This window comes from Symphalangus syndactylus, chromosome X, assembly GCF_028878055.3.
Source record: "Symphalangus syndactylus isolate Jambi chromosome X, NHGRI_mSymSyn1-v2.1_pri, whole genome shotgun sequence".
Classification (NCBI taxonomy): Eukaryota; Metazoa; Chordata; class Mammalia; order Primates; family Hylobatidae; genus Symphalangus; species Symphalangus syndactylus.
Genome location: NC_072447.2, coordinates 77187045 through 77258757, shown reverse-complemented (window position 1 = coordinate 77258757; position 71713 = coordinate 77187045). Strand labels below are relative to the sequence as shown.

The 71713-nt window shown below is 46.7% G+C and overlaps 1 protein-coding gene and 1 pseudogene across 1 annotated transcript; one reads left to right on the top strand and one right to left on the bottom strand.

Moving 5' to 3' along the window:
* Positions 1-14347: 14347 nt before the first annotated feature.
* On the bottom strand, positions 14348-41906 carry NALF2 (NALCN channel auxiliary factor 2). The gene is made up of 3 exons (XM_055267221.2): positions 40080-41906; positions 17693-17864; positions 14348-17286 (listed from the first exon to the last, which is right to left on the bottom strand). Exons 1-3 carry the CDS (start codon positions 40938-40940, stop codon positions 16901-16903), a joined length of 1419 nt encoding a protein of 472 aa, XP_055123196.1. The 5' UTR covers positions 40941-41906; the 3' UTR covers positions 14348-16900.
* A 10447-nt stretch (positions 41907-52353) lies between these two features.
* LOC129475334 (cytochrome c-like) lies at positions 52354-66481 on the top strand (annotated as a pseudogene).
* Positions 66482-71713: the final 5232 nt, after the last annotated feature.

Below are 71713 nucleotides of genomic sequence, written 5' to 3'. Positions count from 1 at the left end.
TGGTACCCAGGCTGTTTTTGCCGAGGGGTGCCTGCAGGCCTGTACTAAGCCACCCTTAGTCCTCCCTCAGCCTCCCTCCTGTGCTCATTGATGCCCAAAGTTCAGAGGGGGCTGAGGTGGCAGGGGGTTGGCATGTCAGCACTTTCCTGAGTGCATGGACACCTGGCCAGGTTGCTACAGTGCCTGGGCTTGGCCACAACTTTGCTCTGAAATCAGAGCAGGTGTTGGGAGTGAGGAAAAGCCAGGCAGTGGGAGCAGGCACTTCCTAGCCCGTCGGCGGGGGAAGATTTCCTGGGCCCTCGAGAGTGAAGACATGCCCAGGTCCACAGTGGCTGCAGCTGCTCCAGGGAGGGCGGGGCTCCCACCCCTCCAAGTTGGAAGTAGGCGGGGCTTCTGCCTGTTCCCAGCTCCTGCCAGCTTCATGGAGCATGCAGCCCTGACCATGCCTCCTCCACGGCAGCTGGTGTCATGGCAGCAACCACTCCAGATGGGCAGCTGCTGAAATGTATGGCAGCCATCACCACTACAAATGTATGATTTCTAACTTTAGTTAATTTCCAATACTATTGTTTTTTTCACTTCTATTCAGCTCTCCCTCCCATTTCCTTTAGCCACAATTCTGAAACTTTTCCACCACTTAGAAAGAAGCCATAGTTTATGAGCCCCTCTTCCACGACCATAAGTTTGTTTGCACCTCCTATTCTCCTTTTCTATTTTCCTTTTTCTCTGAGAAGAGTGTTCCTTTTCCTGTACAAGGCACATTATTCTTTCTGTGTTCTGAATCCTATCATCACGTCTCCTTTATTGAATCTTCAACCTCTGTCAGCTTCTTCCCCTGAGTATACACACACACACACACACACACACACACACACACAGTCTCTCCCATCTTCTGAAAATTCTCTCTTGAGCTTGTGTTTTCCTTCCACTACCATCATCTGTTTGACCTCAGCCAAGGTTCTTGAAAGAGTGGTCTAATTTATTGTCTCCCTTTCCTTGCCTCCCAATTACTCCTCAACCCACAGCTACTAGGCTCCCATCATTCCACTAACCACATGGCAAATAGTTAGCGCAGAATTCACACAGACATTCCAGATTTTTCTTTTACTGAAATTCTTCTCTACATCATCTGTGCTAACCACTTCTGCCTTTTTGAAACCTACCTTGGCTCTCCTGATGTTTCCCTACTATGGATCACCTTCTCCCTTTCTGACTGAATGCTTCTTTTAAATCTTCATTGCTGCATTATACATTATCTTTTATGTGCATTTTTAAAGTTGGCATATTCAAAAGTACTTTCCCCAGCCCTCATCTTTTCTTTCTATATACCTTCTCCCTAGATAGCCTTATATTGAGGACTCCCAATACTCTCAGTCAAGTCCAAGCCTTTTATCTAAGTTCTAGACCTATACATTCACTGTCTATTGGATCTCTCCTCTCCTCCATTTCCTCAAATTTTACATGTCCCAAACCAAGCTCATAACCTTCTAGAATCTTCTTCCATCAAATATAAAACCAGATCCCTGTGTTTCTTATCTTTATTTGTGATGTCACTATCTATTCAGCGTATCACAACAGAAACCTGGGTTTAATTATAATGTCTAGTGATACTACCTCCTAACTTGTCTCCCTGTCTGCAGTTTTGCTCTTCTATGATGCTTCCACCCAGCAGCCACAGTGATAGAAAACCCCTAGAATAGTACCTGGCACGTAGCAGGTATTCAGTGGAGTTTTGTTGGATGAATGGATGTCCAAATGCTCTGTGGAGGAACACATATATCCTGTTCCTAGTTCTGGCCTCATTTCCTCCATTGCAATTTGGATTCTAGCTAATGAGTGCAAGAGCAGGTCTCATAACAGGACTTCTGATTCCAAGTTTGAGTGTTCTTTTGACTACAGCCCAGCTGCTTCCATTTCAGTCTCCTTTAATGGGAGTCTTAAAAACCTTCTGCTTGGGAGTATTTGCATACAGTCCCAACTGGAGGCAAGAGGATAGACAATATGACTTCCCCCTTCACTTCCCACTACTAAATTCTATGATGTTAAACCCACCAGAGAAGGAAGGAGATAGATTCTGTAGAGGTCGAAAGCATGGAAAAATTCAGACCGTAATTACTGCACTCACTAATTCATTCGTTTACTCAACAGACATTTACTTTGTGCCAAGTTCCATGGCAGGCCCTGAGTATGATGGTGGGCTCCACTACCTTCTGGAGATTTGATGGACAGTGATGGGAACTTTTGATACAATGGGAAACAGAAGGGAATGAATCTGTGCAGCATGACCTTGGTGGTGTGGTGGCCAGGGGGAGGAGAACATCTCCCATATCCTCTGGACCAGGATCTACTTCTGCCAGGCTGTGGGTCTTTGGGCAAGTCCTTTCTTTTCTCTGAGTCTGTTTTCTCCTCTATTGAACAATGGGAGTTTTAAATAAAGTCTGGGAAGGTTTAAAAAAAAACCAATAGCCAAAAAATAGCCAAAGAACTGCTCCAGGGTGTGTCCTGGGTCCCTGCAGTGCCAGGGCAATGGGAAATCATGGGATAGTGGGCAGAGAGGGAGTTCTGGGTCTGAGCAAAACATTATTGCCTTGGCCCTTCACTTTTTGCTCTAACTACCCCTTGAAGTAATAATTATCCCACTCCCTGGATACCTAGGATGTGGCCAAGTCAACCTTCCTGGCAGTGCCCAATATGGCTGGCAGCATAAACTTCCCTGGGAAGATGTTATTATGTGGAATTGAGCATGCCCACTGAGGGGCAAGTTGCCCAGGACTGTCTTCAGCCTGAGTTTTTACCCATATGCCCTTAGCTCTTTACTGGTGACTCACTCAGGTGCCCCCCAAAGGAAAGTCTTTTACCCAGAATCCTAGAACTTCTTTGACAATATTTTTAAAACCACTTTGTATACCAGACAATTTCTGCCAGCATTGTTGGTGGAGAAGCGTTGGTGCCTCACACAGTTGCCGACCTATGAGGACTAGGGCAGGCAACAGGGATCAAGGCTGCAAAGCTTAGCAGTGGAGAAATGTCTGTGCTGTGACTCTGTGTTTTCTCCCCAGGGGTCTGAGCCAGACCCCAGGGTTGGCCTCCTCTGTGCCCCACCCCTTGCCCCCCTCCCTTTCTGGGCAGGGCTGTACCAGACCAAGAAGACACTGCCCCAGGGGCTCGTAATCTGAGTGAGACAGTCCAATTATCTACAATTTATGGAGCTCAACTGGAGTGAGTTCAGAAAGGAGCAACCTGAACAATTAAGGGACCAGAGGGCTCGGCTTCTGGGGCAAGATAAAAGGCAGGAGGTCTGAGGCAGCAGTAGTGGTTTCAGGGGGAGTGGTGACTAAGGGGGAGGGCCGGCATGGATGTCTGCCAGCAAGGGAGTGTTAAAGGGGGCAGACACCTGTGAGGGAGGGGGCAGAATGAGCGGGAACAAGGCAAGGGATATCAGCCCCCAGGTAGGGTAGGCAAGAGGCTTAGAGCTCAGACCCAGCCTCTGGGAGTCAAGCCATGTTGAGCAAGTAGTAAATTTTGGATTTCCCGGCCCAGGCCCTGGCTTGAGGGAATCCCAGGAAGCCCCAGACAGCAAAGCAAGCAGCAGGGTTGTATCTCTGACAGAAAGAAGCCTAGACCTGGGGCCTGTGGGAAGCACAGGCCCCATAAGAAGGCCATGAGATGAAGAAAATGGTGGTTTGCTGGGCCGGTTGAGCTCCAAAGTATCCTGAAATATCCATTCCAGCCCTGCAGAGATCCCACAGAAAAAGAAGTCCCTAACCCAATTCAATTCTTAACTCAGACTGTATCTTAAATCTAGAGGTGTATTAGTTGAGAAGAAGCCCTGCTTCTGGACCAGGTTCTACTGCCAGGCCGTGTGACCTTGGGCAAGTCCTTTCTTTTGTCTGGGTCTGTTTTCTCCTCTATTGAACAATGGGAGTTTGAAATGAAGTATGGGATGGTTTTAAAAAACACAACAACAACCAAGGGGGACCTTTTAAACTAGCTGAACCCTTCCCCTTTTAATGAAAACTTACACAGAATCCTATCATGTGAAACAGATAAAAGCAGTACTTTATTAATAGAAATGTGTTCATTGGGATCAAATTTATGCCATTTACCTTATTATAAAGTGAATCAATCAGAATTATGGGGCTATTTAGATCAAATCAATGGTTTGAAATTAAAGGTTGCAGCTCTCGGTTGCTATCTGAATCTGCCAACACATCTGACCTTTGCAGAACTCTCGAAGCTCTTCTGTAAAGCCCGAGGGCACCACAGAATTCTGGGTGAAAACCATCACCTCAGTTATCCCCCTACATTTCTCCCAACTCAGACTTTTTCCGAATCTAGACTATGTCTCTCTAGAGGACAGGCACTCTGTCTCCTTTTCCTGGTGTCCCCAGCACCCCAGGATCTTTACACCTGGCCTGGAGCTTTGCACAGCGTAGGGTTTATTTTTAAAGCTGTTGAATTGAATAAGGGGTCTTTGGTCAGGTAATGGAGGTAGGCCTTGGTTGGCAGGGTGCCATACACAGATGCAAGGGCTCTGCCCACTTCAGAGATCCCTCCCCAGATAACTGGGAGAAGCACTTTCGGAGAAGGAGGGTTTAAGACCTGGTCTTTGGGTGCACTGTTGTTGCCAAACTTCTTTTCACTTTAGCCACATCCCCAGAAGGCTGAACTTCTGGGTGCCAAGAAGGAAGCCCAAACGAGGAATTTTTAGAGCTTGAATGTAGCCAACCTGAGCAGAATAGAGGAGATGGCCCAGGCAAGAAGCAGCAGAGTAAACGTGATTTATGTACACTTGGACATAGAATGACGACTGTGTAAATGACTGCAAATGAAAGGCTGGGGGACTGCAGACTCCAGGTTGTTCCCTGTGCAGCCTTGATTGTGATTCACCTTGTCTGTGACTTCAGGTTGTCTTAGGAGGGATATTGGAATTAGTTTTTTTGTTCCTTTTGTATCTACTGCAAGATTTATTAAAACAGGATTTTTTTTTCACTTAGATTCATGGTGCAAAATTCAAAAGAAATACAACGGTATATATTGAAAAAAAAAAAAAGCATGTCTTCTTTCTCTCCCAGCTACACAATTCTTTTCCCCAGAGGCAGCACCAGTCACCAATTTCTTGACTTATCCTTCCATAGATATTTTACGTCTACACTATATTCAGACATCCTTCCAGAGATATTCTATACAAATACAAATATAAGCAAGTACATGTGTGGGTGTTTACATTTCCCTTTTCCCTTTCCCACAGAAATGGAAGCATATCGTACACACAACTCTTCGTGTTCTTTTTAATGATCACATAGTATTCCACTGTAGGTATGTGTCAAATTGATGACATTTCAGTTCTTTCTAATAGTTTCTATTATTCATGATGCTGTACATACATCACTTGGCAGAGATGTGAGTGTACCTTACTAGAATTGTTATTACTATTGAGTCCTTGAGCCAAATTTTAAACCCAACTTTGGCGCTGCAGGAGAGGATGCTCTGGAATGCCATGGCCTCATTTTGCCTCCCTTTACCATCTTTGCTGCTTCTCTTGACCTTCAAGTTGGTGTGACTAAGTGCCATTCTGGGACATTAAAGAGAAGGCAGGCAAAGGCTTCTGACTGGCCTGGTAGGGATCTCTTGAGATGTCCCCATTGGCTGACAATTTCTGCTTCATGATGTTCCTTGCCCCTTGAACCATTTAAGCAGTGGTGAGAGATGACAGACTGGTTTTAGAGGCCAGGAAGATAATGAAAACCCATGTAGCTAGCTGCATGTAAGATGACAAATGGCAAGTGACACCTGGCTTCAGTGTCAGGGACCAAATGAGAATTTACAGGACTGAGGCTGACCAGGAAAGAGCACATCCCACCTGAAGAGGGCAGATTCCGTTCTAGGCGGCAGTGGAGATCCAGTGCTGTCAGATCTTCTGAATATTTATGGGGAAGTGAGAAATTTGAGTTTTATGTGCATTCTCTCCAATTTGTATATAATAATAATAATAATAATAATAATAACAAACACATAGCATTTACTATGTGTCAGATACTATTCTAAGAGCTTTAGATATAACTCAATACTCACAGTAACCCTGTGAGGTAGAGTACTATTTTTTAAATCTCCATTTTACAGATGAGCAAGATGAAGCACAGAGAGTTTAAGTAATCTTCCCAGAGTCACAGAGAACAAGTGGCAGAGTCAGGATGCAAACCTAAGCTATGTTGTTAATGACTACACTATACAACCTCTTATAGAGGAAACTCAACTCAAATTTAAATACTGAATAGATCAACACTGCCAAGTTAAACAAAATAGCTCTGCAAGCTCCAGGTGGAGACTTCTACATTAGAAAGGGTTTGGCATGAGGCTGGCTGTTGCTCTGATGGTCCTGCAAACCTCAACATTGACTGAGTTCCCCTGCCATCATTCAGACCCAGGCCACGTGTCAGCATGGCCCAGGAGCCAGGTGAAAGCCCTTCACCTGGCTTCAGTCACACTGCCTGCTTTTTCAATCATTCTTGAGAACAGGGTGAAGGTACAGGGCTGGGGCCAGTTGACCTAGCTTTGGGTCCTCAACAGGTCATGAAACCATGGATGGAAAGGTTCTGGCACTGGTCTTAGAGCTGGAGTTCTTGGCTTCTAGTCCTGGCCTTCTGCTCTGCATTTTGCTTGTTTATTTTGGGTGAGTGGATCTTTTGGCCTCTTCAAGCCTCAGTTTTTTTCATCTGTAAACCTAAACTAATTTTTACTGCACGTGGTTATTGTGAGGATTAGCAAGACACTGTGTGTAGTATACATGCAGTACAAGTGGAAAAGGATATTCTTAGCAGTAGAGCTAATTTGGGGGACAGGAAGCTGTCATTTCCCAGAGAAAGTTACCCCAAGATGGAGCCAGGGAAGAGGAACTGTCTCTTCCTCTCATCCCAGCCTTCTCAGGGCTATGTCTTTCATTCCAAGCTCTTTTGTCCACTAGGCCACAAATGAGCCATATCTGACCCTGGGCATGGATTCCCCGAGTCCAAGGGCATCTTGAAATTAACCATCAGTGTTTGTTTGCCAATAAATCTACCTTTGCAATTTTCCTCTTCACCTGTATGCTTTTCCATATTAATTTTCAGGTTTGTGTTCTGGGTTCAACAAGGCTAAGATCAATACAGGAGTCTCTGACCTTTCCTCAAGAATGGCTACCTACAGTCTTAGTATCTGTGAATAGCAGGTTCCTCAAGAAAAACAAAAACAAAAAACCAACCCAAGTGCTGAAAGTGAAACTCGATATTACAGAGAAGCCTGGTCATGCATGTCATCAAGCACTTTGTGGCAGGATGCTGTGTGTTTGCTGAGAATAAAGCCTCCTGCCTCCTGTACCAGCAGGAGGGTCATGAGGGGACAAGACAGAGGAGAAGAGGGAACAAGGAGATGGCAGGAGAGGACAGATCCTGGGAACAGGGGAAAAAGAGAGGGTCCAAAGGAATAAATACGGATGTGCTCTAGTGTTCCAGGGCAGGCAGGAATTGTGTTCTCTGCGTCTCTCCAGTCTTGTGACAATGTGATCATGAGTTAAGGCTGTTCAAATAGATGCTATGGAGCCCTGTATAGAGTCTGACAGAGCCTCCCACTCTGTTCAGTTCCTGTTCTAATTCCTCTTCTACTCAGGGCAGCCCACCAGGGGTATGCCTTTGAGTCTGGATGTGAGTTGAAGTGAGTTGGCCAAAATGGTCAGAACGTGGAAGGCCTTGAATACCAGCTTTCGATTTTTTCCCAAACAATGGGAAACATTAGAGGGGCAGGATGCCAGGCCGGTGCTCCAGGAGGTTCCTGGCTCTGTGCGAAGGTGTCTGGGCTGCAAGGGCAGGAGGCTAGAGGCAGGGATGCCAGCTGGGAGGTAATGAAGATCTGGGCAGACAACAGCAGTGACGAAGGAGGGATCAGTTTAGGATACAGAATATATATATGGGGTGGTGGCAGATGTAATCTGGGACACATGGCAGGAGGGTGGAAAGGGCCATCAGAGGAGTCCCAGAAGATTGGCTTCTTGCTCCAGGGGCCGGGAGGAAAGGCAGGACTATTAACATAAACGGTGAATTGGCCCTTTAATGGCGCTGGTCCCTCCGCAGGAAAATGCTGCCCTTGCAACCCTGAGCTCCCTTTAGTTCTGGGCCTGGCTGGACGGGACGGGCCGGCTCGGGCTTGCGGTCGCGAGCTTTGTCTTGTCGTTGGGGTCCAGGGAGACTAGAGGCCTGAATGGGCTGAAAAAGAAGGGCGACACTCGGCCCCAACCCCTCCCGTGTCCCGCCCAGGCCCCTGCCTCTGGCCCGGCTGGTCGGAAAGCGAAGGAAGGTCAGAAGCGAAGGAGAGCGGGCTACCGCAGGCCGGGTTAGGGATGGGAACGGGCCTGAACGCGGGAGAAGCGCGCAAGTGGGAGAAAGGAACCGACGAGGAAGAGCCCGCTCGGCAGGCGCCGACGGACCCTAGCGCCAGGCCGGGTTCCAGGGCTGCGCCTCCGCCTCCCTGGTGCCTCCAGCCTGGGTAGGAGGAGCCACAGCGCCACCCAGCGGCCGGTGTCGGGGAACAGCAGTCAGGGCTCTTCCGTGGCCCCAGAAGAGTGGGGGAGTTGGGTGGAACAGGACAGTGGAGGGCCTAGAGCAAAGCGGGTACTAGCGCGGGCACAGAGTGGTTGATAGGCCCTCTGTTTACTTCATCTACCAGTCCATCCGGCACATGGCACCAGTTGAATCTTACTCCAGGTCAGCTCTCAAGCTCAACATCTTCCATGGCTCCCAATGGGTCACCATAAAAAGCCCACACATTCCCTGGCCTGAACTTCACGGCCTTCTGTGTTTTTACCTCAGGCTATCTTTCAAGCTCATCTCTTGCCACCCACTCCACACATCCTGTACCACTCATTCCTGCTCAGATGAACCACCCACCACTTCTGCATCTACATCCATTCACTCAGTGAGCATTGACTAAGGCACTGGGAAGATAATAAATAAGACAGACAAGGTCCTTGTCTGCTCAGAGCTTACATTCAAATGGAGAAACAGGCAATAAACAAGAAAGCCAAAGTATAAACAAGATCGTTCCAAATAGTTACAAGTGCCAGATCATATAAAAAGCAGGGTGGTATGAGAGTGTCTGTGGTGAGAAGGGCACTACTATACCTAGAGTAGCCAGGAAAACCCTTTCTGAGAAAGTGATATCTGAGCTCGGATCTGATCGTGAGGAACATTGCAAAAATCTGGGGGAATGACATTTCAGGCTGAGAAATGGTGTGTACAAAGGTCCTGAGACAGGAACAAGCTTAGCATATCAGAGGAAAATAAATAAGGCAGGGTGGCTGTAGGAAAGTGAAGGGAATATGCTAGGTAAGGTTGGAGAGATAGACAATTGGCAGGTCGTGTAGGGCACTGTGGGCCATGGTAAGGAATCTGAAATTTATTTTGATTTAGATGGGAAACTAGGAGGGGTGTTAGCCGGGGAGAGACATGATCTGGTTTGTATTTTTAAGAGATACTCTGAGTGAACTGGGCATGGGGTGTAAGACTGGAAGCAGGGAGACCAGTTAGGAGGCCATTGCAGTGGTCTATGTGAGAGTTGGTGGCATCCTGGACTAGGTGGTGACAATGGAAGTGAGATAAATGGTCAGATTCTAGAGGTATTTTGACCAATTTCTGTCCATGTGTTTTCTCCCCAACCAACCCAGGAGCTTCCTGAGCTTCTTCATGTCTGAGTGAGTTTTGGATTCCCATCCTACACCTCTAAGCAGTTAGTTTCTGTGCGACCTGCCACAGTGAATGTAACAGGAGGTAATCGCAGTTGGATAGAAACTTGGGCATGGCGCAGAAGTTCTGAGACTTCCTTCTAGTTGCTCTAATGGGCTTCTCCATCTCCCTTTTTCCTCTTCACCCCTTAGTGTCACCTAAAAGAATCTAAGTATGTTTTGGAGGGAAGAAAACGCAGGAGTTATGGAGTTGCTCCTCTGTGCTAGCAACTGGGCTCCATGTCTTCATGTAGATTACTTCATTTGGGTTAACTTACTTCATATTTATAAAAACATCTAATCCTATCCCTTCATTTTAGAGATAAGCAGATTAAGAACCCAAAAGGAAAAGGGACTTTATGAAGTTGGGTAGAAAGGCGAAGTTGTCATAGCATAAAGCAGTCACTATTTTGAGTCCCTCATAGACCCCTCTTCCCATTTAACACCCAAATACTGTTTGTCTACAACCATTTTGCTAAGGTCTTTTTCAGTCTCTTGTTAATTGTTAGCGCTGCATAATCCAAATAAATCTCTGGGTGAAACTGCAGGTCTTGAAAAGGGTTCAAGGTTTCATGAAGTCAGTGAAAGTGATGTTGGAGACCCTCTCTAATGTCATGTAAAGTCTTTGATAAATGGGGATTTGGCAGAGATAGGCCAGTTACCCCTGGCAGAAGAGAAAATTGACCTGGGTAATGACAGGATCAAGGCTTCAAAGAGAATGATTCAACTCTCAGAGGATTACAAGAGGTCCTTGGGATAATTGAAGAAGCTCTCTAATTTTGGAAAAACAAAACAAAATCTCTGCTTATGACTGTGCTGCAAAAGTCAATATTATCCTCTCATGTACTTTGGTCAGGAAAACTACATTATCCCCCAGTGCTTGACTCATTCTTTGTTCATTGTAAGAATTAGTGCATATTTGCAATTATGTATACATTTATACATTTTGTACATTTTAAATGGAAACTAAAATATATTCCATGTTTCCAATTTTATTTCTCAAGATGAAGTCCTAACCAAATCTTTTTCCCCTTTTCTTCTGCTCTACTGTGAAATGTTGGTCCCCATTTCAAGTGGATTCATTGTAAGTGGCCTTTTTCTAGCACCACTTATCCTCAAATAACAAGGACTTCATGTAGCCAAAGCCTTCTCTTCACCCGGTGGTTGTAAAGCCTGGCTGCACACTAGAATCACTTGCAGAGTTTTCTAAACAATGCTAAAGCTGGGACTTCCACCCCGGACTAATTAAATCAGACTCTCTGCTGGTAAGGCCAGAACTAAAACTCTCCAGGTGATTCTGATGTGCTGCCAGGGCTGTGAGCCACTGCCATGCTTCCTCGCCCATGCTGAGGCTGCAAGAGACAGGCTGTCTGAAGTTGGACTGACCTGAAGAGAGAGTGCCAGGGCCTGGGCCTGGGCCTGGCTGAGGGAGGGAGACCTCAGAGAGGCAGCTGCAGGGTGATGGTAGCTTAGTTCAGGAGTGAAATGGTGACATATGGCTTGTAGAGCTACTTCCTTGGCACAGCTATTGTGCCTTTTACTCCCTTAGCACTGTGGGTGTATTGCCTCCTCTGCTTTTGTATGTAGCAGGTTAGTGTGGGACCTGCAATTCCTCATCTCTCTTTCGTATGCTCAAGGCCAAGAGAACCTGGCTCCCTCCTCTCGGGCATGCAGTGAGACAAAAACTCTAATGTTGTAGTGGGTGATATTATGGTTGTCCAATGCATAAAGTCATGTTATCGTGTGGATTTATAATGTCTCTGTTTCCTGCTGTTTGCCAGCACCCAGCGCAGGGTTTGATATATAGTAATTGCTCAGTAGGTATATTTTGAACGAATAAGTTGAACACAGGCAGGATATAATCAGTACCACGATTAAGGGACAAAGTGTTATTGAAGTACAGAGGAGGAAGAGATTTTTTTCCAGCTTGAGAGAGGGGGGAATGTGGCAGTCTTCATAGCAGAGGTGGCATTTGAGCTGGACTTTGAAAACTAGGAAAGTCAGTGATAGGCAGAGATGGAAAGAGGGCATTCCAGGCAGAAGAGACCATGTGAGCCAAGGGTAGGAGATGAGACAGTGCAGAGCTCATTCAGAGACTAACCAGTAGGGCAGTGGGGCGTGGATGTGAGTATATGAGCACCTATGGGGGAAGATGAGACAGTGCAGAGCTCATTCAGAGACTAACCAGTAGGGCAGTGGGGCGTGGATGTGAGTATATGAGCACCTATGGGGGAAGATCAGACTGGTAGGATATGATCAAAAAACAAAGAGCCTTGAATGGGATGCTCAGAAGTTTACACTTGATTCTACAGACAATGTGGAGCCATCTGATGTTTTTGATGTTTTCCAGGGGTGTAATGTTTGCTTAAGGAAGATTAGCTGTGTCCTCTAGGTAACTCAACTATGGCAGCAATTGTTTCACAAAATCTCTGTCGAGTGCCTCTGAAGCATGTGGGACTGTGCTAGGTAGAGGATGGATCAGAGCTGGAGTGACTGGACAAGAGATTGGTTGGTAGGCTATTGCAGTAGTCCAGGCAAAAGCTACTGAAGGCCTGAAACAGCTTAGTGGGAGTCAGGGTGGAAAGTAGGGGAAGGATTTGAACATCTTACAAAAGAATGATGGAACTTGGTGACTGTTTTAGGTGGGAGTGAAGGAAAGAGAAGAAAGACTGAGTGAGTAATGATAACAATCAGCATGTGAGTGGCTCCTTTGTGCCAGCTGTTTTGCCAAGTGCTTCATGTACTACACCATCTAATTCTCACAATAACCCTTGTGATAGATGAGGACACCAAGGTTCAAGGAAGTAAAGGAACTCTTGCCCAAACTCATACAAGTAGGAGGTGGTGATGGCAGCAGTGGCCCATCTACAGTGGCCGCTGCCAAGATGTCAGCTGCAGCAGGAAGGTGTGGTCCAGGCCTCCTGCTCCACAGAGCAGGCAGGAGCCCTATCCCCCAGGCCTGGGCGTCGTACTTTACAAAGCAGGCGGGAAACCCACCCTCCCAGGTGGGGCTGCAGCTGCCCAAGTCGTGCCTGCAGATCTGAGCATCCCTGTGCTCTTGAGGGGCTGACAGCAGGCAGGAGCCCTGCCCTCCTGGGCACAGCTGCAGCTGCCCAAACTACGGTTGCAGACCTGGGCCTCCTGCTCTATGGAGCAGGCAGGAGCCCTGCTCCCCCAGGCACAGCATAGCTGCCCAAACCATGGCTGCAGACTCGGGCATCCCAGCACTTTTAGGGGCCCAGGAAGGCCCCCCTGCCCTCGCAGGCTCAGAAGTGCCTGCTCCGGCTGCCTGGCTTCTCCCTGCTGCTGGTGCCTCCTCTGATCTTGGAGCAAAGTTGGGCCAAGCCTGGGCACCATGAACAGCAGCAGAAGGCAGACAGGTTCCTTGGTGAAAGGGGGTGGGTCCCTGGTGAGGCCCCACCTTCAGGCCAGCAAGGCTCTGAAGGCTGGGGGCCAGGCTGCTAGTCCCACACACTGGAGTGGGAACTTGTGGTGCCTTTTCTGGGCTTGCCCATGGCTGCCCATGGGCTCCCCTCTCCAGGGCCTCCTCTCTGCTGAGAGCTGCAGAGATGACAGGACGACCTGCCTGCAGAGGAGCTACGCACTGTGGGTCCCCTCTGAGCTGTTCTAACACTCAGTAAAGCTCCTCTTTGTCTTGCTCACCCTCCATTGTCTGCACACTTCATTCTTCCTGGATGCAGGACAAGAACTTGGGCAACAGTGTCACTGACCACAGAGGTTTCCAGCCAGAAAAGTGACACCCCAAAGATCCCGTAACAATGGCATTGGCTAGACTTGGAACTCATATGGTCTGGCTCCAGAGACCATGCTGTGACCTCCATGTTATGCTGCTTTTGGGGAAGTGGAGTGGCCTCATGTTTTCTTGGCAAAGTAATTTGGCAGCTCAGTCAGGACACCAGCCTCTCTCCTGACCATGCTCTCCTTTCCCCATTTATGTGAAAGCAGTGTTAGTGATGGAGAGCCCTGTCTGTCACCCCTCCAGCAGTTGTCCCCAAGTGACCTTCCTCCTGTGGTGGGACGATGGGTCTGGTGAAGAGGTGTAGGAGAGATGAGGCTGGCAGACTAGAATTGAAGGCTGCAACAAAAGCAAGAACTGGCAATTCCCAGGCCACGTAGAGCCTACAGTCTTCTTTAGCCCTCATGGAGGTAGGTTTGTTGGTTTTTATACTTGAGCCAACATTTATGAATTAGGGGGCTTCGTGTTAGAATCCCCAGTCCTAACTTCCCTTGACGAATGAGAAGATTGGCAACACTGGACCTACATTCCCCAAGACAACCCTGGGCTTCAGCTGCCTCCTTTGCATATGTCCTGCAGTTCTCAGCACTCAAATTGGAGTCTGCACTTTTCCCCAACCTGGCCTACTTCACTCTGTACAGTGATCTGCCTGATCCCTGCAGGTGGCTGGCTTTGTGAGTCCTTGTCTTGAATGGTCTACTACAGTTTACCCTTTCTTCCTGAGATTTAAGCTGACAGAGAGCTGGGCACAGGGTCAACATCTCTGGTCCCACCCCCTCCCCAAGCCACAGACTTTCCTAATGCGGCAAGCTCAACTCCACAGAACAAAGCCATGAAGGGAGGGTTATCATCAAGTCTTACCATTTATTTCTTTATGGGGTTAAACAAGAGCAGAGAGGCCTCTGCCCCACAATGCAACAAAACAGAAAGCAGTACACATACAGAGACTCTCACCGAAACACGGAGGTAGGGTAAGAGGGAGGGCAGAGACAACTGAATCATAGCTGGGTAAGGGAGGAAGGGATGGGGGACTACTAGGAAACCAGTTTGGAGACTCAGTCATAGGAACTAGTGCAAGAAAGTCCTACTCATGAAGCACAGTGTAGAAAATGGCATAAGAAAGCTGCCCGGCTCTGCTGCCTGTGATGGAGGGCAGGCGCAGCCGGAGAGGTGGTGGAAGATTAGGGTGGTGGGGTGGATGAGGGCAGTCAAATGACTTTGAGGTGGAGTGAGGTGCCCCTTTCCCCTGCCACTGGGCAAGGCCTTGGGCTGGTCTGAGCCAGGGGTCTCCTGGGCACTTGGTGAGGGGGAAGAGAGGATGGGAGTCTCCAAGGGTCCATTCCCTGGGGCCATATGGTTCCCCTTTACTTCCCAGTCCCTTTTCCCCTCCTGAGGATGCAGGAGTTAGAAGGCTGTACCTAGGGTCTCTCTGGAGCCCAAGCAGCTGCCCCTTTACTTATACATAAGCATGTCTGGAAAGGAGCCAGCACCTCTTCCCCTCCCCAGCTGAAAAGAGCACTCTAGGGATGGGGTATGTGACCAGGCCCGAAGTGCTGAGGGCCAAATAGGGGAGTGTGTAGGCAGGGCACAGGGGTAGGGTTGGGGGATAGGCTGTAATAAATGAGAAAACTGGCAGGGAAGGACTCCCCAGTCTCATGCAATCAGTCTGGGACCCAGCTGAGGCCCATGAATGATTCCTTCTCCATTCATCCCTAAGCTGACCAAGGGCAGCCCTCCCTTCCCCATCCGCTTCTTGGTTTCACTCTCACGCAGCTGCAGTCCCGCCCCTCCCATTCACTCACTAGCATCGCATCCCAGGACACAGGACCTGCTGGCACTAAAGGTTCCCTGGCCTGTCCCAGCTATACAGCCCTGGCTCCCTTTCCTGTCAATTCGTATCAGCATTCAAATGTCCCAGGCAATATGAGATCCCCCCTACTCCCCACCCCCACACAGCAGAACAGAGAAAGGCTAATGGCCCCCAGGGGCTCTCAATGCCTCTTCTCTTGTCCAGTCCTCTAGCCTGACTCAAGTTTCTCAGCCAAGATATGACAGCACATTATCTTTAGTCAAACGGTCTTCTTGTCAGTCCCTGGACTTTCTCTTGCAAGAGGCCGGGGTGACTGGAGCAGAAGACCCTGCTACAGGGTGAAGAGGAGTCTGGGTGTTTCACAATTGGGACAGTAACCCATGGAGTCAGGGATGGAAAGGTGTGAATACTCTTTGGTAGGCTGGGGACGGGGACAGGGTGGGGATAGGGGAGGCTCATCTCTGGAGAGCTCTGGGGCAATGCCACCAGGTTCTCCTTCATGGAGGCCTGGGCTAGGACAAGATAAGGGAGTATGAGGACCTGGGCCAGGCCTGACCCACTTGGGCTTAAGTCCCTCCTCCCCATGGAGATCGGAAATGGAAATGTCTTTGGCCCCAAGGCCAAGATCTCCAGGGCAAGAGTGGCCCTTGGGAGTATGTGCACCTTCTGTAAGATATGGTCCTTCAGACAGCGGCAGTCTAACCATGTGCCTGCAGCCTTTTGTTTTGAGGCCCAGCAACTCAGTTCCTGTGCTCCTTCCCCAGAGGGCTCCTGATGAAATTCTCACTGATTTGGGGAGCAGTTCTCGAGCCTACCTCAACATTTATCACCCATCTCCCCAAAGCTGGGTGGCAGTAGCCTATTCGGCCATGTCTTCAAGCCATCTGTCCACATTTCTCCTCTCCTCTCCCCCTTCCCTATCTCCACTCTTTCACCATTCATTCTGTATCCCTTTCCTGCCCCTCATTGCCTAGGGTGGTGGGGCACAGCTTAACTGGGGCCCCGACCTAGCTGCAACTGTGTGCACCTCATCTCCCAACCTGGTGCTTCACATGTGATGGTCCCAGGTGGGGCAAGGTGTGCTGAAGTGGCAGGAGGGCCATTGCACTGTCTGCCGTCGCCTGTAGGGATATGGGCAGGAGGGAATTAAGGATCTTGGCAACAAAAGGAATGTGGAGTGGGGGAAAGAGCTTCTCCCCTCTGTGCCCCCCAACATTCCCTGCAGGGCCAAGGCTGGGTGAGCAGCCTCCTTCCCCGGGGTCAGGGCTTTTGGCAGGGGTGGGCATATCCAGCCCCCACTTCCTCCCTTTTTTTGCTAAGCCCCATAGCTGGGGGCTTGGGAGGGGTCACCTGCCGCTCCTGCCTTTTTCTCCCGGATGAGTTTTGCAGCTGCCTGAGGCCCTCTGGCCATTCTGTTGGAGCTGCTTTTGGGGTGGGGGTAGGTTGGGGGGGATGTGTCGTTCCCCCATTTCCCCCGCCCCCACCTTATCCTACACCTCCCATGGGAGGAGCCCCCTCCCCCCCACCTGGGGGAGCTGGAGCTGATGTCAGTGTGGTGGAGGTCTGTCCTCCCTCCCTACTGTCACTCTTCCCGTGTCAGGCCCTCCTCTAGGGCAGGCAGTGTCTCCAGCCCCAATCCCCCACCACCCTGGTTGCTGGAGAAGGACACCACGGTATGGAGGAGCATGAGAACAAGGACGCAGAGCCGGATCCTGCTAGGGCTGAGGCGGGAGCTCCCAGAGACCGGCAGCAGGGCGGGCTTGTTGCTGACGCGGCCTGGGGGATCATGACGGGGGTGGTAGTGATGGTACTGTTGGTGGTAGTGGTGGAAATAGGAGTGGTGGAATTGCTGGTGGTGGGTTTTGGGGGCCTCAGACTCCTTGAACTTCTTCTTCTTCGCCTCACAGGAGACCCACTGCACGTCACAGCACTTGGTTTCCGGACGCTTTGGTGAAGTATCCAGCAACCCTGCCAATGGATAAGGAAGGTGTGGTGGGGTGCTCGGGGAGCTGATAGCTATGCCTTACCTAGGGAGCAAGTTTTCAGAGCTGGGGCTGCTCAAGTAGCCTCATCTAAGGCTCCCTCCCCACAGCCCTCAACACTTGCCCTTTCTGAGCCCTTCTTTCCTGGGGACCCCAGCCAGTTTCTTCGGGATGACTCCCTGGGTATGTTCTGGGCAGAGAAAGACACTCTGGTCTTCTTCCCTATTCCACTTGGCCCTATCCCAACCTGGGCACGTCACTGCCCATTCATCCAGCCACTGGCCTTCTTCTCACCTGACTCTCCTGTTGTTCTCCCTGCTCCCAACTCCTCTGACCTGATGCCTGTCCTGGGCCCCTGGCCTCCTCCCTCTTCCCCAGTGCCCTGCCTTTACCTGTACAGATAAAGCCAGGGAGCCCTCCGTACACCATTTCCTCATTGTCGGGGAGTATAAAGGGGCACCGGGTCTGCACCTCCAGGCAGTATTGCTTGCAGGGCACCCAGCGCTGGCATTCCTGCTGGGTCACGCTGAAGTATTCTGAGCACAGCCAGGCCTTGTAGACAGCCTGTGGGGAGAGGAAAGAGCATCAGCCCATGTGTCAGCCCCTTCCCACCTCAGAGGAGAGGGATGGGGGGACTTACTTGCGGTCTCTCAAGGGGGCCTCACCAACCTAACCCCAAGATCCAGGGGGTAGAGAGGAAGAAGGGCTTGGATCAAGGCCACTGCATCTTACCTAAGATCTCCCATCTCATAGCCCAAGCACCCCAGTCTGCAGTCATCCAAGACTCAAAATTTGTGTGTTGGCAAAGATCACAAAATTACTGGAAGGTCAGAACTGGAAGGAGCCTTGCCAATCATTCCATGCAACCCTGTCATTTTACACTTGGTCCAAGGAAGTCTCTGACTTGTCTGAGACTACCTATATATAATGAGGCAAATGTCAGTTCTATTCAATTCAGCAAACATTTCTTTGGCTGATGGTATTGAGTTTCTAAATTCAAGAAGGAGAAAGAATAATCCTTGTTCTACCTCATTAGGGTGTTGTATGGATGAAATAATATGGCACACATGAAAATGTTTTGTAAACTCTGAAGTGTAATGTAAATGTGAGGGGTTACTTTTTTTTTTTTTTTTTTTTTTGAGACGGAGTCTCGCTCTGTCGCCCAGGCTGGAGTGCAGTGGCGCGATCTCGGCTCACTGCAAGCTCCGCCTCCCGGGTTCACGCCATTCTCCTGCCTCAGCCTCTCCGAGTAGCTGGGACTACAGGCGCCCGCCACCACGCCCGGCTAATTTTTTTGCATTTTTTTTTTGTTTTAGTAGAGACGGGGTTTCACCGTGGTCTCGATCTCCTGACCTCGTGATCCACCCGCCTCGGCCTCCCAAAGTGCTGGGATTACAAGCGTGAGCCACCGCGCCCGGCCGTGAGGGGTTACTTTTAATAATAATTTTAAAAAACCAGGAACCTGCCTTACCAGGCACCACATGTGCCTTTGAGCTCTACTTCACCCATGCTCTGCCCTATTGGCTTCTGCTCTGGCATGGAGCAGACATCACACACACTGCTACATTTCATTTAGAACCTCTGCTTTGCAGTTTCACTTCACGGGTATGCTTCCTGTCCCTCATCTAGTCCACTCCTACCAGGCACTGGGTCCTAGCTAAGAAAGATTCCCTGCTCCACAGTCTTTGGTTATCATCAAGCCCAGGGTTTCTTAACAGTGATACTACTGACATTATGGGTCAGATAATTCTTTGCTGTGGGGGCTGTCCTGTACACTGCAGGATATTGCACAGCATCTCTGGCCTCTACCCATTACACAGTAGTAGCATTCTTTCCCCTCACGTCTTGTGAAAACCAAAAAAAAAAAAAAGTCTCCAGCCATTGTCAAATGTCCTCCTGGGGTAGGGGTATTGTCTCCAGTTGTGAACCACTGATCTAGGTCCTTGCTCCTCAAAGTGTGGACCTGGACCAGCAGCATCACCATCACCTAGGAGCTTGTGAGAGATGCAGAATCTCAGGCTCCACCCCTGATCTGCCAAGTCAGCATCTGCATTTTAACAGATGCCCAGATGGCTCTCATGCACCTTGCCTGTTCCTGTCTTGCCACCCACATCCAGTCCTGTATCTTTAGGGGTGCTTTCTAGGTTCATTGTTGTTCCTCACAGCAATGGTTCTCAGACTTCAGTGTGCCTCAGAGCCCCCTGAAGCATTTGTTAAATATGCAGATGTCTCCCTCTGTTTCAGCTTCAAGAGGACGGAGGTGGGCTCAGAATCTGCATTTCTGAGCCAGGTCCAGGTCACTGTGCCACAGGAGGCTCTTCTACCATATTCTGAGCGACATGGTTTCAGAAGCACTGTCAGTTTCTTATACTTACTTTAAACATTTTCACTAAACTACAAATAACTGCTGTGAACATGGACTTTGGCAATGCAATCCCACACTGGCCTTTTCCAAAGCAGGGGGGTACTAGTGGGTGATGGGGTAGGTTGTGTTGCTAACCAGTCCCCCAAAGAGCAAAGCATTGCTTGGGACTTCGGTATCTCACAGGCATCTCAAATTTAACATGTTATAAACTTTAAAATGTAGATCTTATTTTTTTAATCCCCAATCCACTGTCTTCCTCAAGTCTTGACCATTTCAGTGAGTGCCATGAAACCTAGATGTCAGCCTTCATTTCTGTTTCTCTGTATCCCCACATCTAGTCCATCAGCAAGGCATGCCAACTGTAGCTCCACATCTATGCCTCTGGGCAGGCCATCATCATCTCTCACCTGGATGACAGTCTCCCATCTGGCCTCTCCACCTGCACCCTTGCTCTTTCCAATCCACTGTTCACACAGGAGGAAGAGTAATCTCAAAACGCAATTGACTCATGTTACTCCTTTGCTCCAAACCCTTTGATGCATTTAGAATTAAGCTTCTGACCACAGACTTCTAGCCCTCGTATAAGTTTGTTCCTGTCTCTCTCCAACTTCATTTTCTTTCTTTTCCTTGAACATGCCCTACTTGTTCCCACCTCAGGGCCTTGGCACATGCTGTTCTTTTGGCCTGGAATGCTCTTCCCCCTACTCTTGACATGTCTGGGTCATTCTCATTTTTCAGGTCTCAGTTTAAATGTCCTCTCCTCAGAGAGGATCTCCCTTACCCCTCTCACCAAAGGATGCTGCCCTCATTATTCTCTTTTCCTTGTTTCTTCACCACAAGTATTACTTTCTCTGCACTCGTTTTGTTCCTGTCAGCCCCACTAAAATGTGAGTTGCGCATAAGTAGACATGGGTTTGCTTTATTAACCGTTGTGTACTCGGCACAATATACACTTTAAAAAATCTGTTGAATGAATGAACAGGGCAAGTAAATGAGGACATGTCCCTACGCTCATGAAAATTCCAGTTTCATGGGTAGACACATCTAACTTGAATCTATGGCATATGATCTATAGAAAGGAGAGTTCAAACCATGGACCACCGGAGGGAAGCAAGTGGAGAAGCAGGGAAAGATTTCAGTGGTGGGAGAACAGTTGAGCTTGGACTCAAATCAGGATGTTAGATGTGGCAGGTAGAGATGGGGTAAATGGGCATATTCCAGGCTGAGACGATAGCTTAAGCAAAGATATGTTGGCAGACAAATCCATGGTGTGTTAAGAGAACAGAATGGTTTTGTATGAATGGAATGAAAAGGGCATTGGTGATCTCTTGTTCATGGACATTTATTTCCATGTTTTCACTATTATGAACAACGCTCCAGTGACTATCTTTATACACACATCTCTCACACACTTGTGTTAAATTTTATTTATATAGATTCCTAAATATGAAATTACTGGGCTAAAAGAGTATGTGAAAAGGAATGGGAAAAGAGTGAAAGGAGGGTAAAAAAACAGGTGAAAATAGGAGGCAGGGTAAGAGAGCTGGAGCGTTAAAAGAGGGCAGAAGAGAGGGGTGTGAGACAGTGGTAGTTGGGGTTAAGGGGTGGAAGACAGGAGGTGTATAGGAAAGAGAGGGTAAGGGATGGTAGGGATAGTGGGGGTAGGAAACAACGGGGTTGGGGAGAAAGAGCCAGGGAATTAGAGGTGGAGGGTGTAAGGGAGGTGAAGGGTTAAGAGCGGGGTGAGGGTGAAAGAAGCTGAAAGGTAGGGACATAAGAGAGGGTGAGATAGGGGTAAGCGGGGCTGTTAAGAGGAAGCGGTAAGAAAGAGGGAGTAAGAAAGACGGGTAAGAACAAGCAGGGGGTGAATAAGATGGAATTAAGAGTGGCTAAGAGAGATGGGGGTGTAAGAAAGCAAAGGTAAGAGAGAGGAATAAGAGACCACAAGAAGGGGAGGAGAAAGAAACAGAAGTAAGGCAGGAAAGAACATGAAATTACAAGAACTAAGGGTCCCAGTACCTTAGAGACTTCCCTCCATCTTTTGAGCCCCAGAGTGCCAAGATGAGTCTCTGTCCACAGGCTCTGCCCCCACGTCTGTAGCCTGGACCCAGAGCCTGCCTCACCCTCACCTCAAAATGTGTGCAATCGGCCCCCTCCCAACCCTGCATCCATCAGTGTGACTCAGAGGTCCCTGTGGAATTCTTTCTGGGCTCTTCTAGTTCAATGTTCCAGCTCCTAGGTGAGGAGGCCCCAGTGGAGTTCCTGCCCTCCTCCCAGGCAACTGCAATTAGCCCAGTAACAGGCTATGGTGGCTGGGCGCCCCCCTCATCTGCTCCTGGAGGGAGGAAAGGAGGGAGCCAGCCAGGGTAGGTTGGGGAAGGGGGAGGGGTGGCCTGACATTGGGAGTGTGGCCTTTCTCCTTAATTAGACGACCTCCCCACTCAGTCCCCACACCCCCAGCCAGAGTCACCATGACAACAAGTGGGTGAGCAGATTGCTTGGGGAGGACACCAGGCCTGTGGGTGGCAAGGCAGGAACAGGCAAGGAGCTAATGAGGGGAATGGAGGAAGAAGAGTGATGTGGGGCTCAGAGGTAATCCAATTCCTCAGTCCCACAGCCGGCCAGCGGACGGAGGCCATTGCTATCCCTCATGCCTCAGAGGTAGCCTGGGGTCCTTCTCAGGTGAAAGATCTGGCTCTCAGTGTTTGTTACAGCTTGGGCAACAAGCCTGCCTTAGACTCTGCAGCCCTGTTTCTTAGATGGACCTAGGTAGCTTGCCCTGTCTCATTAGTGTTAGGGCTGAGCCAGGGGTTGACAGGGGGAGGTTGTTTGGGCATTCACAGGTTCCTGGGCGCTTGTCTACAAGGATGGAGGAAAGCCAGGAGGGCCCGGCTTAGGAGAGTTGTGGGGCTTGGTGGAGGCAAGGGATGCAGGGAAAGGGAAGAAACGTCTCAGAACAAGATAACAGTCAGTTCTGGGTGAACCATGGAGCTCTTTTGTTCTCCAGGATCTCAACTCTGGTTGCATATCACAATCACTCAAAGAGCTTCCAAAAAATACTCCTGTCTTGGGCTGGATGCGGTGGCTCATGCTGGTAATCCCAGCACTTTGGGAGGCTGAAGCTGGTGGATTGCTTGAGTCCAGGAGTTCTAGACCAGCCTGGACAACATGGTGAAACCCTGTCTCTACATAAAAACATAGCTGGGCGTGGTGGTGCACACCTTGGATCCCACCTATTTAGGACGCTGACGTGGGAGGGTCACCTTTGCCCAGGAGGAGGAGGTTGCAGTGAGCTGAGATCACACCATTGCACTCCAACCTGGGCAACAGAGTGAGACCCTGTCTAAAAAAAAAAAAAAAAAAAAAAACTCCTGTCTGGCTCACATCACATCCAGACCAACTAAGTCAGAATCCTTGTGGGTGGAGCCTACACATCTGTAGTTTTTCAGAATACCTCAGGCAATTTTAGTATGCAGCCACGGTTGAGAACCATCGGTTTGGGAGGAAATGGAAACCTGGTTTCCCACCTCCAACTCCAGGGTTCTTCCTACTGAACAATCCTACCAGCAACAGTGAATTCAAAATTTGAGAGGCAGGACACAAGGCGTGGGGAGGGGAGGAGAGCTGAGGAGAACCAGGCCTGCTCTGGCATGTTAGGCTCTTCAAACTCTAGCCCTGGCATAAAAGGCTTTCCAATTATGTCCTGTCCTCAGAGCTTAACCATCCTGAACCCTTGAGATGGCAGCGGGGGATGGGTGGGGCGGGAAGCATTGACCTGGCAGTGCCCTCCTTTCCCCACCTCAGTAGGGCCACTGTTGGGCTCAATCAAGTTCTGGCTGCTACAGCCCAGTTGCTATGGGAACTGGGAGGGGAAGGAAGCAGGGAATAACTAGAGGGAACACCAATTAACCCAAAAAGGAAGCTGCGAAGGCTGTCCCATCCCTCCTCCCAGCTGGGCTGCAGAGCACTCCTGAAATGGGAGGGGCAAGATGAGAGGTGTCACCACTCCTCCTGGGCTCTGCAGTTGCCAATGTAGGCAGGACCCAGAGAGCCTTACCCTCCAGCTCTGGGGCTTGCAGCCCTGGCCAGGGCATCATCATCCCTACTGTCCTCTAGAAAGAAGACTTTTACATCCCAAAGCCAGGACTCAGGGCCAGAAAGTTTAGAAAGCGGAGGCCATCCCGAGTTCCTTGGTTCTGGGGCTGAAAAGCCCTCCAGGGAGGAGAGCTTTAGTTCTTGCCAACCAGGAAGTAAGCAGTTTCCTTCTTGGATTCTAACTTGCTTCCATCCCTGGGGCCTGTTTCCCCATCCAAATCCTCCCTATAGGCCTTCTCTCCAGGGCTGCTTGTCTTCCTAATGTACCCCTGGGGCCCTTGGCCAGCAGCTGGAGCTGCAGCCGCAGAGCCTGTGGAGGCAAAGCAGCAATGTGAGCTACACATGGGGATGAAATCCACTGTCCACAGACACCACGGTACACTCCGCTCCCAGATTTTACCCATAAGGAAACTGAGACCCAAAGAAGAGGGTTGGCTTAGCCAAGTCAGAGGCATGCAAGAAATCAACTATAAGCCATGATTAGAAGGGAGGCAACCTGACTGCTAACCTGATGCCTCTTTGTACTGCATCCATCAGCACACAGAGAAGTGTGTGAGGGACCCCCTCGGGCAGGGTCTGAAAAGAGCCAAGTGTTCCTAGTCCCGACTCTGGGCTTTCAAAAGTTGGATCAGAAGAGGGTTAGGTCAAAATCAGTCTCCTCAACCAGAGGAAGGAGATCATGGACATAACTCTGGGGACAGTAGTTCACTGGAATTGGTAGAATCAGACTGGGATTAGACGTATTAAAGGGCAAATCCAGGTGGATGATAGGGCTCTACTTAAGTGGCAGTAAAAATAAGCAACAGCTGTCCTGCTTCTCAAACTGAGCAGTCATGAGTCAAAGTGGCATGGCCTGAAGGAAAGGCAGGGGAGATGGCCGGAGAGGAGGGTGAGAACCTAGAGCCAGCACAGTTCCAGAAAGCTCTCCCACCACCACGCCTCTTGGGCCATCTGCTCAAAGGCCAGTGGCTGGATGGGCCCAGCCTGGACAGGGTTGGTCCAGTGGAGAAACAGTGTCCCTAATGTAGGAGCAGCTCTGAAGGGGCCTAGATAATCCATGTCAATCAGGGGAGCAGAGGAGTCAGGTTCATGACTGTTCCAGAATAGGAGGGACCATGAGAACCATCACAACACTGCCCTATCTGCTGTTGGAAGTTCCACTCCAACATCACTGCCAAGTGCTTATCCAGTTTCTGATTGTAAGCCTTGTCACAGGGGGTCATGCTGTCCTAGGGCAGCCCATATCTTCAGATAACTCTAGCAGTTACAGAAGTTCTTCCTTCTTTTGAACTAATTCCTCCTTGTGGCTTCACTCACAGCTCTTACTAGCTCTTCTGGTGCCATATGGAACAGCTACCTTCCTGTCCCCCGTGCCAACCCTGCAGGTATTTTTAGACTTCTCTGAGTCTGTTTTTCTCATTATTTGTCCATGCAAACATTTCTTGAACATCTTCTGAGTGCCTGGCACTGTACTGGGAACTACAGATAATAGAGATGAGTAAGACAAGATTCCTGTCTTCATGGAGCAGGGGAGACAACTATATGAATCAATCATTTTAAGTCACTGTGATAGGTAGCACAGACAGTCCCCAACTTATGATGGCTCAACTTACACTTTTTCAATTTTACCAAAGTGAGAAAGCAATATATATTCAGTGGAAATGATACTTCAAGTACCCATACAACCGTTCTTTCACTTTCAGTACAGTATTCAATTAATTACATGACATATTCAACACTTTATTATAAAATACACTTTGTGTTGGATGATTTTGCCTAATTGTAGGCTAATGTAAGTGTTCTGAGCACGTTTGAGGTAGGCTAGGCTAAGCTATGACGTTTGGTAGGTTAGGTGTATTAAATGCATTTTCAACTTACAATATTCTCAACTTACAATGGGCTTATCAAGTTGTAACCCCATTGTAAGTCAAGAAGCACTGTATCTCCTTGGTACAGTAGTAGCATTAAGAGAGGAGTGATCAGCTGTGTTTTGAGGGCTGAAGGACAGGAAAACATCTCCATGTGGGAGAGGGTTGAGTTAGGGATTGAAAAAAAAATGAGTAGAAGGTAACTAGATGGAATATAGAAAGAATAAGTGCACTTCAAGCAAAGAAATGAGCAGGCATAAAGGCCTGCAAGTGTGAAATAGTGCTGAGTTTAGAGACTGTAGGTAGTTCAGCATAGTTAGAGGGCGCAAAGTGGGACACCATGGGAGATGAGGTTGCAGAGGAAGGCCATGGCCATGGTTATGATATGCTCTGGAAGCTGACAAGGAGCTGGGCTTCATCCTATAGGCAATGGAGGGCCTTTAACAGGTTTCAAATAATTGCCTACTTAAAGATCGCTTGCCACTCCCATGACTAACTTTTCGGACTTCTGTCTGAAAGTGTGGATGATGGAGTATAGGCATCAAGACTGGAGGCACAGAGATCAGTTATGAGACAATTCCAACAGTCTGAGTGAGAGGTTTTGAGGGCCTCGACTAAGGCAACAGTGGCAGAATTGAGAAATAGGGAGGAGGGGGTGGATGTGAGAAGAGATGTTAAAGAGGTAGAATCAGCAGGATTACTTAAGGATGTGGGGAATGAGAGAGAGGGAGAGATCCAGGATGATGACCAAGCTTCTGGGTTGGGTAGCTGGATGAATAGTTTCATTTATTAAGGCAGGGAAAACAGGAGGCATAGAGTTGGGGGTGGAGACGATAAATTCAGTTTGAAGCCATGTTGACTTTGAGGTATATGTGAGTCAGCCAGGTGGAAATGCTGCGGAGGCAGTTGGACACAGTGGTCAGCTCAGAAGGAGGGTCTGCATAAAGGCTTGGAAGCCATCAGGGGTTAGGGACTTAGTCATCAGGAACACAGTAGGACTACACTTTCCCACACCTTCTGAAGTTAGGCACGGCCATATGACTTGCTTTGGTCAATGAAGTGTGAGTTGAGGTGACATGAGTCACTTGTAGGGAGAAGCTTTAAGAGCAAATGTATGGTGTGCCACATTCTCCTCCCTCTGATGCTGACTGTGGAAGCAGTGTTATGTTGGATCCTCTACCATCCTGGGTCTTTGGCGACTATCATGAGCAGATGTTCCCTGACGACCTGTTTCAGACACGTATCATGAGAAAGAAGTAACCATTTGTTGTGCTAAACCTCAGATATTTGGGGGTTGTTTGTTAACAGAGCATAACCTAGCTCACCCTGGCTGCTTCAGCAATCGTGGAAGCCTATAAAGTGGATGGCATTGCCTAGGGATCAACAGTAGATCCCTAGAAAAACTAACATTTAAGGGGCAGATGGAGGAAAAGAATCAGATGAAGATGGAAGAGTGGCTCAAGAGATTGGAGGAGAAACAGAAGAGAGGCATTCTGCCAATTAAGGGAGGAGAGAATTTCAAAGAATACGGAGTGGCCAGCAGATACCGATTTAGATGGGAACACACTGGTTTGGGGAATTAAGAGGCAGTCTCATTATGGTGAGAGCAGTTTCAGTGGAGCAGTGGGGGCAGAAACCAGCCTGTAGAAAATTGAAAAGGAAATGTGAGGGAATAAAATTGAAGATAGCTATGTGTAGACTACTCTTTCAAGAAGCCAAACATCCCCAATTTTTTTTTTCAACTATTTCAAAAGATGTGGTTTCCAGTCCTCTCTTAGCCTGGTTGTTCACATTCAGATGAGTCCCTGTATTTCCATGTCCTTTGCAACTACACACAATCCCTGGATAGGATTTATCAACACAAAGTGAAGTAGAGGAATCAGCCCTCCTGTCCTAGAAACTTTTTGTTAATGCAGCCTAAGATCACATTTCCTCTTTGGGGGAATGTATCACATTCTGGTAACTCATGGGAAACGAAGAAGAGGAGGCCTGCCTGAGTGTGGGACCAAAGGGACAGCCTAGATCAAAGTCTTAACACAGAGCCTTCTGGCAAGACATTTCTATAAATTATACACTCATGAGACTGTAGATTCACCAAGGATAGATTGTATCTTACTCATCTGTCCACTGTCCTCAGGGCCTCACATGGAGCTGGGTATGCAAGTGGAGGAGGTATACACACGGAGGTACTTGACAAATACTTGAAAACCAAACCTCTAGCAACTAGAGCAAGGTGGAGAGCTCCAAGAAAAAAAGTGAAAATAATGGGTTATTAAAGTATTTGTGTGAGATTTTATAGTTCTGATAAAGAAATTGGGAATGTATCAGCAAAAAATGAGAAAACTAAGCAAACAGAAAACAAGAGGCAATTATTAACGCCATGCAAACAAGATGACCAAGGAAGGAAATATAATCACAGTATTCTACATAACTCAGCTGTGAACAATATTTATAATTCTAGTAATATAAACATGGAATATTGTTAAAACCAGAAATTTTGACTTGCCAATATTGAATGTATGAGGAGAGGGGAAGCATGTGTGTATGTTAAGTGCTACTGGGAGTAAAAGAGCTAAATCTTCCTCTAATCACATTTTAAAAGTCAACAGATATTTAAAAGAGAAAAATTTGGAAATAGAATATTGACATGGCATTTAGAAATGTGGAGGTAAATATCAGAAGAAAACAGCTACGAAAGTTGGAAGTATTTAATTCTGAAGAGTGAGGCTCAGGGGTGGAGTAGAGGGCTACTGTTTTAATGATAAGCATTGAGATCTATATATGTCATTTAACAGATATTTTATATATAGAATTTAAAAGCTTTATAAGCTACAAGGATACATATAAATGAGATATATACACACAGGTGTATATATGTATATGTGTGAATATCTATCTATACATGTGTGTATACACAAATATTTAAAACAGAAAAAACAAGAAATAGCAATATTAGCATACCATTTAGAAATATTGAGGTAAATATCAGAAGAAACAGTCAAGAGTGTCTGAAGTGTTTGACTCTGAAGAGTGAGGCTTGGGGTGTGTGTGTGTGTGTGTGTATACACATATATACGTGTGTGTGTATATATATATAGCTTGTACATGCCTTTTACAATTATGAAAATACAGTACTTTGATAAAGTGAATTTTAAATAAAAACAAACTGCTTTGCAGCCAAGAACCTCAAAAACAACAAAAGAAAATCTCCAAGACCTGACCTGACCAACCTTGCCAGACTCAGCCCACGCTGCCCTGCTGCAGAGCCCCAGGCCCTGCACTGCCCTGCCCTGGATCATCTACTCCATCACCACTGTCTGGACCACGGTAAATTTATCAGGACAACAGAGCTAATGAGGGGTCCCATAGCCACACAGAGGACTAAGATGAGAGGAGGGGAGCTTTGGGAGCTTCTGTGCACAATGGTTGTGCAGATTACCACAGGAATGGTGCCAGTTTGACAGTGACAGCCACAGGTTCCCTTGAGCTGCACACACTTCCCCTTCCCAGGCACACTTGTTTGCCACATACAGCTATACCTGGGCCCAGGCCCAGGAAGCAATCTCCAGCCTTCTCCAGGGATCACCAAAGACAGATCCTTACCTCCTCCTCCAAATTCTGTGCCTTGCCAGAAAGATGAGAGGCTGGAGAGAACAGAGATGTGATCAAAGATGACTGTCAGCTGTGCTTGGTCTTTGGCGATGAGGTAAATCAAGGGCTTTGGAGTCTTTCCATCTCCCTCTCTGCCTCTTTCCTCCCCCATCTAAGTATATCCTTGTGCCTTCCCTCACTAGAATCCCTCTACTTGCCTTCTGGCTCCTCATCCCCTACCCTAGATACTTCACCTCCTGCTCACAAATTACCTTTCCCTATTCCCAAGTATCCCACCCCAGTGTTGTCAACCTCAATTAGATATTAAGCAGTCATTTGGATTAAACACACCTAATTAAGGAGAGAATAATAATAGCTACCATTTATTAAGTGCTTACTATATGCCAGGCTCTGTTCTAATCACCTGACCCAGACATTTATTAACTCACTGAGATCTCACAACCATCCCTTGAGGCAGAGACAGATCTTTACAGATGAGGACAGGGAGGACCAAAGAGTTTATATAACTTGTCCAAGGTCCACTGCCAATAATAATAATAACAATGGGGGCTAGCATGTCTTGAGCACTTTCCATCTCGCAGGCACTGTGCTCTTAAGAGATTAGCATGCTTCATGTTATTTAAGGCTCATAATGACCCTATTTTTTAGTTCCAAAGGTGAATAGTCACCACCTGTAGGGAGACAGGGACTCAGCCACTAACTTTCTGGTGACTGTGAGAAAGGCACTTTTCCTTCCTGGGCCTCAATTTGGATCCAAGAAGTTGATGCCTAGGGAGTAATCAAATACAGTGGGAAGACAGGGTCAAACATCTTTAAACTCAAACAGTCATGCAGTCCAAACCCTAGGTTTGCTCATACTGGTTATAAAACCTCAGGCAAGTTACTGGACTTCCCTGATCCACACTTTCCTCATCTGTAAAATGGAGATAATAAAAGTATCTACCCTTACTTTTCTGTAAATGATGCCTGTTAAGCAACTAGCACAAAGCTTTACCGATAGTATAATTACACCAGCAAAGACTGGGTGGTACCATTGTCTGCTGCCATTCAAATCCCTGGATTTGACCTGGGTTCAAATCCCAGCTCCAACTCTTACTAGCTGGATGACCTTAAGCTAGCCATTTAACCTCTCTGAGCCAGGCTTCTCCTCTGCAAAATGGGAATAATATCATGTACTTCATAAGGCAGATGCAAGAATTAAGTAAGATAAAGGACACAAAGTGTGTGGAATAGTTCTCTTCCTTTCCATTCCCTCCTTTCAGCTCTATGGTGCAAATAAGAAATGAAAAAAATCTGCCACAAATGTGATTAGAAAAAGGTTAATATCATTAATACATACAAAAAAGCACATACAAGTCAGTAAGGAAAACACAAAACATGAAAAGATAATTCACAAAGCAGGCAAGACAAATGGCCTATAAACAAGAAAAACAAATGTCTGACCTAACGAATGCAAATGAAAAGCCAATGCTGTACCATTTTTCAACTACCAAATTAGTAAAGCTTTAAAGATGTGATAGCCAATACTGGAAAAGTGTGCTGCATTAGTCTCACACTTTTGGTGAGGGTATAAACTAGAATAACCCAGTAATTTGAAAGAAAGTTGGTAATGTATGTCAAGAGCCTCAAAAAGGTTAATACTCTTTGATTCTGTACGTCTAGCTCTGAAACTTCATCTTGCAGAATTAATGTCTATGCTCCCATTTGTATGCAAAAGGAAAGAAAAAGTCATTTTGTGTGTAGACGTTTATGTAAGCCTGGACAGAGGGGCAGGAGAACACACTACATATTGTTAACATCAGGGACCTCAGGCAGTGGGATTGGGAGGGGAGCTAATAGGAGGATCATTAATGTTTTCTTTATAAACCGCTGTATTGTTAATTTGGTACAAAGAGCATGCATTATTTTGTGATTTTAAAAACTCAGCAAAGTAGAGAAATAAGAAAAAATGACTGAGATAGCATTTATTAGTAAAAAAGAATCGTTCTGAAACAGATTTATGAACAAAGAATATCATCACAGTATTATTTATAATAGCAAAATGTTGGAAGTAACATGATGTTTATGAATATTTAATTACATGAAGAGATGGTGTAACAAGTTTAAAAGAGCAGGGTAAAAAACACTATGATTTCAACTATGTAAAAACATATAGTCACACATATCAAGGTGGCTATTATCGAAAACACTTCAGAAAATAACAAATGTTGACAAGGATGTGGAGAAATTGGAATTCTTGCGTATTGCTGTTATGTATGTAAAATGGTGCAGAATGTATAACATAAAATGTAATATAATGTAAAATGGTACAGCCATTGTGGAAAACAGGATGGCAGTTCCTCAAAAAGTTAAACATAGAATTGCCATATGATCTGGCAATTCTACTCCTAGGTATTAATATAAACCCAAAAGAAATGAAAGCAGGGACTCCAAGGATACCTGTACACCAATGTTCATAGCAGCATTATTTATAATAGCCAGAAAGTGGAAATAATCCAAACACCCACCAACAAATGAATGGATAAACAAAATGTGGCATAGATATACAATGGACTATTACTCAGCCATAAAAAGGAATGAAGTACTGATGCATACTGCAACATGGATGAACCTTGAACACTAAATGTTCATGCTAAATGAAATAAGCTGGACGCAAAAGGACAAATAGTGTATGACTCCACTTATATGAAGTACCCACTCAAATTCCTAGAGACAGAAAGTAGAATAATGCTTACCAGGGGCTGGAAGGAGGGAAGAATGGGGAGTTATTTTTTTTTTTAATTTTTTTATTTTTTGAGACAGAGTCTCACTCTGTCACCCAGGCTGGAGTGCAGTGACGCAATCTCGGCTCACGGCAACCTCCACCTCCCGGGTTCAAGTGATTCTCCTGTCTCACTCCACTGAGTAGCTGGGATTACAGGTATGCACCGCCATGCCTGGCTAAGTTTTGTATTTTTAGTAGAGCTGGGGTTTTGCCATGTTGGCCAGGCTGGTCTCGAACTCCTGACCTCAGGTGATCTGCTCAGCTCGACCTCCAAAAGTGCTGGGATTACAGGTGTGAGCCACCGCGCCCGGCTGGGAGTTCTTGTTTAATAGGCACAGAGTTTCTGTTTGGGAGGATGAAAACGTTTTAGAAATGGATAGTGGTGATAACTGTACAATACTGCAAATGTGCTTAATTCCACTGAATTGTACACTTAAAAATGGTTGAAATGGTCAATTTTATGTTATGCATATTTTACCATGGAAAAAAAAAGACTAAGTGCTCTGGGACTTTTTTCCTTTTATACTTCTACTTTCCAAAATTTCTCAAAGACCTTTTTGGTTAACTGGAAAAAAAGATATTATTATAAGATTCTGAGACTATAATAATTCTAAGAGATTAACTTGGTTGAAAGTTTTAATGAGTTCAACACTAAACAGACAAGCTCACCTTTCACAGATCAGCCAGGTAGCCATGCTATCTTCTTAAAACCAAATAAGACAGGGAACATTGGTAACACGCACCACCACCAAATGCCCCTCTTCTGGCAGAACTTGGTGGGTTGGCACTTCCTTCAATCCCCAAGAAAACCTAGGTGTTCAAGTTTAGGTGCTCACCAAAACCCTTGCACGGGAACTGGGCATCCAAAGCCCAGGCCAGGTCTCAGCGGACTCTGGGACAACAAAGTCTTACTGCAGTCGTTTTCCCTTCCAGCTCTACCACCATGTGCGAGGATATGGAGAAACTGCACATGTTGAGGTGCAGTGGATGTGGAGGCCAGGGTCTCAGGTCTGCATTAGGCCTGCTTAGGGACTAACTTAGGTTAATGTTCTGCACCTTCTCCCCTGCTGCTCTGCTTGATCCCTCCAGCAGATTGGGGCTGAGAATATAACAGAGATACCTTCCCTCCAGGAAAGAGGAGCCCAGGTCCTCCCGTCTCCTTTGCAGTTCCTTCCTTGCGCCCTTTCTCTTGTTGCTATTCCAGGAAGGTAACAGTGATTGTCACTGGGTCCAAGGACAAGAGACTGGGACATTGAACAAAGAGGATGTTGGTGGGTCCTCATTTTGGATCTGGGCCATTCCAGAGGACCTCTAAGCTGCCAATAGGCTCTGTGGGGCCTCCCTTCCAGTCGGCCCAGCTTCTCAGCCCAGCCTCTCAGTAGCCAGCTGGGCACTACCTCTGACAGTTGGAGGAGATTATTAGCATTTTCTTCATGCATCTGTGCACTGGAGAAAGAACAGACAGACCTAGGTTTGTATGCCAGTCCTTTTGCTATGTGGCCTGGGTAGGTCATTTCACCTCACCGAGCCTCAGTTGTCTCATGTGTAAAATGGGAATCATGATAGTGCCTGCCTGCTAGGATGACTGCCAGGATTAAATGAGTTCATGAACATATATAAAGCCCCTGGCATCTCCTAGGCACTCAAAGGCTCGCAATTTTCTTCTTTCCTTCCCCTTTCTTAGCCCTTTCGTCTTTGCAGCCAGCTGTCCTCATCTTTTGGTGCATAGACTTGTGGCTCAGGTTCCAGCTCCTTTCTCTAGAATGCATTCGAGCAGGAGCTTTGGCCCTGGCAGTCCCTGTCACTCCGTAGTAACTCCTTCCCTCTCCAGAGCCAGCTGCAGCTCGCCTAGTGCCCTTGCCCTCCTCTCCAAGCACCTATCTGGCTAACAGTATCAAAAATTCAGGCTTTACTGAGCCCACTTTTATGCCCAGGGAGAAAAGGCTGGTCCAGCATCCTCGGCCTCTTGCACACACTCTGGTCTGTGTGCCTGTAATCACACAAAATGCAAACGTACCCATTCCCCAGAGACCTACCAGGCCAGCATCGGAGAATGGTGCTTGTAGGGGTCCAGATTTGTCCAGACCCCCAGAAGCAGGGGCCACCCCTGGCTTTCAGCTAACACTGGCAGCTGGAATCCACATGTGGCTGAGAAATGAGCTGGGGAGGGCAGGTTTGATGCCCAGTCTGTATGGGCACACAGAAGGCAAACAGCCTCAGAGGGTGGGGGCACAGAAGAACTGCCCCAAAGGAGAAGTTTTTCTAGGGCACACTCCCGCCCCTGAGTCTGAGGTTCAGCCTATGTCCCTACCCACATGTAAAAAAGTAAGTGTACCCTTTCCTTAGGGTACTGACATATCCAGAGGGGACCAGCATGCATCCACATGGCTTAGAAGCACCCTCTCATGCTTACAAAGTGTTGGGAGATTCTTGACCCTCCTTTGATCTTGGTTCCAGCCACTGTCTTCCCTTTCCTCACTCCCACCTTCACCATGTTCAGCAGACTCTTCCTGCCAGACCATGGTATTGGGTGGGAGACTGTTAGGCTCCCTTTCTCCACCTAACTCCCCCAACCCCCACCTTCAGGAGATACCAGTGTATCCTTCCTGGAGGTTCCCGTTGCTATGGTGACTGTAGTAGTCAGGCACCAGCCTGCGGGAAGGATGGGAAGTAGCCATGAAGAAGACTGGGGGATGTGTGGCTGTATGAATGTGTGTCTGTGTGTGCATGCACACATGTACATGTCTACCCTGAATGGTAAGGAGAGAAGGGAAGTGGGAGAAAGAGAGCAGAGAGGGAGAGGGGGAGGCAGGAGGAAAGAGGGTGGAAGAGAGGACCAGAAGATGAAAGAGAGCAAGAAAAAGGATGGGGAGAAGGGAGGTAAAGTGTGAGTGGGGTGTGAGTGATGCAAGGCCCAAGGGGCATGCAGGCCAGAAGAGGGTGTGGGATCTTGGAATAAAGGTTTGGGAGGGGTGTCAGGTGGGAGATGGGAATGGGGGAGTAATGTGGAATGTGAGGGGCTGACTGTTGAGAGGAAAGAGGTGGGGAGTGAGGTCCAGAATTGAGGTGGAAGGGGGTGGAGATAACTGTCAGGAGGGGCAGGGGTTGGAGGGCTGTAGGTAGAGGGAGTAAGGTGTGGGTGTGGCTTGGGAAGAGTGTAGGGTGATAATTAGAAGATTGGGAAGGTTGTAGGGTCATTGGAAAGTGGATAGGCATGTTGGGTGTGAGCTAACATGTGGGAAGAACATGGGGGTTGGAGTGGGGGCAGGTCAGGGTGGGAGTGACCACTTTCCCACTCCCAGTCTTAATTCACTGTGTGCTATTCCAGGAAGGTAACAGTGATTGTCACTGGGTCCAAGGACAAGAGACTGGGACACTGAACAAAGGATGTTGGTGGGTCCTCACTTGTCCTCGCTATAAACATTGCCTCCTCTCTGTCCCTGCTCCAGGATTCCTGGTTCCTGCTCCTTCCCAGAACCCCATGCTCACATTCCTTGGTGATGAGATGAGCTTCTGTGGATCTGGAGGCCCCTCCCCAAGGGCAGGCTTTGTCATGGCTCCCAGGAGGCTGTTTATTGACAGCCTGCCCCTTCCTCTACCCCCAAACAGGGACCAGGGTACCTCTCTGGCTCTAAGAGCCCTGGGTCAGGGAGGCTGCCTGTGGGGCACTGCTTCCTGACTGCAAGCCTGTGTGATGATAACAGACACCACTGGCCAACTTGGGGCTCCTGTCCTTTACTCAGTGCCCTGAGCTCCCTGCTCTCAGCACCCCTCATACCCAGTGTTAGCAAGGAGTCCTGCTTGGCAGGAAAGCTGTGGCAGGTGGGAGGAGAGAGGAAGGCAGTGAGGCAGAAACAGCTGCCAGCCGGAGTGGAGGAAGAGCAGGGCCCCAGCGGGTACGGGCAGAAGGCAAGGCGTTGGCTCTGGCAGCCCCCCACCCCCTCTCTTTGTGTGGGTGTTAGGACCAACCTCCTTCCCCAGCCCTCCCCATCCAGTGCTGCTGTTCAAGGAGCAAGCTTTGCTCACAGGCCTAAAATCCAGGCTGAAATATACCTCAAAGGTCACCTGGTCCAACTCTGCTCATAATCTGGTGTTAGAGTTGCCTCCATGGCATTTTCCCCAAGGGTCCACCTGCATCGGGCCAGACACTTGCTGGGAGTTGGAGCTCACTTCCTCCTAAGGCAGTCTGTTCCTTTTTTGAAAGGAAGAAACTGAACAACTCTGATATGGCAGGTCTAGGTACTGTAAAGACTCTTCTCATTAATAATGACCTCACAAAACTGTTACGATGAATTAGCCCCATTTTACAAGTGAGAAAAGTGAGGCTCAGAGAGTTGGCGTCCTTAGCTCAAGGTTACACAGGTAATAAATAAAAGAATTAGGTTTTAGCCTAGAACTTTCTAACTATAAAAGCCCTTTGGGGCCACACAGGTCATGCTTCTTCATTTATACCATGTCAACTATTCTGAGGTGTGAAGACAGACAGCATATCTGCCTGAGTCGCCTCTTCTCCAGGTGAAACACCTCCTTCAACTCTCTCCAGAAGAACATGGGTTCCTGCCTCCTCCTCAGCCCAGTGTGAGACCCAAAATCAAACACACTGTCTGCCAGGTGGGTTGGGTCAGTCTGGAGTAGAGCAGAACTATCACATCCTTCCCTGGCACTCATCTTTACTAATGCAACCCTATGGCTGGTGAGAGAGCTAAGAACTGCCCCTCCCTTGGGCCTCTATTTCCTCTCAGATCAACAGCTATGAGAGAAGAAGCCAAGATTTTGCCCCCATCTCCATCACTCCCCCTAGTCTGAATGTTCTGAAGAGAGAGTAGGAAAGAGACAGAGGTGGGGGAAGAGGCAATCAGAAAGGCAGGAGTGTGGCAGAACTGGGAGGATGGAGAGCCATGGGGGAGTGAGGTGGTTGTCCAGTAACCCTAGCTAGGGCCAAGAGAGTGGGGTGGGGGTTGGAGGAAACAGGGCTTGTGGGGATGCACAGGAAGCTAAGAGAGAGGTGAGGAATGACCCTGGGAGTTGGGAGAGGCCAGGGCGGGGAAGGGCATTGGCCTGCGTAAGTTAACATTGCCCTGCTGTGTGAGAGGAAGTCAGTCGCACATTAAGGAAATGTTGCAGCTGGTACTAAATTGGGAGGTGTCACAGGCAGCAGCGAGGACAGGTATGACTCGTGGGGCCCTGTGTGGCCTGAAACGGGGGCAGATATTGCAAAAGCAGAGAACAGGGTTTCTGGGGCCACCCAGGGAACAGCTAACTGATGCACTCAGGACAGGGTCCCGGGGACAGAGGGTCACCTGGCTCTGGAACAGAGGTTCCCAGCTTGGTTTCTAGAAGTAAGAAAGCCTCTTCATCTTGGCCTGGGGCTGTGGTCTCTCCACTCGGGAGAAGCTCTGAGGGTGGGGCATCATCTCCCAGGGATCCCATTTGGGGTGGGGCCCAGACAGGAGGGCTTGGAGCCCAGAAACGGGGTTTGGGAATGGCAAGTAAGGCCTGCCAGGGAGGTGGGGTGACGGGCTGAGGAGAGAGGAGCCTACAGTCCAAGTAGGGTAGCAGGGCTGTCTTTTCCCTTAGTGCCCATCATACAGCTGGATTGGAGAGCCAGGTGGGTCTGGCCTCAGTTGAGGGAGAAAGCATTGGACAAGGGTGGGAAAGGCAGGAAGAGAGCTGTGGAGCTGGCACTGCCCTTCTGCCGGCACAGCAGGCAGCCAGAGAGCAGGAGGAGTTCGCTGGTTTGCTGGAGAGAGACAGACAAGAAGACAAAGGAGAGGAGGGAGGGCCATCAGGAACTTGATGTGAGGCCAGGGCAAAAGCACGAGCTTAGCACTAAAACACGTGGGCTGGAGTCCTGGCACTCCTGCTCATTAGCTGAGTGACCTTAGGGCAAACCGTGTGATCCCCTTGCACCTGAGTTTCCTCATCTGTAAAATGGGAGTAATGGTGCTAGTATCACCAGCCTCCTTGATCTCATAACATACACAAGAGGGGCGGAAAAACCTTAAGCATTAATGTCAGATGTTATATTCTTATTACAAAATACATTTGCACCTTCTTCCCACCAAAGACCCAGGATGTGGGCAGAGCAAGGATGATGATCCCTGTTTTGCAAATGAGGAAATGAAAGCTTACAGAAGTGAAGTGACTTGCCCAAGGTCATACCACTAACAAGAAGTAGAGGTGATAAGGCCTCCTGAATTGGAGAGATCAGATGTATTTCTCCTATGTCACACTGCTTGGTAAAAACAATCAACATGAGAGATTTGTATTTAGTTCAGGTCCAGACAGAAATCGGAGTCAACTACAACACGGAGAAAACCCCATGGGGAAGTTGTGGCATGCCTCTCATTCATACTGGTGATTGAGGAAAACAAACAAACAAACAAACAAAAACAGGGCCATGGGGTTGAAGGGAGGGCCACAAAAAACAGACATCCTTGATTCCATCTGCTTGTGGACCCTGTCTCTCTGCTCCCACTGAGTGTATGTGTCCGTGGCTGACATCGAGGGTATGTGTTTCTGTAAGACAAAATGTGTCCTTCTTCATGTGACAGTACCTCTGCCTGCGTGTCTCTGATACCATGGGGAGATGTGCGTGTGTGTGACACGGCATCTGCTTCTAATGACACTGTTTGTGGGTGTGACGACCTCTCTGCATGCCTATGTGACTTTGCCCGGGGTGGTGGTGATGGTGTATGGCAGTGTGTGTGTGTGTCTATCTGTCTGTACACCTTTAAGAAGTGGAATATCTCATTTGGTAGTGTGAGTGAGGCAGTGAGTCAGCTGAGGCTGAGGGAGGCGGGAGGGAGACTGCTAGGTTACGAGAGCAGGAAAAAGGAGAAGGAGAAAGTGAAGTCAGGAGCGAGGAACTACCCTTTTCCTTCCCAACCCTCTGCCCCAATCCCTAGGGAACCCGCTAAAAGCATGGAAGCCCTGCAGAAGTCCACAAGGGCCATGCTGGATGGAAAAGGGCACTTTCTGCCCCTCCCCAAAGTCTTGGAGGGACACGAGCTAGGCTAGAAAGCAACTGTCTCACTCTCCAGCTCTTGGCCCCAGCTGGAGGATGTGTGAGGCCACCACCCCTCCCGGTCTCCTTGTCATTTGACCCTTTGACCTTGCTGTTCTCTTTCCTCCCAAAGGCAGGTCACCTGGCCAGGCTGGGCGAGCAGGGCAGTAGCATCAAATCCCAAATGTTTGCAGACCTCACCCACCTAACTGTCCAGAGCAACCCCGCCGAGGGTCAAGAAGTTTCTTAACACTCAGCTCTTCCCTAGGCAGGCCCGTCTGCAGCTGCCTCACCTCTCCTCTGGATACCTATCCCCAGCAGCTAGAAAGCCAGTGTTCCCTCCACTGTCACCATGGGGTGCTGGGAAGGCACTGGGAGTTTTGTATGAGAATGCACCAACCTTCAGTGGCCTTCCCACCAGTCGCTGTTCCCTGTTCCCAGCTCCTTCCTTTGTCAGGAGAGAAGAGCCTGCAGGTGACTTCCTTGGGAGAAGACAGGCAGCCCCTGGGCTCGACCTGCCTCGGCTCTGGCCAGTCACCTCAGGTCACATAAGGTCAAGAGTGTGGTGTGCCCCACCACCAGGAGTGCTCCTCCTCTCACCCACTGGCAGAAGCCAAAGGGTGAGGGTTTGGTTGCCAAATATTCTTTCTCCCATCTTTGGCCTTCCCCCTGCACCAGCCAGTCCCAGGACGTTCAATTCCAGCCTCTGAAAGGAGAGGGGCATGGCTGGCTGAGGATGGAGGCTGGGGGGAGCACAATCCCTCCCGCCACCTCATTGTCAGCCCGGGCCCCGTGGCCCCTCCCCCCTCATGAGGGGGCAGGGCGCCAGGAAGCCCCAGGCCTAAGGTGCCCAAACCCGGAATTAATAGAAGTTAGCCAGGTGGTTACCTGGCCTGAATCCCTGAGGCCCCTTCACTAGGGAGGGTCCCAGGGTGGCACTGGTAGTGCTGCACTGGGCACGGTGGGAGTGGTGAGGTGGGTAGAAACGGAGACTTCCTTTTTTCTCCCGGTCCCACTGCCGCCGCTGCTGCCCAGGGCGGCTGCTGTGGCTGCGGAAGCCAGTCCTTACCTTACAGCCTTTCGTGCAGGACCGGATTGAGTACTCTTCCGCCTGTAAGTATTTATGCAGCACGAGGTCGAACTCGTCATATTTTTCCTGAGCGTGTCGGTCCAGCCGCTGGTACGCCTCGATACAGTTGCTACACGCCTCCCAGGCCCCGGAGCCGGGGCTGGCCACCACGGCCAGCAGGTCCCCCAGCAGCGTGTCCAGGCTACAGTCCAGGCTGTCGGGGCGGTCCATGCCCAGCAGCAAGTCCCAGACCGTGTAGGTGTCGCAAAAGGAGAGAGTGAAGTTCCGAAAGTGGCCTTTGAGCAAGTTTTTTTTGGCGGAGGGGAACTCGGCCGGGGCACGGGAAGGGGAGTCAGGGGGCCGCAGAGGGGGGGCCGGGGTAGTCGGTTCGAAAAGTCTCTGCAAAGATTGCAATTTGGTGCAAGCTGCGTCCAGCCCCGTGGGCTCTGGGACGCCGCCGCAGACCGGCCGAGAGCCGGCGGCGGGGGCGACTTTGGTCAGGTTGCTGTATCTGGGGCCGCAGGTGCCCGGGGGCGCGCTGGTCTCGCCGGGCGGCGGCGGCGGCAGCGGCAGCACCGCGCGAGGAGGCACCGGCTGCCTCTCCTGGCCGGCCCCCCAGGGCGGCCGCATAGCGCTGCTCAGCTCCCTGGCCCGGGGCCGGGCCCCCGCGCACAGCCACAGATGGTCAGCGAGCAGCACGGTGAAGAAGAGCAGGGACGCCAGGGACAGTCGCCATCGCTGCGCCCGCTCGGAGTCGGCGCAAGGTTTGTCGCTCGGCCTGGGAGCCCAGCAGCAGCAGCAGCAGCAGATAGTCAGCGCGGCGGCGTCTTTCCCGGGCCACATCCAAGCGCCCCTGAACATATTTCGGTGGGTCCGGGCTGGAGGGAATAGGCAGGCGCGAGGCCGGACGGCCGTCTCCGGCGGGCGGGCTGCGCGCCGCTCTGCGCTCCTTGGCGCCGTCCAGGCTCTACCTCGGGGGCTGCATGGTGAGGCAGGCCGGCCGACCCGGTGCCCCGCTCAGGCCGGAGTCGCGGGGCGCTCTGGTGCCGTCTCCGCGCCGCTCCCGCGCTCCGTCGCTCTCAGCCCGGGCGCCGCCGCCCGGCCCGCTAGGCGCTGCCCGGCGTCCCTGCTGGGGGCGGTGCGGGGCACTGGGGCGGTGGCGGCTGCGGCGGCGGGGCCGCACTCCTCATAGTGTCGGGCCCCTCAGCTGCCCTCGGCTCCGTGCCACTTCACTCCCCGCCGGCGGCCGCCCGGCTCGCACTCCAAACCGGCCGTCTCGGTTCGGCGCAGCTCTGCGCCCCTCAGCGCCGCCGTGCGGGCCCCGCCGCCGCGCTCCGCTCCACTCCCCTCGCCCCGCGCCGCGCCGCTCCGCTCCGCTCCCGCCCGTCCGCCCGCTGCCCGCTCCACGCCGCTCCCTGCCTCGCTCGCGCCCTCCTAGGCCGGCCGGCCGGTCCGCTGCCGGGCCCTTCGGGCTTCGTTCGCGCTCCGGGTGTTCGCCGGGGCCAGTCCCGGGCGGGCTCTGCTCCGGCTCCGCACCCGCTGCTCCTGGAGTTCCGGCTCGGGCGGGCCACCTGGCTCCCGGCAGCGCCACAGGCGCCGGACGCAGACACCGGGCTTTACTTAGTGCGCCTCTCGCTTCCGCCTCTCGTTCGCACCGCTGTGGCGGCAGCCCAGCGGCACGGCCCCGTGGCTCCCGCTGGCCATGCCCCCTCAGTCTGTCGCCATCTTCCGCTGTGCGGAGAACACCTTGAGAGCCCCTGTGCAAGTGTGTTTGGCGGGGAGCAGGGCGGAGAAAGAGGCACGGAGAGGAGGAGGGAGCGGGACTGGTGCCCCGACTGCGCCTGCGCCTCAGGACTCCCCCCACCCCACCCCGCCCCAGCCCCCGCCGGCCGCAGCCGGTGCTGTTTGGGGATGTTTCCAGTCCACCCCCAACTCCATTCACTTCAGCGCCTCCGTTCATCCGCCCGCTGCCCGCGTGCACATGCCACACGCTGAGTCCCAGGCCCCGGCGCTCCCCCTCCCCCACTAACCCGGGCGCCCGCCTTCCTCTCCATGGCCTTCCCTCACTCCCCCGAGGGCTAGGGGACTTCTGAGGGTGATTCTTGGAGGCAAGGGGCAGGAGGCATCTCGTAGCTGCTTGCTGCCTCTCTGGGTCGCCTCCGCCGTCCCCGTGACTGGAAGACGCTCGAGCCGGCTGTGGATCGGACCAGTCCAGTGTCCCTAACTCCACCTTCGCCCTCACCGTCCTGCCCGAGGACAAGGCGGCCCTTGGTGCTGAAGGACAGCTCCCAGCTTAGCTGCTGAGGAAGACTGAGTTTGGAGAGCGTCCTGGAGGGGGCAAGGCAGTGGGCTAAGATAGTAGTGGTGGGGTGTCGGTGTTTGCCCTTAGGAATATTTCCAGCAGCCTCCACCCCCCACCCGCCCGCCCCCCGCCAAGCACCAGCCCCCGTCCTAGCTTTCTGGCTCCCCCTACAGGCTGCTGAGAATAGCTGACTGAGAGTTAGGGAAGCTGCGCCGCCCGGATGGAACCATGTGCTTGGGCCCTCACAGAGTCACATGGCACTAGGAACTCGGACATACAAACATCCTGACGCGCCACTAACCTTGTTTGGACTCCACTGGCCCTGTGGTCTGCTTGCCTTCCTCACTCCCAGTAACTCTCACATTGTAATTTTTTGTCAACCATTGCCGGCAAGCATTTGTTAATGTTAAGAATAACAATAAAGAAAATAGCCTTAATTGAGCGCGTACTATGTGCTAGGTACTGCTCTATACATTTTGCATGCATTCGTCATCCAATCTTCACAACAGTGCTATGAGATAGGTACTACTGTTATCTTCATTTACATACAAAGAAGCTGAGGTTTAGTGTGGTTGTTGCCTAAAGTAACCAGAGCAGCTTAAAAGAAACTCAGTCTGACTCTAGAATTCTCTTAACACTCCTGTAAGGCCCTGGAAAGATGAAAGAGCCAAGGCATTCCTTCCTTAAAGGAAATTATAGTCTATATAAGGAAACAAGACATGTATATTGGCTAGTGGAAAGATTCATGAACTAGAGCCTTGGATAAATAACTCAATTGCTGAAATGCTGTGTACCCTTGAGAGTCTTTTCCTTTTCTGAGTCTTGGTTTTCCCCTGAGTAACACGAAGGGATGCCAAGGGTCAAATGGGTGGGCATCGTTAGCACTACACAGAGGTGGGCTGGGGTGGGTACATAAAAGGTTTCTGAAGAGGGACAATTGGAGCTAGTTTCTAAAGTAGCAGAATTTGGGTGGGTGGTTGAGAAGGGCATTCCAAATAAAAGGAATGCAGATGAAAAGTTTCAGGGGTAGGGAGCAGCTTTGTATGTTTGTGAAGCCACGAGTGTGGCAGTTTGGCTATATTGATGGTGAGAATTTGTGGGGAAGGGAGTAGCAGGAAATGAGACAAGGGACAAAACTGTTAGGCATTTGGGAGGCCTATTTATTCATTATGTGTCAAGCACTGTGCTGGGGGCTAAGTAGGATACTGCGGCGAATCAGACGGCCCTGCCTTTGAGGTGCTCACAGTTGAATTAGAGAGGCAGACATATTAAAGAAGAAATTACAACCTAGTGCAATAAGGATGGTAGGTGCCCCTCCCATAGAGGGAGGGACCAGTCAACTTTGCCAGATTCCCTCAGAGATGATTCTGCACACAGCCGCTGGAGTTGAGTCATTCATTCATTGATTCGTTCCATTGTCAAACATCTATTGAGGATCTATTACATTCTAGATGCTGTATTAGGCATCAGCAGTATAAACATGAGTAAAATATGCTTCTTGAGCTGAAGGAGTTTAGTTGAAACCTTAAGGGATGAGTAAGGACTGGCTGGACAGGTAGCAAAGAAGGCGGTGTGTGAAGGATGTCCCAGGCAGTGGGAATGTTACCTGTAAAGGACCAGAAGTAACGCCAGGAATGGTACGTTCAGAAACCTGCAAAGTAGTTCATCATGACTAGGTGTGAAGTGGGAGCACTGCCAAAATGAGGCTGAGGATTTGGCAGGAGCCAAATCATGAAGGGCCCTGGGTGCCATGCTAAGTAGTTTGGACTTTATCCCAAGGGCACTAGGAGCCATGGAAGAGGCTGAAAGGTTTTCAGCAGGAGATGACACGATCAGACTTGTATTTTTAGAAGATTTATTTGACTGCAGCATGGAGACTGGATTGGAGGGAGTGAGACGGCAGGCGGGGAGACTAGTTGGGAGACTGGTTAGTAGTCAGGTGAGAGGTGTGGAGGGCTGAACAAAGGCAGCAGCAGTGGAGACAGAGAAAAGAAATGCACATGGGAGGGAAATGAAAGAAGTAGAATTGAAAGGAGCTAGGAGGCAGGGCCAGAAAGAGGATGAAACCAGAGTTCCAGTTAGTCACACTGGCACGACTGCCCCTGCCCACCTAGGAACTGTCTTTCCTGAGCCATTCTTTGTTTAGTCCTTGGAGGGTTCAGTGTTCTAACAAAGAAAGCTAATCGCTTACAGATACCTAGTTAGGAGCTGATTGGCAGGGCCACAGTGATTGACACCCTTGAATGCCAATGAAAGAGCAGCCTGCCAGGTCTAGGCTATCAGCTCTGAGCACCTCTGGAGCTTTCTGTGAGAAGTCACTCAGGCAAGACTCCCTCCCTCTCCCCAAGCACACACAGGGTGAAAAGTGTCTCACAAAGGTCCATTTATCACAGGAGCACAATATAACAATAACTTACCCACACAGTTCCCGCTGCACACAAAGAAGAAGTGCTAGCAAACCAACAGTCAGAAGAGGCTCTCATTCTCTAACTCCAGATGACCCAAGAAATTGGAATGGGGGAAGGGAAGGCATTGGCCTTAATCGGCCCCTGGAGCAGAATAGCCAAGGTGGGGAGGGGGACTGGAGTGGCCCGCTGCTCCCCCAGAGCTGGTGGGCCCTGGCCAGTCCTTCTTCTCAGCCCTTTCTTTCCACCTGCTCCCGGGTTAGTGGAGGCTAAAGCCAGGGGATGGAGGCGGGTCATTCCTGAGGGGGCCCAGACTGCACAAGAAGAGCAATAGAGTGCCCTCAAACTAGGCAGAGGGGAAGACAACTTGAAGGAGAGGGAGAAGGGGAAGGTTTCTTGCAGTGAAATGCTGACAATTAGGAGGAAGACAAAGTGGGAGCTGTTTAAAGCGACCAGTGTGGTTGCATCAGGAGCTTTCTGTTAAGCTCAGATCTTAAAAGGTCATGGGAAAAAAAGATGGAAAGAAAAGCATGTAATTAAGGGTGAATCTGTAAGAAGAGTGTCAGGATGGCTAAAGCGCAGCTTGAACTGATGCTTGTCAGGCTCTGCCTGGATCCTCCCTTCATAGTTGGAGTAATTTCTCTCCTATTTGCAGGCTATCCTTGTCCTAAGACAGGAAGGATTGAAGTAACCTGGGTATGCACACTGAAACTCAGCATCAAGTTGTCCCTTCACCACTGATCTGAGTCTGATCTCAAGTTTCCATTGAGTCTCTTCCTCATTCCCCACTTCTGATCCCTAACCTTCTGTCTCATGTCCTGTATCTGAGTCCCTCAGTCAGAAACCCTGCCTGCCTCTACCAGTGCTCTGTCAAGGCCTAGGCCCAGTCATGCTCTTTCAGTCCACCATCCAGGAAGGAAGTCCTGACCCTGAGCCCTACCCCGGGGGTTAAAGGTCTGGTGGCCCAGTGACAAACTCCTCTAATCCCGACTGCCCGCTTGTATTTCTCCATATCTTCTCCTTCTGGATTCCTATAGTCATGTTTGCCCTCCATTTGGAACCCCAGTTTTTCTGTTATGTAGGGTTACTATGTTAATTAGAAATATTTTTGGCTGCAAATACCAGACAACTCTACAATAGTGGCTTAAACAGACAGAGGTTTATTTGTCTCATTCAACAAAAATTTCCTTGATGGATGGCCCAGATAGGACTGATGTGGCAGTTCAACGATGCCATCAAGACCCTGGTTTTTCATCTCCACCATCTTAAGGTAGGCTTTCATCCACTTGCTTTTTGCCTCATGGTCACAACATGGCTGCTGCAGCTCTAAGCCTCATGTCTGCATTCTAGAGAAGAAGAAGGGAAAGAGCTAGGGGGCAAGAAGGCTAAAGACAAAGGATCTTCTAGAGGAGCTTTACATTTTTATTCCAAATGGAATGTCCTCTCCAGTGACATCCACCTACATCTCTGACTAGAACCATGTCATATGGACATTCCTAGCTGCAAAGGAAGCTGGGAAATCCAGTACTTTTAGCTGGGCACACTGCTGCCTTGAACAAAATTGGGATTCTATAAGTAAAGAAGAAGAGAAAAATCATTATTAGGCAGGCAATGAGTAGCATCTTCCATGAACCCTAACCACCAATTGCTTGCCTGAACTAAACCCCTAAGACACTGGGCTTTTGGCTACTAGACTTGACTTTCTCCTAGCAACTACAGCCAGGTTTATTCCTCTAGCACAGGAAAGAAGAGCCCTGCCTGGTTTAACAACAGCACATGTGAAAAAGACCTTGATTAGATTGTAAAGTCAATGTGAGCCAACAGAGTGATGGTGCTGCCAACAGAGGTAATTAGATTTTAGGCTGCATTAATATAAGTAGAGAACCAGAACAAGAGAAGAGATGGTTCTGCCCTTCCCTGCACTTGTCATGTCCTACCTGGAGCACTGTGCTCCATTCTGGACCACCCATTTAAGCTAGGATACAATGACAAGATGCAAGATGTCCAAAGGTGAGTCGCTGGGCTAGTGCACTAGTGGTCACATCATACAAGGAACATTTGAAAGCCCCGAGCTTATTTGGTCGAGAGGTAAACAGACCCGGGAAAGAACCTGCATAGGGGAAGGATCAAAAGTAGTTATTCAGGTTAGGGTTCAGAGCCAGGGAGATTCCAGCAAGCAGGGTAGTATCAGGTGATTGGGTGAATGAGAGAGAGATTGAGTGAATTGGGAGAGAGTCAATAACAATAAAAATGAACAGTTACATAGGGCTTAACATGCACCAGGTACTATTCTAAGCATTTACATATTTTAAGCCACTTAACCCTCTATGACAACAATTATGTGGGGTAGATCTACCATTGTGTCTATTTTCTAGAAACTGAGGTACAGACAGGTTAAGTCACTTGTCTAAGGTCATGCAGTTGGCAAGTGGCGAAGGCAGAATTTGAGTACATGCAGTCTGGTTCCGGAGTTCATGACTACTTGATCTCTTCTCAGAATAAACTTAGTGATTCTAGGTAATTGCCAAGATTCAAACACCAAATAACATTTTCAACTTCTTGATTGTTTGGCAGCTGTGGGTGAGCTGGGATAGATGGGGCTGGGACATGGACTTAAACCCAGGAGATTCCTCCTAGATATTTTAATATCTTCTCAGTCAAAACCAAGAGAAGTAAATGTTCACATTTTAACCCACCTTGGGCCCTTTCACTTTTACTTTCTAATATGAGGAATCCGACCTTATCCCTAAGTTGACAGAGTGGCCTCACCTTAGGATCCATCCCACTCTAGGCCACAAAGGTACCTAGATGGCTACTTCTAGGCTCACCACTACTCCAGAGCTTGGAGTGTAGAGACCCTGCAGCTACTGAAACCAAATGAAAGATTTGGTTTCTGTCTCACTGGCTTCCCCACCCCTGACTGCAAGGCCCGCCATCATCCTAGGGGACTTCAGTATACAAATTAAGATTCAGCCATCACCTGGGCTTCCTGGTTCCTAAACTGCCCCATCTCTTCTACTCTACCTCAGCCACCCACCTCCATTGTCACAAACAGGACCTGCTTCACTATAAATCACCAATCTCAATCAAGCTTTTGACATTGCTTCACAATCCAAGCAGATACTAAATTTCTTTAGTACTTTTCATTCTCCAGGATGACTATTTCAAATCTTCTCCATTCTTTTCTTAAACCTCCAACCCCTGTGTCCACCCTCTCACTCTTAGCCAATAATCTGATGTCTTAGTCCATTTTGTGTTGCTCTAACAGAATACCTGAGAGTGGCCTCAAGTGATCCTCCTGCCTAGGCCTCCCAAAGTTCTGGAATTGCAGGTGTGAGCCACCATGCCTGGCCCACACTGGCCACCTTTGAGTTCCAAATGCCATGTCTTTTTGGCCACAGGGGCTTTGCACATGCTGTTTCCTTTGCCTGAAACACTCTCTTTACTCCCTGCCTCTAGCCACATTGCCTGGCTAATCCTACTTACTACTCAGATTCCAGTTCCAGCATCACTTCCTCAGGGAAGGTTTCCTTGACTAGTTCCTGCAGGCTAGGTCAGGTTCCCTTGTTAGATCCCTTGTAGAACTGTCTTCCTTTCCTCATAGCACTTATCTTAGATGCATTTACACCCTTATTTGTGTGGTTCCTTGGTTAATCACTGTCTCTCCCACTACATTCCAAAATCCATCAGAACAGGAACCATGTCTGCTTTTGTTCCTCCTTGTTTCTCTAGCTGCAAACACAATGCCTAGCACATAGATGCTCCATATTTAGAATTAATTAATTAATAAACATTTCAAGTGAGAAAGTGAGACCATCCCAATTCCATTAGAGGAGTATGGCTTTACCTTAATGAATCTGCTAGCATGACTGTGTTTTAATACCAAACATGACCCACACCATGTAGAAACAGAAGGTTATTCTCTCATGTCTGCCTCCAGAGATAATGAATTCCTCTCAGTGAAGGTATCTTCAAGCAGATATCTAAGGAGAAGTTGAATGACTGCTTATGGTGACATAGCCACAAGATGATCTCTAAAGCTTTTGCCATCCAAGGTTTTGTGATTCTATGATTTGATGCATAGAGAGGGTGGCTTGAGCAAAGGGAATTCAGACACCCTCTAGGATGGAAAAGCCATGGAGAAAAGCACTTTAGGATTTTAGTCACACTGAGATTACCTCATTCATTTCTTTCCTTCCCACAGAAGCTTCTCTTCTAGCTTATACTTTGGAGGACCATTTTTTCCTATGTTAAAGATTGCCATAGGTAGAGGGTCTTTAATTTTCAAAGCTCTCTCAGTTTCAAGATTCACTGGAAATCTTGTTTCCAACTTTCATTTTTCCACTTAAATTGAAAGCTATTTCCTTATGCCTCTCATAGCAAGGATGAAAGTACAGTGGTTCAGGTATATCCAAAGAGTTTTTAATAAAGGTTATTGTTTTGGGCTGAATGCAAGTCCCCACACTTCACAGTACAGAGAATTGAGATGCAACTCTGATGAAATCAGACCCTTGTTGTACATGTGTGGGTAACTCTTGATATTTGGATGTTAAAGGTTTCGTAGGGCTACAGTGTTGTCAGACTGTGGGGCCTATAAAGGTCATAGCCAAACCCCTTAATGTACGGGGTTGGCACTCACTTGAACTGTCAGTTAATAGATGGTCTGAGTCCTAAGGATCACCTGGAAAAGAAATGTATTCTTCAGAGAGGGAACCAGAGCTGAGGGGGAGGACTCCAAGAAGACTGTGACTCATGTTTCTGTAGTACTGGCCAGGGAGGGAACCCAGCCCTCAAACACTTGCTCCCTGAGGTTGGAGGTAAGAGGTGCCTCCCCTGTGAGCACAGGTCAGGAATGGAGAGGGAAGGAGCCAGCCTTCTGCTGCTTTGGAGCCTGAATATAGTACAGACAGAATGTGTGAGTCTCAGAGAAAACTTGGCTGTGGTTGGCTCTGAGACATGTGCTGTGAAAGCTGGACTGTTTGGGTTTCTGGCATGTCCGTCTCCTTCTCCCAGACTGCTTCAGAAAGTTCTTTGTGCAGTTGCTTCCTGCTCACTCTACTGTGCCCAGGGAAAGCCAAAGATGGGCTTTGTGCCTCTCCCAGGCCAGAGTCTTAAAAAGATAGTGACACATCCCTGGGGCATGTAGTGTGTGGCAGCAGGGGCAAAAAGAAAGAGGCCAAGCCCTACCATGGAGTTCACTGTGGGGGTACTGGGAATGAGAGCTTCCCTCCTGCATGCCTCCTCCCCAAGATATTCGTTTCTTCAACCTGGGAGCCCCCAGGTTCTGTTTTACCAAGGAAGTGATGATGGTGAGATCAGACAGAGACCTAGGGCCCTAAGGGGCAAGGAGAAATTCAAAGGGCCAGAGATGGGGGGAAACTAGAGTTGCTTCTTCCATAGATTCTCTCTTTAGTGCTATGAGTTTATCCTTTCAAGGGAAGCAGCTTCTTTTTTCACTGAGTACTGTTTAATGGGTGAACATGAGACCTACCTGTCAAGATAGAGGTAGATTTTCCATCTGGTAATGGGTAGATGGGACCCCTGTAGCACTGCTCTTCAGATCCTCTCTGGAGTCTGCTTCCCAGGCAGGGCAAGGCCTTGGCCAAAAGGCTCCTGGTCCTGGATCTGGTGCAGATTGCTTGTCAAGGCCAGAAAGCCCCTCTCTGTAGCTTCCTGCCTCATCACATTGGAGGCAACTGCCTCATCACATTGGAGGCAACTGCCTCCTGAAAGTGGTGAAAGGTAGGGCCAGGGCGTAAGGAAGGAGCTCCATCCTCCACAACTCAGTGTGAAGTCACGGTCAGACTCATCTCCTGTCATCAGTAGAGCTAAGTATAGAAGGGAGCTGAGTAGAGGTCTTGAGGCAGTAAATCTGGGCGGAGCACTAGAGTCCAAGTCACCTTGGACACTGACCCATGTGTGACCTGGGACTTTGGGCCCAAGGAAAACCTGGGTTTCCCGGACTCGGGGGCCTCTCCAACAACCTGCTCCTCTACTGCCTCTGTGTTGGAGGGAGGGCAATACTCTGGCATATGCCCTCCACAGAGCCAAAACACTTCAGCTTTGTGGATGTCCTGTCTCCTGGAGGGTCTGTGGTTCTCCTGTGGCTTGGGTCCTGGTCCAGTGATCTTGCAGTTGCCTCAGTCAGCTCCCACTCTCTTCATAAAGCAGCACTTTGGTATTTGAAAACAGCATTAACTTTGGAATCAGGCAGGCCTGGGTTTACAACCCAGCCAGCACTTCTGAGCACAAAGAATCAGAGCCAGTTTTCTGATCAGTTAAAAAAAGGGGGAGAAATAGTTACTTCGTAAGGTTGTTGTGCAGAAAAAATGTCACGATGACCTTAAAGTGTCTTATATATGGTCCTCAGTACATACTAGTCCTCCCTGAACTGTTCTTTGTTGGAGAGAATAAGCCCTCCCTTTTTCTTCTCTGATGGTGTCTTTCTATTCTTTTCTGCTGCCTGAGACACATTCACCAGCAGGTTATTAAGTCTGGTTATCTGCTGGGAGGAAACTCCCAGAGGGGAAGATTTCTATGTATAGCAAAGGCTTGTGGGTTGGGTGCTCCTCCTCATTCCCCAGGGTGAACATCCTCTGAAATACAGATTCCTCATGCAGAGAAAAGAGGTCTGCATGCCCTTGCTTCAGGGATGGGTTGGGTGAAATGTGGGTGGGGGGATTAGAGGGAGATGATCTCCCTCCAAGGAGTGCAGAGGAAAGAAGCCTAGCAGCTTCCAGTGGCCATCGTAGAAGGGATCAGGAGATAGAGCCCAACTTCCAACTATCTGGAAACTTTGGAAGGTGGATCCTTTGTCACTTTACATTTATTCCACTGTAACAATTCACCAAACCTAGTATGTGCAATATGTTGCTTTTGTTACTTCTGTCTTGTTTTGCCTTCATGATGGCCAGTAGAGCCCTTTACGTGAGGTTTATCTTTAGAATTATCTTTGGGGGAGGACCAGGGCAACTTTTTCTCACTCTTGACCCAGTCCAAAGGAGAGATGTGACCCACCCAAAGGGATAATACGTTAATGGCAGCTTTCAGGATGGAAGTCTCTAGGCCGGCAGGAAGGAAGCCAGGAAACCACTCGAAGTTGGTCTGACCCTGACACATGGGTATGGAAGCGCAGGAGGAAAAACAGTGAGGCTTCTCCAGGACATTCCTCAGGGATGCTCAGCACCTTCACTGGTTGGTCTAAACTCGTATCTGGGTTTGTTTATTCTATCAGGTATGTGGTCTCCAGAGTGGATGGCATCTCGGACTCCAACACGTCAGTTAACAGGCTCCCTCTTTCTTCTCTGAAGTCTGAGCTTGCTTTTGGACTCTCCCAGTAAGGCCTTGTCTTTCTGGAGTTTTTCTGGCTTTCAGGCTCATTTGTAGAATGTAGATAGCCATTGTTTTCTGAGTTTTGTAACAAATCAAGCTAGCACTGGTTACCAGCCTTACCCTCTTCCCCAAGAAATCACTGATGACTCACCCTTCTTGTGTACCCAGGGGGAGGATGACACTCTTCCCTGAATCCCTGAGTTGCATTCTTACAATATCCGGATACCCTAAATTCATGGACCATAAAGGTAAGATGGTGGCTCTTCCAGGCAATAAAGGCCAGGATGATGGACATGGAAAAGTCATTGCTAGGGTGATCTGGGGCAGAAGCTGAGGTAGCTGTTCTGAGCAGGAGTTCTAGGCTGGGAGAGGTCAGCCAAGAATATCAAAAGTGGAGAAGAATGTATATATGTGAGAATCAGTTAGGGAGGGAGAGATTTCTGCACATACTCACAGTAAGGACTGAACGAAATTATATGTAAATAACTGCTCTCTTCCCTTACTATGCTTTGGACTTGTCTATTGTGGCATTTTGGGTCTTCAAGGCTGCCCTACTGTCCGGGAACCTTTCCTCTTCTTGGACTTCTCTGACTGCACTTTGGAACACCCCCTCCCCACACTGGGCCAGGTCTGCGCTGGCCTGCAGGGAGGTAATGCTGGCCTGGGACTGAGCAGACTCCAGACATGACTCCCCACACAGATCCAAACCTTTTAACCCAGGAACTCCTAGTCCAGGCTCCAGGTTTTTTAATTGGCCTTTGCTGCCCCCACACGGTAACTGAGGTTATTTTTCCTCACCTGAGGTGACTTCTGATGAAAGGTTGTCAGAATCCCAAATTTCTGGCCACTTTCTCCAGCTCCTTATAGCCACCCCCACCCTCTCTGCAGTGCTTCAGGAATGTTGCTCTCTCTTGAGACAGGCAGGACGAAACTCAGTCAAATCCTGGGACTGACGAGGTTCAGGGTCGTGATTGGGAGGTGGCGCTGCTCACTTCAGCTCATCTGGGGATGTGGGAAGTCATAGGAGAAGGAAGGGGTTCAAAACCCTGGAAATAGGATGACTTCTCTTACAGACTCAAAAATCATCAGCCTGAAGCCCCTAAGATCCCCAAGCAACCATGTCAAAGTCTGAGGAGCATGACCCTTCCCAAGTTATTCCTCAAAGCTAATCCAGAAACCATGACTCAGCTTCTATTGCTCTTTGCCTGGTAGCTCTGATAGGTCAGAGGTGGCCCAGACTTTCCACCCTCTGGGCCTTGCACACCTTTGGACATTAAGGCATGGATGGAAAAGGAAGCAGGATTTTGATCAGATACAAAAGATGTAGGCTTCCCCCACAGAGTCCAGGGAAGTGTCCCATTGCTCTCAGAGAGAGTACCACTCTACCCACCAAGCTAGAAAAATGTGGTCCAAGGCCAAGCTTGATGGCCCAGGTAGAGGTAAGAAAAGAGGTTTAGAGGGTATATGCTTCTCAGACTATGAACTAGAAGAGTGAGGTTATTACCAGCATCCCACCTGCCAGCTTGAGAATCTGGTGGGAAGATGTCTCCTAAAAGTAGATCTAGTGACTTTTGTCCTGGGCCCCAAGTCCAGCCCTCACCATGCTGGGAAACTGCTGTTCATCCTCACTTTGGGCTCTTTTCTCTGAATATCCCTTCTATAACTCCTTCATGTATCTGAGACCACTATCTCATCCCAGAGGCAGAGCAGGACTTGTCTAGGGGCTGAGTCAGAAATCTGAGAGTCATAATTGAATTCCTGTAGGTCTTTACATGTATTATTTCATTAATGCTTATAAAAATTCATGAAAGATGGATTGTTATCATTTTTACAGATGAATAAACCAAGGAAGGCTCTGAGAGGTGAGATGATTGCCCAGGATCCCACAGCTAGTTCCTGGAGGAGTCTCTTACACATTTATCTGGCTTTAAAGTCAGGATTCTTACAGATTATTACTCTGCCACCTTTTTTATTGCAGTCCCTTCTCTCTCTGATCCTTTTTATCCAACCAGACGTCAAATCCATAGATTCTATTTTATAAATATCTCCTGAGTCTGCTCCCTCCTTTCTCCCTCTCTTCCCCTCCCCTCTTCCTCTCTTCTATTTCTCCTGTCTTCCTTTCTCGAGTCACTTGTCTCCTGTATCCTCTTTTAACTGAGGTAAAATTTACATACAGTGAAGTGCACATATCCTAAGTGTGCAACTCAATGAGTTTTAATGATTGTGTGCTCTCTATTTCTACCACTCAAAATCAAGATGTAGAATACTTCCATCACACTTGAAAGTCTTCTCATTTTTACTTTCAGTTAGTCCTTGGTCCACACAGGCAACGATGGATATGGTTTCTGTTGCTATGTATTAGTTTTCCTGTTCTAGAATCTCATATAAATGAAACAACACAGTATATACTCTTTGGGGTCTACTTCTTTTGGTTTTGTGATATTTTTTATATTCTACATGTTTGTTTGTCAGATACTTCATTCTCTTTTTTGCTAACAGCTACATTGAGATGTAATTCACATACCACACAATTCACTTGTATAAGTGTACAAGTCAATGATTTCTAGTACAGTATATTCACAGAATTGTATAACCATCACAACAATTGATTTTAGAAAGTTTTTATTATCCCAAAATGAAACTCTATACCCCTTAGTCATCACCCTCCAGCCACAACCCCCGTCTCCAACCCTAAGCAACCACCCATCAATCTACTTTTTGTTTCTATAGATTTGCCTGTTTTGGATATTTCATATAAATGGAATCATATAACATGTGGTCTTTTGTGGTTGATTTCTTTCACTTAGCATAATGTTTTGAAGGTTCATCCATGTTGTAGCATGTATCAATACTTCATTCCTTCTTATGGTGAATAATATGCCATTGTATGGATATACCACATTTTGTTTCCACTTTTGACTAATATGCATAACGCTGCTATAAATAATCATGTACAAGTCTTTGCATGGACGTATATTTTCATTTCTGTTGGAAATATACCTAGGAGTGGAAATGTTGGGTCATGTGGTAACTCTGTGTTTAACTTCTTGAGACACTGCCAAACTCTTTTCCAAGTGGCTGCAGCATTTTGATTCCCAACTGAGGTTCTGATTTCTCCACATCCTCACCAACACTTGTTAATATCTGACTTTTTGATTATGACCACCCTATGGTTGTGAAGTAATACCTCATTATGGTTTTGAATTTCTTTCCCTTTTTATTGCTGAATAGTATTTCATTGTATGGACATACTACAATTTGCTTATTTATTCTCCTGTTGATGATGGACATTTGAGATGTTTTTAATTTAGGACTATTATGAATAAAGATGCTATAAACAGTCTTGTAGAAGTCTTGTTGTGGACATATATTTTTATATGAATAAACCAAGGAATATACAAGAGTAGAATTGCTGGGTCATAGAGTAGGTATATGTTGAACTTTCCAGGAAAATTCCAAACTCCTTTTCAAATCGTTGTATCTGCTACCATGTGTGAAAGATCCAGTTGTTTCACATCTTCCCTAACATGTGGTATTATTAAACTTTTTCTTTACCATTCTGGTTGTTGCTTGGTGGTTTCTTGTGGTTTTAGTTTGCATTTCTTCAGACCAAAGATGTTGAACACCTTTTATCTGCTTATTGGCCATTTACGTATGTTTTTCTGTGAAGTATCAGTTCAAGTTTTTTGCCCATTAAAAAAATTGGGTTGTCTGTCTTTTTGTTACTGATTTGTATAACAGGGTTTCTCGATGTAATACTATTGACATTTTGGGCCAGATAATTCTTTGTTTTGTGGGGCTGTCCTGTGCATTGTAGGGCTTTAAACAGCATCCCTGGCCTCTGCCTACTAGATTCTGCTAGGAAAATACCCCCTCCAGTTGTGACAACCAAAAATGTCTTTAAACATTGTCAACTGTCCCCAGAGAACAAAAATCACCCCAGTTGAGAACCACTGATTTATAAGGATTTATATATTCAGGATACAAGTCCTTTGTCAGATATATTTGTTGTGAACATTTTCTCCTAGTCAGTGGCTTACTTTTAAATTTTCTTAATGGTATCTTTTGAGGAGCAGAAAGGCTAGATTCAGATTAAGTACAAGTTAGTAATTTTTCTTTTATGTTTAGAACTTATAATATAACATTTCTTTTATGTTTGCAACCTAGCACAACATCTGGGAGAAGGCTCTCATTATGGTGGGATCCTCCTGGCTACCAGTGCCACCTGCTACTTGGTATGAAAGGGAATCTCTTGCCCTGTGGAGAAGAACAGTGTTTCCTGGCCTAGTGCTTCTTGCAGCATGATCTCCCTGTCTACGAGAAACTGAGAGTTCCTCCAGCTCCAGACAGGTGGTTTCAATGGAACTGAAAGTCTAGATAAAATTTTTTAAAGAACCAAGTAAGTTTTCCATTAATAAAAAAATGTAATTGTTGATTTTAAAATTTAATGGGCTGGTTAAGCAGCAAATTAGATAGAAATAAAGAGAAAATTCATTATCTGAAATGCAGATCTGAAGAAATTGCTCAGAATGCAGCAGCAGCAGAGAAAGAGATAGGAATTGTAAAGGAGAAATTTAAAGATATGGAAGACAGAATGAGAATTTATAATTGCATTTCTAGATGGAGGGAATGGAGAAAATGAGAGAGAAGCAAGATCCAAAGAATAACAGCTGATAATTTTTTTTTTGTTGATGAACGACATGAATCCTTAGATTCAAGAATTACAACTGCCCTGCCAATCCCAGACAGCACAAATACAAAGAAAGCCTCACATACACATATGGTGGTAAAAAAGATAGAGAATATCTGAAAAGAAGCCAGACAAAGATGATGGATTATCTCCAAAGGAATGACTAGTAAACAAAGAGAAGCCTTCTCAAGACTGCTCTTCTCAAGACTGCTCTTCTGACTTAGTGAAGACTTCTCAAGAATAGTGCTTTCGAAGTGCCAAAGGAAAATATCTGTCAGGCTAGAAGATTAGTCTTTGAAAAGCTAATATTTAAAAATAAGAGCCAAATAAAGACATTATCAGAAATGTAAAATCAGATCCTCACTAATGGATTTTTTAGAATAATCTCCAGAAAGAAGAATTAGATGAAAGAAAAAATAGTGAGCAAAGAAATTTGTGAAATTTAGATAAGCATAAACAACAATTACCTATATGAAACAATAAAAATAGTGACTAAGTTGGGGGAATCTATTAAAGGGTGGAACTAAAATACTTATTAAAGATAATAAGTCAGTGGGGGAGAGGTGGTAGTGATGGGCATTAGAGCATTAGAAGGTCTTTGTATCACTTAGGAGGAAGCGAGAGATATTGATTAAACTTGGTTTATTTAAGTATAAATGGTAAAATTTAAAGGTAACTATTAAAAGAATAGAAATAACAGACTCAATGCAATACCTATCAAAATACCAATGACATTATTCACAAAAGTAGAAAAACAATCTTAAAATTTATATGGAAAAGCAGAAGACCCCCGATACCAAAGCAATTTCAAGCAAAAAAAGAACAAAGCTGGAGGTATTACAATACCTGACTTCAAAATATACTACAAAGCTATAGTAACCAAAATAGCCCAGTACTGGCATAAAAACAGACATATAAACCAATGGAACAGAATAGAGAACCCAGAAATGAACCCATGCATTTATAGCTCATGGACTTTTGGCAAAGGCTTCAAGAACACACATTGGGGAAAGGGCAGTATCTTCAATAAATGGTGTTGGGAAAACTGGACATACATAGGCATGAAACTAAACCTCTATCCCTCACCATATATAAAAAATCAACTCTAAATGGATTAAATATTTAAATGTAGGATCCCCAAACTATGAAACTACTAGAAGAAGACATAGGGGAAGCACTTAAGCCGAGACATTGGCCTGGGCATGGATTTTTAAAATAAGACCTCAAAAGCACAGGCAACAAAAGCAAACATAGACAAATGGGATTACATCAAACTTAAAAGCTTCTGCACAGCAAAGGAAACAATCAATAAAGTGAAAAAAAGCAGTCTACAGAATGAGAGAAAGTATTTGCAAGCTATGCATCTGGCAGGGAGTTACTACCCAGAATATATAAGGAACTCAATTCAATAGCAAAACAAAACAAAACAAAAAAACCAAAAACAAACAATCAGATTAAAAAATGGCAAAAGGCTTTAATAAACATCTCTCAAAAGAAGACATACAAATGGCCAACAGATATATGAAAAAATGCTCAACATCACTAATTGTCAGAGAGAGATTAAAATCAATCAAAACCATAATGAGATATCACCTCACCCTAGCTAGAATGGATATTGTCAAAAAGACAAAAATTAACAAATGCTGGTGAGGATGCAGAGAAAAGGGAACTCATACACTGCTGGTAGAAATGTAAATTAGTACATCCACCATGGAAAACAGTATGAAAGTTTCTTAAAAAATTAAAAATAGAACTATAATATGATCCAGCAATCCCATTACTGAGTATATACACAAAGGAAATAAAATCAGTATGTCAAAAAAAGATATCTGTACAACCATGTTTATTGCAGCATTATTCACAATAGCCAAAATATGGAATCAACCTAACTGCCCATTTGACAACGAATGGATAAAAAAAAAAAGTTGCACACACCCCCACACACACACTATTCAATTATGAAACAAAATGATACTTTGTCATTTGTGACAACATGGATGAACCTGGAAGACATTACACGGAATGAAAAAAGCCAGGCACAGAAAGACAAAAACTGCATGATCTCACTTATATGTGGAATCTAAAAAAAAAAAAAAAAAAAGATTTCATGGATGTAGAGAATAGAATAGCGGTTACCTGAAGCTGGGGAGAGGAGACGGGTTGGGGGTAGGGGAAACTAGAAGAGGCTGGTCAATGGGCACAAAGTTATAGTTAGACAGGAAGAAAAGTTTCGGTGTTCTGTTACACAGCAGGGTGACTATAGCAAATAACAATGTATTGTATTTTTTGAGATAACTAGAAATGAATAGGTACAATGTACACTATTTGGGTGATGGTTACACTAAAAACACAGACTTCACTATTATGTAATATATCCATGTAACAAAACTGCACTTGCACCTGCTAAATCTATAAAAATTAAAATTTAAAATTAAAAAGAGGCCAGGCACGGTGGCTCATGCCTGTAATCTCAGCACCTTGGGAGGCCAGGATAGGCAGATCACGAGGTCAGGAGATCAAGACCATCCTGGCTAACACTGTGAAACCCATCTCTACTAAAAATACAAAAAAAATTTACTGGGCGTAGTGGTGGGCACCTGTAGTCCCAGTTACTCAAGAGACTGAGGCAGGAGAATGGCGTGAACCTGGGAGGCGGAGCTTGCAGTGAGCCGAGATCTCACCACTGCACTCCAGCCTGGGTGACTGAGCTAGACTCCGTCTCAATAAAAAAAGGGGGGGTGGAGCCAAGATGGCTGAATAGGAACAGCTCCGGTCTACAGCTCCCAGTGTGAGCGACGCAGAAGACGGGTGATTTCTGCATTTCCATCTGAGGTACCAGGTTCATCTCACTAGGGAGTGCCAGACAGTGGGCGCAGGACAGTGGGTGCAGCACACTGTGCACGAGCTGAAGCAGGGCGAGGCATTGCCTCACTCAGGAAGCGCAAGGGGTCAGGGAGTTCCCTTTCCTAGTCAAAGAAAGGGGTGGCAGACGGCATCTGGAAAATCGGGTCACTCCCACCCTAATACTGCACTTTTCCGATGGGCTTAAAAAACGGCACACCAGGAGATTATATGCCACATCTGGCTTGGAGGGTCCTATGCCCACGGAGTCTTACTGATTGCTAACACAGCAGTCTGAGAACAAACTGCAAGGCGGCAGTGAGGCTGGGGGAGGGGCACCCACCATTGCCCAGGCTTGATTAGGTAAACAAAGCAGCCAGGAAGCTCGAACTGAGTGGAGCCCACCACAGCTCAAGGAGGCCTGCCTGCCTCTGTAGGCTCCACCTCTGGGGGCAGGGCACAGACAAACAAAAAGACAGCAGTAACCTCTGCAGACTTAAATGTCCCAGCTTTGAAGAGAGTAGTGGTTCTCCCAGCATGCAGCTTGAGATCTGAGAACGGGCAGACTGCCTCCTCAAGTGGGTCCCTGACCCTCAAGCAGCCTAACTGGGAGGCACCCCCCAGCAGGGGCAGACTGACACCTCACACGGCTGGGTACTCCTCTGAGACAAAACTTCCAGAGGAACGATCAGGCAGCAGCATTTGCGGTTCAAGAAAATCCGCTGTTCTGCAGCCACTACTGCTGACATCCATGCAAACAGGGTCTGGAGTGAACCTCTAGCAAACTCCAACAGACCTGCAGCTGAGGGTCCTGTCTGGTAGAAGGAAAACTAACAAACAGAAAGGACATCCACACCAAAAACCCATCTGTACATCACCATCATCAAAGACCAAAAGTAGATAAAACCACAAAGATGGGGAAAAAACAGAGCAGAAAAACTGGAAACTCTAAAAAACAGAGCACCTCTCCTCCTCCAAAGGAATGCAGTGCATCACCAGCAATGGAACAAAGCTGGATGGAGAATGACTTTGATGAGTTGAGAGAAGAAGGTTTCAGACGATCAAACTACTCCGAGCTATGGGAGGAAATTCAAACCAAAGGCAAAGAAGTGAAAAACTTTGAAAAAGAATTCAACAAATGTATAACTAGAAAAAGCAATACAGAGAAGTGCTTAAAGGAGCTGAGGGAGCTGAAAGCCAAGGCTCAAGAACTACGTGAAGAATGCAGAAGCCTCAGGAGCCGATGTGATCAACTGGAAGAAAGGGTATCAGTGATGTAAGATGAAATGTATGAAATGAAGCGAGAAGGGAAGTCTAGAGAAAAAAGAATAAAAAGAAATGAACAAAGCCTCCAAGAAATATGGGACTATGTGAAAAGACCAAATCTACGTCTGATTGGTGTACCCAAAAGTGACGGGGAGAATGTAACCAAGTTGGAAAACACTCTGCAGGATATTATCCAGCAGAACTTCCCCAATCTAGCAAGGCAGGCCAACATTCAGATTCAGGAAATACAGAGAACATCACAAAGATACTCCTTGAGAAGAGCAACTCCAAGACACATAATTGTCAGATTCACCAAAGTTGAAATGAAGGAAAAAATGTTAAGAGCAGCCAGAGAGAAAGGTTGGGTTACCCAAAAAGGGAAGCCCATCAGACTAACAGTGGATCTCTCAGCAGAAACTCTACAAGCCAGAAGAGAGTTGGGGCCAATATTCAACATTCTAAAAGAAAGAATTTTCAACCCAGAATTTCATATCCAGCCAAACTAGGCTTTATAAGTGAAGGAGAAATAAAATACTTTACAGACAAGCAAATGCTGAGAGATTTTTTCACCACCAGGCTGAGAGATTTTTTCACCACCAGGCCTGCCCTAAAAGATCTCCTGAAGGAAGCACTAAACATGGAAAGGAACAACTGCTACCAGCCACTGCAAAATCATGCCAAACTGTAAAGACCATCGAGGATAGGAAGAAACTGCATCAACTAATGAGCAAAATAACCAGCTAACACCATAATGACAGGATCAAATTCACACATAACAATATTAACTTTAAATGTAAATGGGCTAAATGCTCCAATTAAAAGACACAGACTGGCAAATTGGATAAAGACACAAGACCCATCAGTGTGCTGTATTCAGGAAACCCATCTCACGTGCAGAGACACACATAGGCTCAAAATAAAGAGATGGAGGAAGATCTACCAAACAAATGGAAAACAAAAAAAGGCAGGGGTTGCAATCCTAGTCTCTGATAAAACAGACTTTAAACCAACAGAGATCAAAAGAGACAAAGAAGGCCATTACATAATGGTAAAGGGATCAATTCAACAAGAAGAGCTAACTATCCTAAATATATATGCACCCAATACAGGAGCACCCAGATTCATAAAGCAAGTCCTGAGTGACCTACAAAGAGACTTAGACTCCTACACAATAATAATGGGAGACTTTAACACCCCACTGTCAACATTAGACAGATCAACGAGACAGAAAGTTAACAAGGATACCCAGGAATTGAACTCAGCTCTGCACCAAGTGGGCCAAATAGACATCTAAAGAACTCTCCACCCCAAATCAACAGAATATACATTCTTCTCAGCACCACACCACACCTATTCCAAAATTGACCACATAGTAGGAAGTAAAGCTCCCCTCAGCAAATGTAAAAGAACAGAAATTATAACAAACTGTCTCTCAGACCACAGTGCAATCAAACTAGAACTCAGGATTAAGAAACTCACTCAAAACTGCTCAACCACATGGAAACTGAACAACCTGCTCCTGAATGACTACTGGGTACATAATGAAATGAAGGGAGAAATAAAGATGTTCTTTGAAACCAATGAAAACAAAGACACAACATACCAGAATCTCTGGGACACATTCAAAGCAGTGTGTAGAGGGAAATTTAGAGCACTAAATGCCCACAGGAGAAAGGAGGAAAGATCTAAAATTGGCACCCTAACATCACAATTAAAAGAACTACAGAAGCAAGAGCAAACACATTCAAAAGCTAGCGGAAGGCAAGAAATAACTAAAATCAAAGCAGAACTGAAGGAAATAGAGACACAAAAACCCTTCAAAAAATCAATGAATGCAGGAGCTGGTTTTTTTGAAAAGATCAACAAAATTAATAGACCACTAGCAACACTAATACAGAAGAAGAGAGAGAAGAATCAAATAGACACAATAAAAAATGATAAAGGGGATATCACCACCGATCCCACAGAAATACAAACTACCATCAGAGAATACTACAAACACCTCTACGCAAATAAACTAGAAAATCTAGAAGAAATGGATGAATCCTCGACACATACACCCTCCCAAGACTAAACCAGGAAGAAGTTGAATCTCTGAATAGACCAATAACAGGCTCTGAAATTGTGGCAATAATCAATAGCTTACCAACCAAAAACAGTCCAGGACCAGAAGGATTCACAGCCGAATTCTACCAGAGGTACAAGGAGGAACTGATACCATTCCTTCTGAAACTACTCCAATCAATAGAAAAAGAGGGAATCCTCCCTAACTCATTTTATGAGGCCAGCATCATCCTGATACCAAAGCTGGTCAGAGACACAATCAAAAAAGAGAATTTTAGACCAATATTCTTGATGAACATTGATGCAAGAATCCTCAATAAAATACTGGCAAACCGAATCCAGCAGCACATCAAAGAGCTTATCCACCATGATCAAGTGGGCATCATCCCTGGGATGCAAGGCTGGTTCAACATACGAAAATCAATAAATGTAATCCAGCATATAAACAGAACCAGTGACAAAAACCACATGATCATCTCAATAGTTGCAGAAAAGGCCTTTGACAAAATTCAACAACCCTTCATGCTAAAGACTCTCAATAAATTAGGTATTGATGGGACGTATCTCAAAATAATCAGAGCTATCTATGACAAACCCGCAGCCAATATCATACTGAATGGGCAAAAACTGGAAGCATTCCCTTTGAAAACTGGCACAAGACAGGGATGCCCTCTCTCACCACTCCTATTCAACATAGTGTTGGAAGTTCTGGCCAGGGCAATTAGTCAGGAGAAGGAAATAAAGGGTATTCAATTAGGAAAACAGGAAGTCAAATTTTCCCTGTTTGCAGATGACATGATTGTATATCTAGAAAACCCCATTGTCTCAGCCCAAAATCTCCTTAAGCTGATAAGCAACTTTAGCAAAGTCTCAGGATACAAAATCAATGTGCAAAAATCACAAGCATTCTTATACACCAATAACAAACAGAGAGCCAAATGATGAGTGAACTCCCATTCACAATTGCTTCAAAGAGAATAAAATAACTAGGAATCCAACTTACAAGGGATGTGAAGGAACTCTTCAAGGAGCACTACAAACCAGTACTCAATGAAATAAAAGAGGATACAAACAAATGGAAGAACATTCCATGCTCATGGGTAGGAAGAATCAATATCATGAAAATGACCATACTGCCCAAGGTAATTTGTAGATTCAATGCCATCCCCATCAAGCTACCAATGACTTTCTTCACAGAATTGGAAAAAACTACTTTAAAGTTCATATGGAACCAAAAAAGAGCCTGCATTGACAAGACAGTCCTTAGCCAAAAGAACAAAGCTGGAGGCATCACGCTACCTGACTTCAAACTATACTACAAGGCTACAGTAACCAAAACAGCATTGTACTGGTACCAAAACAGAGACAGAGATCAATGGAACAGAACAGAGCCCTCAGAAATAATGCCACATATCTACAACTATCTGATCTTTGACAAACCTGACAAAAACAAGCAATAGGGAAAGGATTCCCTACTTAATAAATGGTGCTGGGAAAACTGGCTAGCCCTATGTAAAAAGCCGAAACTGGATCCCTTCTTCCTTACACCTTATACAAAAATTAATTCAAGATGGATTAAAAACTTACATGTTAGACCTAAAACCATAAAAACCCTAGAAGAAAACCTAGGCATTACCATTCAGGACATAGGCATGGGCAAGGACTTCATGTCTAAAACACCAAAAGCAATGGCAACAAAAGCCAAAATTGATGAATGGGATCTAATTAAGCTAAAGAGCTTCTGCACAGCAAAAGAAATTACCATCAGAGTGAACAGGCAACCTACAAAATGGGAGAAAATTTTTGCAACCTACTCATCTGACAAAGGGCTAATATCCAGAATCTACAATGAACTCAAACAAATTTACAAGAAAAAAACAAACAACCCCATCAAAAAGTGGGCAAAGGACATGAACAGACACTTCTCAAAAGAAGACATTTATGCAGCCAAAAAACGCATGCAAAAATGCTCATCATCACTGGCCATCAGAGAAATGCAAATCAAAACCACAATGAGATACCATCTCACACCAGTTAGAATGGTGATCATGAAAAAATCAGGAAATAACAGGTGCTGGAGAGGATGTGGAAAAATAGGAACACTTTTACACTGTTGGTGGGACTGTAAACTAGTTCAACCATTGTGGAAGTCAGTGTGGTGATTCCTCAGGGATCTAGAACTAGAAATACCATTTGACCTAGCCATCCCATTACTGGGTATATACCCAAAGGATTATAAATCATGCTGCTATAAAGACACATGCACACATATGTTTATTGCGGCACTATTCACAATAGCAAAGACTTGGAACCAACCCAAATGTCCAACAAGGATAGACTGGATTAAGAAAATGTGGCACATATACACCATGGAATGCTATGCAGCCATAAAAAATGATGAGTTTATGTCCTTTGTAGGGACATGGATGAAACTGGAAATCATCATTTTCAGTAAACTATCACAAGGACAAAAAACCAAACACGGCATGTTCTCACTCATAGGTGGGAGTTGAACAATGAGAACACATGGACACAGGAAGGGGAACATCACACTCCGGGGACTGTTGTGGGGTGGGGGCAGGGGGGAGGGATAGCATTAGGAGATACACCTAATGCTAAATGACAAGTGAATGGGTGCAGCAAACCAACATGGCACATGGATACGTATGTAACAAACCTGCATATTGTGCACATGTACCCTAAAACTTAAAGTATAATAATAAAAAAAAATTAAAAAGATAGCTAGAAGAGAAGATTTTGAATGTTGTCACATATTTATCAGAAATGATAAATATGTTTAAAGTGATGGATATGGGATGATGATACTATGTATATATGCATTGAATCATCACATTGCAACCTATAAATATGTGCAATTATATATCAATTGTAGATTAAAAATTTTTAATTTTATTATTTATCTATTTTAAATTTAAATTTTTTGAAGAATAGCAAAAGCATAAAACATAAAGCAGTAAAAGGAAAAATAGAAAAAAACTAAAGTAGTTGTAAAGAAAACAGAAAAAGAAAAAAAAAGAAAACAGAAAAAGAAAAAAAGATAAAAATCAAGGTAAATATGAAGCATTAAAGTAGATGATATGACTAAATGAATAGTATGTCAGAAAGGGCAGGACGTCTGGCTTCCCAGCGGGAACCTTCACAGTGCCAGCAATAAAAGAGAGAATTAAATGTGGATGATGTTGAGAAAGGCAAGAAGATTTTTGCTCAAAAGTGTGCCCAGTGCCACAGTGTGGAAAAGGGATTCAAGCACAAGCCTGGGCCAGACCTCCATGACCTCTTTGGGTGGAAGACAGGTCAGGCTGTTGAATTCTCTTACACAGATGCTAATAAGAACAAAGGCATCAACTGGGGAGAGGATACACTGATGGAGTAATTGGAGAATCCCAAGAAGTACATTCCTGGAACAAAAATGATTTTCACTGGCATCAAGAAGGCAGAAAGGGCAGACTTGTAAGCTTATCTCAAAAATGCTAAAGAGTAATAACTGGCCACTACCAAAGGTGTTTTCTGCACCTATTGAGATGATCATGTGTTTTTTGTCACTGGTTCTGTTTATGTGATGGATTACGTTTATTGATTTGCATATGTTGAACCAGCCTTGCATCCCAGGTATGAAGGAAACTTGATCGTGGTGGATAAGCTTTTTGATGTGCTGCTGGATTCGGTTTGTCAGTATTTTATTGAGGATTTTCGCATCGATGTTCTTCAGGGATATTGGCCTAAAATTCTCTTTTTTTTGTTGTGCCTCTGCCAGGCTTTGGTATCAGGATGATGCCAAACAGCCCTCCATGCTAAAACTCTCAATAGACTAGGTATTGATGGAACATATCTCAAAATAATAAGAGCTATTTATGACAAACCCACAGCCAATATCATACTGAATGGGCAAAAACCGGAAGCATTCCCTTTGAAAACCGGCACAAAACAAGGATGCCCTCTCTCGCCACTCCTATTCAACATAGTGTTGGAAGTTCTGGCTAGGGCAATCAGGCAAGAGAAAGAAATAAAGGGTATTCAATTAGGAAAAGAGGAAGTCAAATTGTCCCTGTTTGCAGATGACATGATTGTATATTTAGAAAACCCCATCGTCTCGCGGCCGGGCGCGGTGGCTCACGCTTGTAATCCCAGCACTTTGGGAGGCCGAGACGGGCGGATCACGAGGTCAGGAGATCAAGACCATGGTGAAACCCCGTCTCTACTAAAAATACAAAAAAATTAGCCGGGTGTGGTGGCGGGCGCCTGTAGTCCCAGCTACTTGGAGAGGCTGAGGCAGGAGAATGGCGTGAACCCGGGAAGCGGAGCTTGCAGTGAGCCGAGATTGTGCCACTGCACTCCAGCCTGGGCGACAGAGCGAGACTCCATCTCAAAAAAAAAAAGAAAACCCCATCGTCTCAGCCCAAAATCTCTTTAAGCTGGTAAGCAACTTCAGCAAAGTCTCAGGATACAAAATCAATGTGCAAAAATCACAAGCATTCCTATACACCATTAAGAGACAGAGAGCCAAATCATGAGTGAACTCCCATTCACAATTACCACAAAGAGAATAAAATACCTAGGAATCCAACTTACAAGGGCTGTGAAGGACCTCTTCAGGGAGAACTACAAACCACTGCTCAACGAAATAAAAGAGGATACAAACAAATGGAAGAACATTCCATGCTCATGGATAGGAATCAATACCATGAAAATGGCCATACTGTCCAAGGTAATTTATAGATTCAATGCCATCCCCATCAAGCTACCAATGACTTTCTTCACAGAATTGGAAAAAACGACTTTAAATTTCATATGGAACAAAAAAAGAGCCCGCATAGCCAAGGCAATCATAAGCAAAAAGAACAAAGCTGGAGGCATCATGCTACCTGATTTCAGACTATACTACGGTAACCAAAACAGCATGGTACTGGTACCAAAACAGAGATATAGAACAATGGAACAGAACAGAGCCCTCAGAAATAACACCACACATCTACAACCGTCTGATCTTTGACAAACCTGACAAAAACAAGAAATGGGGAAAGGATTCCCTATTTAATAAATAGTGCTGGGAAAACTGGCTAGCCATATGTAGAAAGCTGAAACTGGATCCCTTCCTTACACTGTATACAAAAATTAACTCAAAATGGAATAAAGACTTAAATGTAAGACCTAACACCATTAAAACCCTAGAAGAAAACCTAGGCAATACCATTCAGGACATAGGCACGGGCAAAGACTTCATGACTAAAACACCAAAGCAATGGCAACAAAAGCCAAAATTGACAAATGGGATCTAATTAAACTAAAGAGTTTCTGCACAGCAAAAGAAACTACCATCAGAGTGAACAGGCAACCTACAGAATGGGAGAAAAGTTTTGCAATCTAACCATATCACAAAGGTCTAATATCCAGAATCTAGAAAGAACTCAAACAACCCCATCAAAAAGTGGGCAAAGATATGAAGAGACACTTTTCAAAAGAAGACATTTATGCAGCCAACAGACACATGAAAAAAATGCTCATCATCGTAGGTCATCAGAGAAATGCAAATCAAAACCACAATGAGATACCATCTCACATCAGTTAGAATGGCGATCATTAAAAAGTCAGGAAACAACAGGTGCTGGAGAGGATGTGGAGAAATAGGAACGCTATTACACTGCTGGTGGGAGTGTAAACTAGTTCAACCATTGTGGAAGACAGCGTGGTGATTCCTCAAGGATCTAGAACTAGAAATACCATTTGACCCAGTGATCCCATTCATGGGTATACACCCAAAGGATTATAAATCATGCTACTATAAAGATGCATGCACACGTATGTTTATTGTGGCTCTATTCACAGTAGCAAAGACTTAGAACCAACCCAAATGTCCATGAACGATAGACTGGATTAAGAAAATGTGGCACATATACACCATGGAATACTATGCAGCTATAAAAAAGGATGAGTTCATGTCCTTTGTAGCGACATGGATGAAGCTGGAAACCATCATTCTGAGCAAACTATCACAAGGACAGAAAACCAAACACCGCATGCTCTCACTCATAGGTGGGAATTGAACAATGAGAATGCATGGACACAGGGTAGGGAACATCACACACCGGGGCCTGTCATGGGGTGGGGGAAAGGAAGAGGGATAGCATTAGGAGAAATACCTAATGTAAATGACGAGTTAATGGGTGCAGCAAACCAACACGGCACATGTATACATATGTGACAAACCTGCACATTGTGCACATGTACCCTAGAACTTTAAGTATAATAATAATTAAAAAAAAGCAATACCAAGCACAGATTACATAGGAATACAAATTTAAATAAATGTTCAAGACTCACCATTTGAAGAAAAGTATAAATGCCTGGGAATATAAATTTAACAAAAAAGTGCAAGACTTATGTGATGACATGTATATAACTACTTAGAAATATTAAATATGGCTTTAATAAATGGAGAAATGTACTTTGTTCTTAGACAAGAAGATTCAATGTTTTTCAAAAGCTGTCCATTCTCTAATAATAAGTCCATAAATTAAAGACATTCCTGATGAAAATTCCAAGAGTTTTGGGCGTTGCTTTTATTTTTGAAAACTTTACAAAATTTTTCTAGTTTATCTGGAAGAATAAATATTAGCTAATAGCAAAAAAAAATTTGAAAAATAAAGTGATTAAGATAAGATTTGCCCTACCAGTTATTAAAATTCATTACAAAGCTGTAATGAAATCCTGTAGGACTATACCAAAAATAGAGAGATGAACCAGGAGAATCAGAATAGAAAAATTCGAAACAAACCCTCATGTGGAATTTTTGTGTTATAAAAATGTCATTGAAATTTACTGGAAAAAGAAATATTCAATAAGCACTATTGTGACAACTAGCTAATTATTTAGAAAATAAAGCTGGTTTAACACCTCACTTCTTATACCATACGAAGTTTTCATATAATAATACAAAATGTGGGGCAGAGGAGCCAAGATGGCCGAATAGGAACAGCTCCACTCTACAGCTCCCAGCGTGAGCGACGCAGAAGACAGGTAATTCCTGCATTTCCAACTGAGGTACCGGGTTCATCTCACTGGGGAGTGCCGGACAGTGGGTGCAGGACAGTGGGTACAACACACTGTGCATGAGCCAAAGCAGGGCGAGGCATCGCCTCACCCGGGAGTGCAAGGGGTCAGCGAATTCCCTTTCCTAGTCAAAGAAAGGGGTGACAGATGGCACCCGGAAAATCAGGTCACTCCCACCCTAATACTGTGCTTTTCCAATGGGCTTAACAAACGGCATGCCAGGAGATTATCTCCCGCACCTAGCTCGGAGGGTCCTATGCCCATGGAGTCTCGCTCATTGCTAGCACAGCAGTCTGAGATCAAACTGCAAGGTGGCAGTGAGGCTGGAGGAGGGGCGCCCGCCACTGCTGAGGCTTGAATAGGTAAACAAAGTGGCCAGGAAGCACGAACTGGGTGGAGCCCACCACAGCTCAAAGAGGCCTGCCTGCCTCTGTAGACTCCACCACTGGGGGCAGGGCACAGACAAACAAAAGGCAGCAGAAACCTCTGCAGACTTAAATGTCCCTGTCTGACAGCTTTGAAGAGTGTAGTGGCTCTCCCAGCATGCAGCTTGAGATCTGAGAACAGGCAGACTGCCTCCTCAAGTGGGTCTCGGACCCCTGAGTAGCCTAACTGGGAGGCACCCCCCAGCAGGGGCGGACTGACACCTCACATGGCTGGGTACTCCTCTGAGACAAAACTTCCAGAGGATCAGGCAGCAGCATTTGCGGTTCACCAATATCTGCTGTTCTGCAGCCACCACTGCCGATACCCAGAAGAAACTGCATCAACTAACGAGCAAAATAACCAGCTAACACCATAATGACAGGATCAAATTCACACATAACAATATTAACCTTAAATGTAAATGGGCTAAATGCTCCAATTAAAAGACACAGACTGGCAAATTGGATAAAGAGTTAAGACCCATCAGTGTGCTGTATTCAGGAAACCCATCTCACTTGCAGAGACACATATAGGCTCAAAATAAAGGGATGGAGGAAGATCTACCAAGCAAATGGAAAACAAAAAAAGGCAGGGGTTGCAATCCTAGTCTCTGATAAAACAGACTTTAAACCAACAGAGATCAAAAGAGACAAAGAAGGCCATTACATAATGGAAAAGGGATCAATTCAACAAGAAGAGCTAACTATCCTAAATATACATGCACCTAATACAGAAGCACCCAGATTCATAAAGCAAGTCCTGAGTGACCTACAAAGAGACTTAGATTCCCACACAATAATAATGGGAGACTTTAACACCCCACTGTCAACATTAGACAGTCAACGGACAGAAAGTTAACAACAATATCCAGGAATTGAACTCAGCTCTGCACCAAGCGGACCTAATAGACATCTACAGAACTCTCCACCCCAAATCAACAGAATATACATTCTTCTCAGCACCACACCACACCTATTCCAAAACTGACCATATAGTTGGAAGTAAAGCTCTCCTCAGCAAATGTAAAAGAACAGAAATTATAACAAACTGTCTTTCAGACCACAGTGCAATCAAACTAGAACTCAGGATTAAGAAACTCATTCAAAACCGCTCAACTACTTGGAAACTGAACAACCTTCTCCTGAATGACTACTGGGTACATAATGAAATGAAGGCAGAAATAAAGGTGTTCTTTGAAACCAACGAGAACAAAGACACAACATACCAGAATCTCTGGGAC

Bases quoted from the DNA above. Each gene is read 5' to 3' on its own strand.
- NALF2 (XM_055267221.2), bottom strand. From the start codon at position 40,940: ATGTTCAGGGGCGCTTGGATGTGGCCCGGGAAAGACGCCGCCGCGCTG. The intron at 17,865-40,079 runs GTAAGGACTGGC...CTCTCCCCACAG, and splicing joins CCTGCACGAAAGGCTGTAAG to GCTGTCTACAAGGCCTGGCT. The intron at 17,287-17,692 runs GTAAAGGCAGGG...ATCCATTGGCAG, and splicing joins CCCTGGCTTTATCTGTACAG to GGTTGCTGGATACTTCACCA.